Here is a 70584-nt window from a genome sequence, read left to right on the forward strand (position 1 = left end):
ATGAGAAATTAATATCAGTTTGGTTTTGATCAGAATTTACTCAGTTTGCACCTTCTGGATGAACATGGACTTGGATGCAATCTGTGGTTGAAGCCCATCCATTTCTAAGCTTGCAGTGTGATTTGTGGACCCTCAAAAATGTGTTTGATGGCATGCGTAAATTTGAAAAATGTGTACAAATATGCTGTAATCAATCGGAGAAGAATGCATCCATTTCAAAGATGTGCACAATTGATGTGTACCTTTGGAAAAAATACCCACAAAAATACACATGGATTTTCATGCAAAAAGAAAAAATCTGATAGTTAGCAATCTGATTCAGACTCAAGTCAGAATGAACTTTGAGATGGAATTTGGAGCACCGCAGTGAGCTCAGGGTTTGCTGATTTGCACATGCCTAGCCTTCTCCCCCACCCGGGTTTCCCATGTGCTGGGCTTCAGGGTGAACTGGGGCCGTGGCCTGAGCCTTGGTGGGCCAGATGGGGAGGTCTGGCAAGCCCCATCCAGCCTGCGGGCCAGCGGTTCCCACCACTGCTCCGGGGTCTTTGCCAGCCCTGCTAATGGACTAACTGGTTCCTTCTGCCTACAATGCAGGCGCCCTCTGCCTCTGAAGCTACGGTCCCACTCCTTTTCAGTCCTGAGGTCCTTCTCGCTCAGCACTCTGCCTCAGACTATAACAAACCAGAGAGACCAAGGAAGCACACAGGTAGGGAAGGAGGCAGCCAGACATTGTTACCATGTTTACCCAGCACAAGTGTCTCTACATAGACATCTGCAAACTACTTAGCTGTGCCCGTGGAACAACCCCTTCCAGAGACAGGGAGAGTTATACCCCCATTGCTTTCAGTGGGACTTAGTCATGACTTGGCCATCCCTAGTTGGGGGTAACAATGGACGTAGGCGCATGCACTGCAACGGAGAGAACAGCTCTGATAGCGCCCAATAATAGTCTTCAGACACATGTAGGAAGAAAGCCAGACTATGAAGCACATGGTCTTCGATGTCTATACACTAATGCCCAGAGTATGGGAAACAAACAGAACGAACTTGAACTCTTAATACAAGAGGGAAATTATGACCTGATAGGTATAACTGAGACTTGGTGGGATGACTCTCATGACTGGAATACAGCAAGTGAAGGATATAACTTGTGCAAAAATAACAGGAGGAACAGAAAGGGAGGTGGGGTTGCACTGTATGTGAAAAATACATATCTCTGCACAGAAATACAGGAGGATGAGCTTGGCAGCCCCATAGAGCATCTGGATCAAAATAAATGGAGCAAAGAATAAAAGGAACCTATTGGTTGGAGTCTACTACCGGCCCCCCAATCAAGGAGAAGACAAGGATGAAACTTTTGAGAAGCAAATAGCCAACGTTTTAAGGAAGCATGATGTAGTAGTAATGGGGGACTTCAATTTCCCCGATATTTGTTGGGAGACAAATTCTGCAAAACATGGCCCCGCCAGGAAATTCCTGACTTGTGTGGCAGATAACTTCCTCCTACAGAAAGTAGAGGAAGGAACTACAGGATCGGCTATCCTGGACTTGATCCTAACCAACAGAGATGACTTAGTGGATAAAGTAGCAGTTACAGGAACTCTGGGGAAAAGCGACCATGTTGCACTTGAGTTCTTGGTTCTAAGGGAAGCAAAAGCCAAACGCGTACCCTGGATTTTAGGAAAGCTGATTTGAATAAACTGAGAACAATGATCAGTATGGTCCCATGGCAAGCGATGCTAATGAGAAAAGGAGCCCAAGATGGGTGGGAGCTTTTAAAAAAGGAAATTCTCACGGCACAATTACAAACCATTCCAACAAGAAGAAAAGGTGGAAGACAACAGAAGAAGCCAATGTGGCTTCACAAAAAGCTTAGGGATGACCTGAAAACAAAAAAGGACACATATAGGAGGTGGAGAGAAGGCCAAGCAAAAAAGGAAGAGTACAGGCAGGTAGCGCAGAATAGCAGGGATGGCGTCAGGAAGGCTAAAGCTGAGAACGAGCTGAGGTTAGCGAAGGATGCTAAAAACAACAAAAAGGCTTTTTTCAGCTACGTGCAGAGTAAAAGACAGAGGAAAGAAATCTTGGGACTTCCGGCTACTGCCGGGCTGCAGCCACAAATGGCGGCCGCTATGCCGGCCGCCATTTGCGTCCCTGCCTTTTGCCATGATAGGCAATGTAGATACTTATGTAGCCTATCATGGCTTGGCAGGGATGCAAATGGAGGCCGGCGTAGCAGAACCTGGGAACTACACACCAGTCAGTCTGACATCAATCCCTGGGGAAATTCTGGAGCAGATGATAAAGCAATCCATCTGTAAGCACCTTGCAAACAAGGCAGTGATGACTCGAGGCCAACATGGATTTGTCAAGAACAAGTCCTGCTAGATGAATCTGATCTCATTCTTTGATCAGGTCACCTCCCTTGTGGACTGTGGGAATGCTGTGGACATCATATTCCTCGACTTCAGCAAAGCTGTCGACAAAGTGCCAAGTAACAAAGGAAGAGTACAGGCAGGTAGCACAGAACTGCAGGGATGGCATCAGGAAGGCTAAAGCTGAGAACGAGCTGAGGTTAGCGAGGGATGCTAAAAGCAACAAAAAGGCTTTCTTCAGCTACGTGCATAGTAAAAGGCAGAGGAAAGAAATGGTGGTTCAGCTATTAAATAAGGATGGCAAAACGATGACAGATGACCAAGAAAAGGCAGAGGTGCTCAATTCCTACTTTGGCTCAGTCTTCTCCCAAAAGAGGGTCTATGACCCCCCTGGCAAAGGCGAAGTACAGGCTGAAGGGGCAAGATTGCAGCTTGAGTTCGATAGGCATATGGTCAAGGAACACCTAATTCCTTTGAATGAGTTCAAATCTCCAGGGCCAGAGGAATTGCATCCTAGAGTAATAAAGGAACTGGCAGAAGAACTCTCAGAACCGCTGTCTATTCTCTTTGAGCTATCATGGAGGACGGGGGAAGTGCCAGATGACTGGAGGAAGGCGAATGTTGTCCCCATATTCAAAAAGGGCAAAAAGGAGGAACTACAGACCAGTCAGTCTGACATCAATCCCTGGGAAAATTCTGGAGCAGATGATAAAGCAATCCATCTGGAAGCACCTTGACAACAATGCCGTGATTACTCGAAGCCAACATGGATTTGTCAAGAACAAGTCCTGCCAGACGAATCTGATTTCATTTTTTGATCAAGTAACCTCCCTTGTGGACCGTAGGGATGTCGGAGAATTTCTCCACGAATCTCCGGGAGGCCGAATGCCAACGCATTCAGCCCCCCGAAATTGGTGGGGAAATTCTCCGCCCCCCTCCCCCCCCCCGGGATGGGACTTACCTCATGCGAATGTCCCTCTCGGTGGCGGGTCCCGGTGGCGTTTCGGCGGGGGCGGCGGCCGGTCTTCCGAGCGGCTGCCACCACCGCCATTTCCCAGTAAAGTTAAAAAAAAAGTGATAGGCTACGTAACGATTTACGTAGCCTATCACGGCTAGATTTTCAAAGTCAGCCGTGATAGGCTACGTAAATCTTTACGTAGCCTATCACGGCTGACTTTGAAAAAAAAAAAGTGCGTACGCAAATTGCGGTGCCCATGGGCGCTGCCATTTGCGTTCCTTATTTGGACACGGGTAGTCTACGTAAAGATTTACATAGACTGCGGCGAAAATAAGGGCAACGCTATTTGCATTGCCCTTATTTTCGCTGTAGTCTACGTAAATGTGGGGGGCTCCCCCACACTGGAGGCGTTCAAGACGAGGCTGGACAGCCATCTGTCAGGGATGCTCTGACTTGGATTCCTGCATTGAGCAGGGGGCTGAACTCGATGGCCTTGCAGGCCCCTTCCAACCCTACTATTCTATGATTCTATGATTCTAGTGGCACAGCCTAGTCATAGCTAACGTTTGCTGGATTTAATCTTCCTGTCTATCTGCTAACTATCTGTCCGTCCATCCATCCATCCATCCATCACCTGGAACAGATGACAATAGAAAGGGAGGGGGGTGCTTGCTGTGTGGATTTTGCTAAGCAGTCCTCAACAGCTCCAGAAGAACAATTAGTCAAACGCAAAGAGCAGCAGCCTCGAGCGCACAGCTTGATTACAGGCACCAGTAATAAACTCTTGATTGATTGGAGTTTCTTTATATTAGCCAGCCTTAAACAAAGGCTCCAGTAAAAGCGGCTTCCCGGTGCCCAACCAGGCCCCCCAGGCCCCCCACGCTTGCCCAGCTGTGGCAGTCGGGCCACCAGGGCTGCTGCTCCAGGAGAGGGAGGGAGGGAGGGAAGATTGCTGGCCAGGTGCCCAAGCCCAGGTGCTCGGAGCGCCCTGCGGGGAGGCGGGCTCGGTGGGGCACAGGTGCCGCGGGGGGGGGGCACCGGGGGGTGTATTATTTCTCCAAATTGTTGAATTCAGATTCTGCCCCTCTAAACGTATTCTGCTGCCCCCCCAGCCCCACCCACAGCCCAACAGCACCCACCTGTTCCACAGCTGAGCACGCAAACATCCTTGTGTGTGCCACTGTGGATATGCAGTCTGCTGTTGTGTGCAAATACACACACGCACACACACGCACACGGATTGTGGCATTGCTCCAGCACTGGCATTAGAAAGAGGAAGAAAACAAAATATCCTTGACCCTTTCTCAAATTCCGTATCACGAAACACAATTCAGACAAAGGAGCAGCTCCTGTAAATCAAGCTGAGATGTATTTATGTATTTATTTATTAAATGTATCTTAATGCCCCCCTTCATCGTATGATACCAGGGCAGTCTACAAAATGTAATTTTAAAAGCCTAATAGGATATATAATAAACACTGAAGCAACAGCAACTACAGCAATAAAAGGCAAGAAATGCATACAGCTCACATCAACCAGTTTAATAAACCAGCTTGAAATATCTGTGGGGGAAAACACATTTGACCTGGTGCTGAAAAAAACGGAGTGTTGATGCCAGTCGTACCTCCATGGGGAGGTGCAGCCAGAGACAGGCTCTCTCTTTCCCGCGTCGCCACGTGACGGACCGTCGCTTGGAGAAGAGCCCTCCCGGGGGCCTGAAAGCCGCCCAGCTGGGAGGGGGGCGGCCCTAGGAGGCGATTGTGGCGCTGGAGCACCAGTGATCAGCGGGCTGGAGCAATTCCCCCGCAGGGAGGGTGTCCATGTTTCAGGCTTTTTATTTTGTTAAGAAAAGGCAGCTCAGGGGCAGGCATGGTTAAGGCTGGTAAAATTATTTATGGGATGGAGAAAGTGGATAGAGTGAATTTTTGCTCACTCGCTCCCATAATACTGCAACTGAGGGTCATCCAGTTTAATTTCCGGGCAAGAGACTCAGGAGAGACAAAAGGGAGTTCCCCTTCATGCAGTGCATAATCCATGTCAGGAGGATTCAGCTCTGATCTGGGGCAGTGTGCATTGCTCCGGTGGATGATCTAGGCATGGGGAGCGTGTCCCTCTTCCCCAGGCCTTCCAGCATGGGAGGCGATTGGCTGACTAGGTTTAGTCTACTCTGCTTTATTTTCAGGTTATTTTTTTTTCTATGTTGCTATTTTGCATGGTATTTATTGTGATTTCATATTGATGTTTTCATTATTTCTTGTACTTGATAGAACCTGACGGCTGTCTGAAGGGCGACCAAAAAATGTTTTTACTACATAAATATCAGTGGCTGTGAGCCACAGTAGCTCTGTGGAATATTCATGTTCAAAGGCAGCAAGCAGTGTGCCGCAGAATACCGGTTGCTGAGGCAACCGTTGAGGGGGAGAAGGGGAGCGTCTGCCGCCATCCTCAGCTTGGGAACCTCCCGGGGCATCTGCCGGGCCCCTCTTGTAGCCTAGGTGGATCCAGCAGGCTACTCTTATTAGGGATGTACGAAAATTCCACCACGGATCTCGGGGAGGACGAATGCCAGCGCATTCGGCCCCCCAAAATCAGTGGCGGAATGGCTGCCCCCCCCCCAGGACGAGACTTACCTTGGGCGGATCATCCTGGCGGTGGCGGCTCCAGCGGCAGCTGCGGTGGTGGTGCGGTGGCGGCGGCTGCGGCGGCCAGTCTTCCGACCGGCCGCCACCCCCGCCATTTCCAGTTTAAAAAAAACAAAAACGTGATAGGCTACGTAAAGATATCACAGCGTAGCATCTACACTATTTGCGTTCCCCTTATTTTCGCCATCTTAGTCTACGTAAATGTTTACGTAAAGACGTGCCAAAATAAGGAACGCAAATGGCGGCGCCCATGGGCGCCGCCATTTGCATACGGGCGTTGTTGTTGTTTTTTAAGTCAGCCATGATAGGCTACGTGAACATTTACGTAGCCTATCATGGTTGACTGCAGGGACGCAAATGGCGGCGGCTATGGCCGCCGCCATTTGTGTCCCTGCTAGCCAGCGGCTGGATGTCCGGCTGCTGGCGGAGCCGGCCGGTGGCTCCGCAGAATCGCTGCGGAGCACAGCTGGCCGGCCAGGATTCCAGGGGGGGAGGAACAGAGCACCTCCCCCCCGGCGAGGATTCCGGGGGAGGGACAGAACGCCTCCCCCCCAACCATAAACATAATCCGCGAAAGGTAAGTACCTTTCGTACATCCCTAACTCTTATGCTGTTATGATGGGGAAGTCAGGGAGAAGTCACTTCCCCGTCGCACGCACATGCACGCACTGTGAGGATTAGTATTGCCAGAGGACGTTACCTCACCCCTTGTTTTACCTGGGGAGGAGGGCTCCACCTCAGGATCTTGTCCCTTTCTGGAATTCTGTGCTCACTCTTGAGTGTTCTGCACACACACATGCGTGCGCATGCATGTACCAAGGCAGGCCCAGCCTACTCTCTAAGAACCACTATGTTCAGGTATTGTAACTGATACCTCACACTTTCCTCAGGAATTATTGTATCAAGTTGGTTTGTTTTTAAAGGAGAGCAAAAGGGAGAAAAGCAAAGGGCGTGGACCACTCTGTTGTAGGACAGCGGTGGGCAACATGCAGCCCCATCCCTGTGGTGCGGGGGGGGGGGGGGGCTCCTGCTATGTTTTCTGCTGCCGCAAGTCTGATTCTGTTAGGAAACGAGGCATGAGCTCTCCACACACCTTGTCTCTCTGCAAAATCATTGCAGTTTTCACTACCGCCTGGAAATTCGGTGGGGGTGGGCTCCAGAGGATTTTTGGGAAGGGGCAATGCAGGTCCCCAAACTCCAGACTTTGCCCACCCTTTCATATTTTATATTGTTTTATGCTGCACTCTGTGGTTTTAATTTTGGTGAACTGCCCGGAGAGCTTCAGCTATTGGGCGGTATAGAAAATACATACATACATACATGCACAAATAGTTAAATCACTCAATCCATCACTGGAAAATGTCATTCATGAAGGCTAGAGGCAGGTGCCTGGTCAAACAGCCTCCAAGGCCAGGGGTCTGGCACTTTGGCAGTGTCCACAGACCTTGGACAAGTTGAGGCTGGGGCTTTATTCGCCCTCGGAGGTCAGCTGATTAAGCGTCCTGACAGGCCAGGACTGCAACCCAGATGGTGCCTTCCAAGCATGGCGCACAGGCCTTCCGCTGAAGCAGAGCAATGGCAGTGCTGGATGTGAGAACCTGGGCCCTGCACGCTGGGAGTCCCAGTTCAAGGTGCACATCCAGCACTTTACAGGGAGGACAGGGTGACGAAATGGCAAAAAAAGAAGGAATTTCTTCAGTTGCCTAGTTTCCCCTGGTGGCAAAAGGTCTTCCTGATCCCAAATATGGCAATCACTCAGATTTTGAGCATGAACAAATTGCCTCTTCGGAGCATTTCCCTGGGTCAATAATCCACCCCGGCCAGCTGGAACTGGCTTCATATATGCCTTGCAGGTAACATTCCCTCCTCAGCATTTAATTGAAACCCTTTGCAGAACTTCTCATCGGTGTGGGGGGTGAGGATGAGGGATAAGCTAATAGATAAGGATTCTCTTGAAGATGTAATTATCTGAAGGAGGCAAACCCGGCAGAGAGTGGATTGCAGCTTCACCAGGGGTCACAGTGCAGTTCTCCTGCTGTAAATTTAGAGCAAGGACCTAAATAGCAGGTCGAATTAAGTTACATTCATCCTTGCTGGCCGCTCAGCATTGTGGGAATTATGAACATGTTATGAACAGTAAAATGAAGGGCTGCCGCTCTCCAGTGTGAGCGGATCAGGTGCGGTGCTAATCTTGCATTTGGCTTTGGAAACGCTCCCCACTTGGCCTGCCCCTGGACTCCTGGGACTTATTAACATGCCATCCTCTCGCTTCCAATCAGCCCCTCCATTTGCACGTCATTATCTTCTGAGGACCGCTGAGCACCGCTGACATTTCCCAGCTATTGCTTAGCACAGTTTCAGTTCAGGAGGAAGTGGCAGGTTTTTAGAGGGGCTCTCGTCTCTCTCACTCTCCCGACGTTCCCAAGTGTTCTTGATTCTGTAATACAGAAAGGAAGCCAAGCCTGACCTGACCACAGACACCTTCTTCAAGCCACCTCTGTTGGCCTAACTGATGCAAACATTTCTGCCATCTTCCCTGCATGGTCCAGTTCGGTTTTGCCCATGGCCAAGTGTGAAAGGACACCTGCTTTCATGCTGGCCGGCCGCCCTTCAGGAGCCGTCACTGCGCAGCCAGTCTGACGGGTCTCTTCTACCACCAGACTATATTAAGCCGGCCTCTGTTGTTTGTTTGTCTGGGAAGATTCCACGGAAATGCCCCAACCTTCAGGCTGGCTTGAGGGAATTCTTCTAATATGAGATGTTTTTCCCCAATAAGTTCACTTCCCTCTAAGCTCTTTGTTGCAAGAGTTTCTGTAAAGATGTAATTGTCAGGACTGCTAAGATTTATCTGGCATCTTCCAGAGGACTGTGAGACATTCCCACCTAGGCCTTATTTCTCCTGAATCCATGCCCTCCTCATCCAAAAGAGAGATTTTATAAATCACTACTAATTACGCCCAGAAGAACGAACACGTCCCTGGAGGATACTGTGAGTTTGTGCTTGGGGAATCTGTACTGAGTGAGAACTCAGGACCAGATTCACAATGTCTCCAAATAAGATCCTCCTTAAATTCTCAATCCTGAGATATCTCCATTGACAATTGGGACACAAGCCAGAGAACAAGATAGAGTCAGGGCAGGGAAAGGTCTGGAAGCACTGAAAACTTGCTGACCAAATAGCAGAGCTTGAGCACCTCAATGACGCCATGTCATGAGCTAAACCGTGAAGGGACACCCAAGACAGGAAGGTAATAGCAGAGAGGTCAGACTAAATACGATCCCTGGGGCAGGCAATGGCAACCCACCCCAGTATTCTTGCTGTGAAAACTTAATGGATCACTACAACCAGAGATATGTCGGTATACCATCTGCAGATGGGACTCCCAGGTCGGAAGATGGTCAAAATGCTACTGGGGAGGAACAAAGGATAAGTTCAACTAGCCCCAGATGTGATGACGCAGCTAGCTCAAAGCCGAAAGGATGGCTAGCAGCCGATGGTGCTGGTGGTGAACGACGAATCCGATGTTATAAAGATCAACACACCATAGGAACCTGGAATGTAAGATCTATGAGCCAGGGCAAATTGGATGTGATTACTGGGGGAGATTATAGACATTTTGGGTGTCAGTGAACTGAAATGGACTAGAATGGGCCACTTCACATCACCACCAGATCTACTACTGTGGACAAGAGGACCACAGAAGAAATGGAGTAGTCTTCATAATTAATAATAAAGTGGCTAAAGCAGTGCTTTACATGCTTTTGAACTGTGGTGTTGGAGGAAAATTCTGAGAGTGCCTTGGACTGCAAGAAGATCAAACTAGTCCATCCTCCAGGAAACAAAGCCAGACTGCTCACTTGAGGGAATGATATTAAAGGCAAAACTGAAGTACTTTGGCCACATAATGAGAAGACAGGAGAAGACCCTGGAGAAGATGCTGATGCTAGGGAAAGTGGAAGGCCAAAGAAAGAGGCGCCAACCAAGGGCAAGATGGACGGATGATAGTCTGGAGGTGACGGACTCGACCTTGGGGGAACTGGGGGTGGTGACGGCCGACAGGAAGCTCAGGCGTGGGCTGGTCCATGAAGTCACGAAGAGTCGGAAGCGACTGACCGAATAAACAACAATGTGCAACCAGTTATTTCCAAGATACCTCAAATATATGAGACCTGTACACACACTTCAGATTAACAAGTGCCCACAAAAGGAGCTTGCTCAGAGCGAAATGGCAGGATCTCTGTGAGGCAGTCTTTGGTACTGTTGGGGCCCAGGCATTGGGGAATTACAAAGCACTTGGTCTTTAAGAAGGTGAACTTGATTGGTATCCTTGTATGTGACTAGAAAGAGCCAAACAGAAATCTATTAATTTCACAGTCTATCTTCCCTCCCCAACCCCATTTTCTCTCCCCTTGCTCATCCCCTCTTTCTCACTCAGTCTTCTTTTTCTTTGCCTCCTCCCTTCAGGGTATACTTAGAGGTATATTTTGCTATGGTAAGTACTACATAAATTGACTCAACAAATAAGCCAGCCTCTCTTCCCCAACTGGCTGCAATCCTGGCTCCTGCTGGCTGCTGGCTGTTGGGTGAGTTTCATCTCTGCTGGTCACCCACACTCACAAGCATGCCCAACTGGCCTCTGCAGCCGCGACCTGAGGGGAATGCAATGGCGAGCCCCAGTGGCTCAGGACACCTCACTAACATCTGCCCAACTTCTGATTCCTCCACTTAATTTAACTGGCTGAACCCAGAGCGAGGGCACCCACCAAGACATCTGACACTCACTTGGTTTCAGTGGTTCGCCAGAAGGTGTTTGGAGTTTCCGCCTCGTGGGCCCTCACTCAATCTTGCGGCCTCGTGGGCGGATCTCCGGCATAAGGTTTGTTTATGGTGGCCTGCACAAGCCAAGGGACTAGGCCCCAATGGGGCTGCACAGCTACTGCATGAAGATAGCAGACTGACCCAACTCACTCCATCGCAGCTGCTTTGGTGCTGCTGGTTGTACGTTGTTACTTGTTCATCGGTTCTTTTCAGTTATCTAACTTTTTGCTGTTCTTTCTTTTATAATATCAGGGACCATCTACGTGAGCCTTTTACTCTGGGGCGGGTGTGAGTCAAGGTCCTTTTGATTAGACGATGCAGTCTCCACTTCGCAGCCATCCATGGTTTTCTCCTGGAAAATACGGATTGCAAAGGAGTTTCGCTGCAATGTTTTTGGTTTGCTGCAGGTTTCCCGTGGTTGCAAGCCATCTGTCCCCAAACTGACTTTGCATTTTGCGGTGGGCATGTTGTAGGCGTGTGTACTGCTTGCGCCGCTCTGTGATGCCCCTTTGCTCCCCCCACCCCTTCGCAGCTGCAGAGTTACAGTGGCACAGAGATGCGTTTTCATCCATTTAATCACACTTTCGCACATTTTTGCAGCTTCGTATCTTCGCAATGGTTGCTTTTGGACTCAGTGCCCAAGGGCCAGGGGGGTCTTGGGGGAGGACCAACATCTCTCTGGCCACCATTTCCGTGCGATGGGTAGGCATGTACCTCTCACACTTGTGAGTGCGATTGCGAACCATCATGAAAATCTCAGGCTGGGGAACTGACAAACTGATGGTGCGGAAATGAAGGAGCACAAAACACTCACTTTTTACCTAATGAGGGACAGAAAGACACAGCAGAGCCCCTCAGATACAAAACAGCCACTGAAGTGTTGCACCCCACACTCACGGGACTGCACAGCTGCACACTTAAGTGTGCAGCATTAAGTGCTGCACACTTAAGTGTGCAGCATTTTGCCATTAAGTGTGCAGCACACTTAATGGCAAAAAAGGCACGGCGGAGTCTGTTAGGGAAGCACACAGTAGATCGCGAGTGTATACCACCAGAAACTACTTCGAATCTGAAATGCTGTGGAGTTGCGACTGGGTGGGGGGTGAAAGCGGTGCCATGTAGATGGGGCCTGAGTCTCATTTTCCAACTCTGTTCCCAGAGTACCCAAAGCAATGTATGGAACTAGCTGTAAGTTTTCCTCCTCCAGTAATTATTCCACACCATTAAATGCTCAGAAGAAACAGAAGCTATCTTCAGACTATCAAGGGAAGACAAGCTGAGCCACAGATGACTTTGTAGAGCAGACAGATACATCTACACAATGTAAGGACAGCCGATGCAATAACCACTCAATTGACATCAACAGAGAACAGTGTCACACAGCAGTGAAAGCAGTGCCCCTGTCTTCTGGCAGATGGGGGAATCTGCACCCCTCACATGAGAAGGTATGATCGTAATAAAATCCCCAGACGCTCCCATTGTGAAGCTTGCAGGCCCTGGGGGTGGCTCACACATTCCGAGACTGGATGCTAAAGCACAAAACTCTCCTCCAGACATGGCCCAATGCAAATCCTGCCCAAGGATAGAAAGTTACACAAATTGTACATTCCAGCCCTATTCTCTCTTTATCTTGTGTTTCCCTACACACCATATCTTAAGATGACAAATGCTTAGAATTTACTAGATAGTCTACATTTGTTTCCATGTTTTGTTTGTGTATTTTTTAAAAGGAAGAACTAGGATTAGATGGCATTTGTTGAAAATGGGTTGGGGGGCATTATTACAGTTAAGATAAGATTATGGCTGAACTTCAGTGCTGAGAGAAAGAAATGAAGTAATATTTTCACTTCAGCTTCCCATTCTCCTTAACAGCCCCTGGTTTAATAAGGCGAATAAAACGATGGATCCACCTGACATCCACTCATTATTACGGGTATAAACGTGGTGCTGTGGCTGTGTTAGAACCACACGTCACAGAACTATAAAAGCTTGTTTTGTGTACATTAAAGACGTTATTCATCTCAAGAGTCATCGTCAAACTCATTGATAATAAGCATGTTGCGAGAAACAAGAGGGACACTTCCACTGCCAGCACTGTAAGTAAATTTGGCCACACAAGAGTCCCCGATACACCGGTGGTGCCTCTAGCGCAAGGTGCTGGCACCGTCTCTACGCTGGCTCAGGATGTGGTGGACACAGTTCCTGGAGCAGGCCTTCAGGCCCTGGAAGGGCCCTTCCTGCGTCACCAGCTCTCATGTGGCCTACCTGACACAGGAGGATGCAGGGGGCCTCCATTCAGGACAGAGGAAGGCCACAGCAGGGACTGAGGCTCCCTGCAGGCATGACGTCAGCACCTCAGCCCAGAGCTTGGAGGCTTTCAGGCCCCTTTTACACCAATCCTGGGTTCCCAAATGGTCTGGCATCCGATGCAACATGGTTTCACAAGAGGTGGATGCCACAAAGATGGCTGAAGAAAGGTGGGTTCAGTGCTGTTTAACTGCAGTCCCACAGTGGAGGCTTCTCTCTGGCTTTATTTAGGGGAGCGTCACCATGCAGTGGCCGGACACAGGCATTGTGTGATGAAGGTCCCCAGGTTGGATCCCTGGCAGCCCCAGTGAAAAAGTTCATGTGACCATAGCGTTGGAAATGGTGCTGGAGATCTTCACATCCCGCTCCCTGCTCCAGGCAAGATGCAGCTACAACATCCCTGAAAGGTGGCCATCCAGTGGCAGGTGATGAGTCTCTCTGACCTGGAGTGCTTCTGCTAGCCAGAGTGCACGATGCTGGGCGGTGGGCTCGGTATCAGGGAACTAACTGCCTAGGCTTCCATTGGCTTTGTGGTGCAAAATATAAAGCCTCCTTTGGCCCAAATGCCAGTTCACATTACAGGTGGCTACTTCTCCTTTCGATTAACAGTGACTGAGCATGCTCACACAAAACAAAATGCCTTTGAAGAAGGCTGGAAAGCTCAGAGCATAAGAGATTCTGGTTCAGGAGAACAGCTGCAGGGCTTTGGGGTTTTTCTTCTACCCAGCTTGCACGTAACAACAACATAAGAACATCAGAAGAGCCCTGATGCTGGATCAGGTCAAGATCCATCCAGAGAGCTTCAGCTATTGGGCAGTATAGCAATGAAATTAATTAAACAAACAAACAGTCCAGCATTCTGTTCACACAGTGGCCAACCAGCTGCCCACGGGAAGCCCACACACAGGTTGTTGGGGCCATGCACGAGTGAGGGCGCATGGGCACTGCCTCCCTCCCTCCCACCCACTCACTTCTACTTTGCAATGCATCCAGTTTAGTAAACAACCCAGGAATGCCCCATTTGTGGGTTGTCTGCTGTGATGCCTGAACCTGGCACTCTGGGTTGTTGAGGGAGAAACAACCCAGTTTTAACCCATGGGTTGTTGTTGGGTTACAACTCTGGGTTGTTTCTCCCCCCTCAACAATTCAGAGTGCAGGGTTCAGAGATCACACCAAACAACAACCCAGGAATGGGGCATTCCTGCGTTGTTTGCCAAACTGGATGCAAAGCGGCCACGACCAACCATGGCTTAATTAAACTATGGCCGCTCGTTATGTGCAAAATGGATCTTCTTCCTATTCTGTGATTGCAAACTTGGTCAACTTATCCTGCAGAGTGAGTTTCAATTAATGATGTATCTGCTAACAGCATTTACGGTATTGAGGGAGCAAAGCGACAAGAGACGGGCATCCCGGCAAGCAGTTGGCCTGCAAGCTCTGTTCCCTCTCCAGTTAGCCAGGCGGGTTCTCATATCACAAGGTGGCCATGATCAATGGTTGTTTTTTTTCCTGCACACACCTCTCTCTCTCTCCCCCCCCACCCCGTCCCCATCCCCACCCACACTTCCATCTGCATATCTTGCAATGTGAATGTTCCTTATATCTTCCTCCTTCCTGAGGTTGGGAATGGCGGTGCCAGTCTAGTTCACAGTAAGCCTGGAAGACGTGAGATCTCTGCAGGAGGGCTCAGGTGCTCCTTGAGATACGGAGCTATTCCGGTGCAGGTGCTTCCCATACATTGGCCTAAACTGGATGGCTCACCATCACCAGCAGCTTCGAAGGCTCTAAGCAAGGTTGCTGGGAGCCCACCAGGTCTGGACGTCTCTGGCCTCTGCAGGAGGTGCTGCCTTCCCAGCACCCCAAGCATTGCCTTTGCTTACCCCATTCTCCCCTTAAAAGATTGGCTTTAGATACACTTAGAATGTGGTTATATTCCACTATATTCCTTCTTTATGTAAAGCAGTGAGGGTCGCAATGAGGAGCGCCATAGACACCCATTTGTTGCTTACAACTCCTGGCTGCACAGTGCCCAGTATAGTCAGGGCACCAAAGGAGAGCCCATTTAGCAACCAGGGCAGGGGTGGGCAACTTGTAGCCCTCCAGATGTTTTGGCCAGAAAATCCCATGATCCCTCACCACTGGCTATACTGACTGGGGACGACGGGAGTGGTAGGCCAAAACATCTGGAGGGCCACAGTTTGCCCACCCCTGATCTAGAAAGACACCTCAAAGGCCACCTGACGAGAATGGCAAGGGATCAGCCCCTCCCGCCAGGGCTCCATAGCCCCCCCTCAAACCCTGGTCTGGGTCTCCCTACCACCAGTTCCTTGCTGCAGCTTCCTAATGGGGTGGGAGGGATGGAGCTTCTCTCCTGCTGCCCCTAAGTGCTTCCAAGTAGGGATGTACGAAAGTCACTTACCGTTTCGCGGATTATGTTGATGCTGGGGGGGAGGCTTTCCGTCCCTCCCCCCGGAATCTTGGCTGGGGGGGGAGGCGCTCCGTTCCTCCCCCCCGAAATCCTGGCCGGCCGGCTGTGCTCCGCGATTCTGCAGAGCCGCCAGCCGGCTCCGCCAACAGCCAAACATCCGGCCACTGGCTAGCAGTTTGCCGCCGTTTGCGTCCCTGCAGTCAGCCGTGATAGGCTACGTAAATGTTTACATAGCCTATCACTGCTGATTTAAAAAAAAACAAAAAAAGCGCGTATGCAAATGGCGGCGGCCATGGCCGCCGCCATTTGTGTTCCTTATTTTGGCACGTCTTAGTCTATGTAAACATTTACGTAGACTAAGACAGCAAAAATAAGGGGAACGCAAATAGCGTGGTGTCTACGCTATTTGCGTTCCCCTTATTTTCGCCGTCTTAGTCTACGTAAATGTTTACGTAGACTAAGACATGCCAAAATAAGGAACGCAAATGGCGGCGGCCATGGCCGCCGCCATTTGCATACGCGCGTGGTTTTTTTTTAAGTCAGCCATGATAGGCTACATAAACATTTACGTAGCCTATCACGTTTTTTTAAGATCTAGCCGTGATAGGCTACGTAAATCTTTATGTAGCCTATCACTTTTTTTTTTTTTAACTGGAAATGGCGGCTGCGGCAGCCAGTTGGAAGACCGGCCGCCGCAGCCGCCGCCGCCGCACTGCGGCCACCAGGAAGATTCGCCCAAGTTAAGTCCCATCCCGGGGGTGGGGGTGGGGGGCCGTTCCGCCACCGATTTCGGCGGGGATGAATGCACTGGCATTCAGCCTCCCCGAGATTCGTGGTGGAACTTTCGTACATCCCTACTTCCGAGTCCACATGATTTGACAGGGAGGCGGTGTTACAACGCCAACACCACCAGTGAACAATATGGAGGTGGGTGGGGCATAAAAAGGCCAGATAGACAGACACGGATTTTATATATATATATATATATACACACACACACACATGATTTTTTGCCAGAAAGGTGGGATATAGGAACAAAGGAGAAGGCATAACTGATCTTATCCTGAGTCAGACACGGAATAATGGGCTCAAGTGACAGGAAGCCAGATTCCAGCTGAACATCAGGAAAAACGTCCTGACTGTGAGAACAATACGACAATGGAACCAATTCCCTAAGGAGGCGGTGGGCTCTCTAACGCTGGAGACATTCAAGACGAGGCTGGACAGCCACCTGTCAGGGATGGTCTGACCTGGATCCCTGCACCGAGCAGGGGGTTGGACTCAATGGCCTTGTGGGCCCCTTCCAACCCTGCTCTTCTAGGATTCTATGACCCTTGGTCCATCAAGGCTGGCATTGTCGACGCTGACTGGCAGCCAGGGCTCTCCAGGCTTTCAGGCAGGGTCCCTTTCTAGCCCTCCCTGGAGATGCTGGGACCAAACCTGGGACCTTTCTGCATGCAAAATAGGGGCTCTGGCCCTGAGCCATGGCCCCTCCCCGCAAATCAAATCAAGCAAATACACAATGTCCATCTCACCTTTTCAGTTCCTTAGTCCTCAAGGTGGCAATTTGGAATCTAGTCTCCCCGCTTCGCTACAGATTTGCTGAACATCTACTGTGCTCAGGGAGTTTGGGCTGAAAGCAGCAGCCCAGATGCTGCTCTTCCTCTAGCAGGCATGGGGGGCAGTGTGGGGGGAACTCTTTTCATCAGGGTGTCATCCACAGCCTCACCTATCTGTGCCCACTGGATGGAGGGGCACCTGTTGTAGTCTAGGAGAGCCTGAAGGGCTTGTCTAGAGGAGGCCCGGGCCAGGCCAAGATCCAGTTGTGAAGTACTGAGCAAGCCAGATCTGCTCATGGGTTTGGTAAGTGTGCACCACATCTGGAGGTGCCTTAAATAAACCTGCATGACATGGACACTAAAGTCTATGCCCTAATAAATCTGTGTGTCTTTAAAGTACCACACACCTCTCTGCTGTTACGGGCACTACCTGCCCACTGATGGCATGCTGCAGTCCATCATTAACTTATGGAATCCAGTGGTTTGGACACTTATTTAAAGGGCGGTGAGACAATTTCATGGAGGAATGGGTCTATCAACAGCTATTTTGAAACTGTATTTTACTGAAACTAATTTTATTTAAAATTGTGCATGTTTAATATGTATTGTTGTATTGTTTTTATGTTGTACAGCGCATTGGGAAGACTACGGTCTTGAAAGGCAGCTAAGAAATGGGATGAATGGATGAATAAATAAATATTAGCCATGGCAGCTAAACGGGCACCTCCATTTGCGGAGGCACCTCCAAGACACAAGCTTTGGGGTGAGCAACAACGGATGGTTAGATCACTTTTAGGAACTTCCAGAGGCATCTGCCTGGCTGCTGTCAGGTTGTATGGACCTTACTGCAATCTAGGAAGACATTTCCTCCTCCTCCTCCTCCTCCTCCTCCTCCTTTCTATACTGCCCAATAGCCAAAGCTGTCTGGGTGGTTCACAACCATTTGTAAGATACAATAAAGCATAAACATTTAAATGTTTAGCCTTGAGAAGACTGAGGGGAGATAGGATCGCGCTCTTCAAGTACTTGAAAGGTTGTCACAGAGTCACAGAGAGGAAGGCCAGGATCTCTTCTCGATCATCCCGGAGTGCAGGACACGGAATCATGGGCTCAAGTGACAGGAAGCCAGATTCCGGCTGAACATCAGGAAAAACTTCCTGACTGTAAGAGCAATACGACAATGGAACCAATGACCTGGGGAGGCGGTGGGCTCTCCCACACTGGAGGCCTTCAAGACGAGGCTGGGCAGCCACCTGTCAGGGATGCTCTGACTTGGATTCCTGCATGGAGCAGGGGGTTGGACTCAATGGCCTTGTAGGCCCCTTCCAACCCTACTATTCTATGATTCTATGAAATATCCAAATTTTTAAAACAATTTCAATAAAATACTAGACCTGTTTAGACAGCTGGCATAAATGCCCCATCCTATGCCATTAAAGGCCTGGGTGTAGAGGATGGTCTTAAGCTGGTGCCAAAAAGATGACATTGTTGGCACCAGACAGGTCTTAGTAGGGAGATCATTCCATAATGATCTCCTTTGGTGCAACTTCGCTGGATGACATCAGCATGTATCATTACATGGTACAACCAGTGGAATACCAGCTTCGGTGAGGTCTCTGGGCCACTTTGTTGTTGTTGTTGCTGAAGCAGCAGCAGCAGCAGCCATCAGTATGCATAGCACCTTGCAAAGTACAAGAGGACCGGTCCCTACTTTGAGGTGCTTACAATCTATAACTCAACATAACAGCAGAAACAGAGGGAAGTAGAGGCAGGGATAAACAGAGAAGGACTGTGCAAGTATTTCAGGGACATGTATCTAGGGTTAATTACAGGCTGAGCATGGGAACTAGTGTTATTTTCATCCAGTTGACTTCAGCACAACTGAGCTAGTAGCATGAAACGGGCCAGGCAAACTCCGTGTGTTGCCCATTCATTTCTATGGTGTGCAGCTGAACTGGCGCGTTCTGAAGCGTTCCCTTTAATGTCCCTTTTCCTAGAAGTAATTGAGCTTCAGGGACTGGTTGTGCGCACTCTCGATTAGGTATAGGCGCAAGCGACAGCCACTGATGGATCTGATCTCTGTCCGCCACTCTCAGCATCGATTTTTGCATGACGATTCCTGGTGTTCTGGTAGGAGCAGCAGCAGTGGCAGAAGTGACGGAGCTGGCTTTGGGGCAGGAGCACCTCGGCCATCTCCCATTCCATGAACAAAGGCCCAGGTTGCTAGCTGTTGCAGGAATGACAAAGGGCAGGATCCCATCCCCTGCAAAAAACAAAAAAGCATCCCATTTCCAAAGCGACAGAGCCAGTAAAGAACATCCAGGTCAAGGATGAAGTTGATCACTAAAAGCAGCCACAGAGTTGCATGCTGAATGGCCACAGGGACCATTTAGAACAGCCTGTCTGGAATGACTGTGGCTTTCCCCGTGTGCCTTTATCCCTCTGCCTGACTTCTCAGAGGAGTCAAGTTGAGCAGCTTCAGCCATGCTCCGTTTTGAAGTGCAGACTCTCATCATGGCCATCTCAATAGCCATGCCCCCAAGGAGAGTCCAGGATCCTGGCAGCTGTATTGAAATGGGTGCGCATGTGTGTGTGTGTTGTGTATTACGTGTGAGTACAGCAGTACATGGCACAATGCCCAATTTGTTAGGATCAGTCAACGATCATAGAATAGTCAGCTGGCAAAGGACAGAGTAGCAATTAGCATGTTGGCTTTTGGCTGGAGGGACCTGAGATTGCATGAGAAAGGGAGAGAGACACAACATGTCCTGAGACAGCTTAATACCACAAGATTTACCAGGAGTTTCTTTTTCCAGAACCAGGGAGAAAAACTCTGTATCAAAGTCAGCAACCCAGTTCTAGCAGTTTTCATCTCCACGAGGAGCAGATTTTTTTTAATAAAGCAAATGCATCCTAAGTGCCCATTACCAGTACCTCATTCCTGGGAAAATCCACCTTGTCCCCAGCGATGGTGAGGATCGCAGCGAAGCTCAGAGGGGACAGGGAGTCACGGAGGCGGCAGGTGAGGTCACTGTCCCTGTTGACCAAAACATCGCAGTGCTTCACCCCTGCAAGCCTGGGCCCATGGCACCACTGGCAGGAGGGGAGGCATTTGCCTACAAACCTGAAAATTCCATGCCCGTCCCCCCACAATCCATCATTCAGTGGAGGAGCGGTCCCAATCCTCAATATTCCCAACCAGCTCCAAGCCCTGGGAAACGCCTCGGAGAACCTGCTCCCAGCTCCGATAGGTGTTCATGGTCTCTAAGGGCCATTGTATACGGCAGCAGACATGAAGCTCTGCCAGAATCATGTGGCCCGAACTCCTGGTGATGGAGGGTCCATCCCAGGGGCCCATTAAGTTGAGCATTCTGTTCATACATGGGCCAAGGAGCCTGAAGCAGGCCCTGACATGACTGCAACAACACCCACCACCCCTGCTCGTGTTGCCATATAACTGGTTTACAGAGGCAAACTGCCTCTGATACGAGAGGCAGCATAGACCCATTATTTATGTATGTATTTATTTGATTTGTACCCTGACTTTTCACCAAGAAAATGGCACTCAAGGCAGCTAGCAATCATAGGAAGTAATTATTTTTTTAAATAAAGATGTGTTAAAAGAGTAATCAAATAAATACATTTTATGCAAGACACATAACGTATTTATGTAAATACACTACACAGTCAAAAATAGGGCTGTGCACCTCTTCGGCCCAAACCCCAAAGTGGATTGGGGTGATTCAGGCTGAAGCGGTCCAGTTCTGGAGCAGGTTGGAAGGATCTGAAGACGCCTGAAGCAGGTTGGGCCGCTCCCAAAGCACTTCAGACTGCTTCGACCCGATCCAGGCAGCCGCCCACCCAGCTGCACGAGCCTCCTGCTCTTTACCTAGACCCGGCCGTGGGGAGCTCCCTCTGCCATCACAATCGATAAGGGAATGGTGTACAGCTCACAGCCGTAAATGCGTACACGGCCCCTGTATGGCTGCAATCTACGCACCACTTACTTACCGGAAGAAGAAGACTCGCACGTAAAAGAAAATGGGGACTCCCTGCAAGACCGCAGTGGCTGCTCCCCCTGGGCCCAGGTAAGGAGGGGCAGGGGGATCGCGCAGCTGGGTTGGGGGCGAGTGCAGGACAGGTTGGGGGGGCACTTCAGCTGTCCGGATCGTGCTTCAGATGCAGAGGCCGAAGTGGGTTGGCCCAGCTCCGTATCTGCCCAAGGCGGGTTGGGGCCAATTCAGAAGCTCCAAATAATTTGCCTCTTGAGTGGGCTGGGGGGTCCCTGCACAGCCCTAGCTAAAACACAACAACAAGAGAATAAAACAGACCAGCTTACATGCCAAAGGCCTGCTTGAATAAAAATGTCATTTTCTCATAACCAGCAGCCATTGATGGCCTTATCCTCCTCTGTGAATTGGTCTAACCCCCTTTTAAAGCCATCCAAATTGGTGGCCATCACTACATCTTGTGGTAGCGAATTCCACAGTTTGACTCTGTGCTGTGTGAAGGAGGACTTCCTTGTATCTGTCCTGAATCTCCCACCCATCAGCCTCATGGGAGGACCCCACTGGGTTCTAGTATTATGAGAGAGGGAGAAAAACCGCTCCCTATCCACTTCCTCCACACCACGCATCATTTTGTTCACCACAGTCATCTCTCCCCTCACTCGCCTTTTCGCTAAGCTGAACAGTCCAGCCATGTTCTTTGTTCTTTAGTGGTGGGTCACAACCCACAATTGGTCTTGACTTTATCCCAGCAGCACCACACCCAGCAGTTGGTGAGGGAAGGGAAAGGATGAGGGAAGGGAAAGGAGATGTTGGAGAGGTGGAAAAGAGTAGAGCAAAGGAAAGAGAGAAAGAGCAAAATCTGAGAGAAAATACAAGTAAAAATAATGTCCAAGCTAACATTTTTAAAATGGCCCCATGTTGCAATTTCAGGTTAACAGTCACAAGTTGGACAGGGCTGTCCAAGCCCTGCAAGGATCGTGCACTGGAAATTCAAGGAAAAGGCAACTAGACAGATGTGTGGTCTGCATAATCTTCCCTTGACTAAGTTTCTGTAAGTTATTGTTTCTTTCTTTTTCTTAATCACACCCTGCCAGGATGGGCGGATGATGTTCCGTTTGTCAAGCACTCGCACACTTACAAAAACATAGCAGAAATCATTACAGGGAAATTTTAAAAAAGCAGGATGAATTATGGACCTGCATTTCAGTGTTCACAACGTGATGATATTAGCTAAACAGATGTGGCCTTTATTCATTGCAATCTCTTCATTTCTGACATATAATCGCTTTCAGTTCCTGAGGGAGCTCCATTTTAATTTTACAGTAATTTAATGACAATATTACATTGGAAATTAGAGTTCACTTTTTAGCAGTGTGCATTCCTTCATCTCACCTGCTGAAAGTGAAACTTCTTGTACCTATCCAGTTTAATAGACTTGTCTCTGTAAATGTTAAAGTATTCATAACAGTTTATTGACACTATTCTTGCAGAAAAATCATTTGGAGATACGGTGTCTTCTACATTAGTTTCTACAGGCCAGAAAACCTCTTGTCCTGTTCACTCAACCAAATGTCATGGATAATGTACATGTGAGGAGAGGCTGGTAGCCATAATGTACATGTGAGGAGAGGTTAAGAAGGCCTTCTTAAATGAACAATGCAAAGAAATCGAGGAAACAATAGAATGGGAAAGACTAGAGATCTTTTCAAGAAAATCGGAGATCTCAAGGGAATGTTTTGTGCAAAGACGGGCATGATAAAGGACAAAGAAGGCAGGGACCTAACAGAAGCAGATGAGATTAAGAAGAGGTGGAAAGAATACACAGAAGAACTATACAGGAAAGATCTGAATGTCCCTGATAGCCATGATAGTGCGGTCACTGAACTTGAGCCAGACAGCCTAGAGAGTGAAGTCAAGTGGGCCTTAAGAAGCATTACTAACAACAAAGCTAGCGGAGATGACAGTATTCCAGCTGAGGTACTTAAAATCCTAAAAGATGATGCTGTTAAAGTGCTGCATTCAATATGCCAACAAATCTGGAACACTCAACAGTGGCCAGAAGACTGGAAAAGGTCAGTTTACATTCCAATTCCAACGAAGGGCAACGCCAAAGAGTGTTCAAACTACCGCACAATTGCGCTCATTTCACATGCCAGCAAGGTGATGCTCAAAATCCTACAAGCTAGGCTTCAGCAGTATGCGAACCGAGAACTACCGGAAGTACAAGCTGGGTTTCGAAGAGGCAGAGGAATTAGAGATCAAATCGCCAACATTCACTGGATCATGGAGAAAGCAAGAGAATTCCAGAAAAACGTCTATTTCTGCTTCATTGACTACGCTAAAGCCTTTGACTGTGTGGATCACAACAAACTGTGGCAAATTCTGAAAGAGATGGCAGTACCAGACCACCTTACCTGTCTCCTGAGAAACCTGTACGAGGGTCAAGAAGCAACAGTAAGAACAGGACATGGAACAACCGATTGGTTCAAAATTGGGAAAGGAATACGTTGTTGTTCAGTCGTGTCCGACTCTTTGTGACCCCATGGACCATAGCATGCCAGGCCTTCCTGTCCTGCGCACTCTCCCGGAGTGTGCTCAAGTTCATATTCATTGCATCGGTGATGCTATCTAGCCATCTCATCCTCTGCTGTCCCCTTCTCCTTTTGCCTTCAGTCTTTCCCAGCATCAGGGTCTTTTCCAGAGAGTTTTCTCTTCGCATTAGGTGGCCAAAATATTTCAGCTTCAGCTTCAGTATCTGTCCTTCCAATGAGCAGTCAGGGTTGATTTCCTTTAGGATTGACTGATTGGACCTCCTTGCAGTCCAGGGGACTTGTAAGAGTCTTCTCCAGCACCACAGTTCAAAAGCATCAATTCTTCGGCGCTCAGCCTTCCTTATAGTCCAGCTCTCACAGCCATACATTACTGTATATTGTCACCCTGCTTATTTAACTTATATGCAGAGTATATCATGAGAAATGCCAGGTTGGATGAATCACAGGTCAGAATTAAGATTGCCGGGAGAATTATCAACAACCTCAGATACGCAGACGATACCACCCTATGGCAGAAAGCAAAGAGGATCTAAAGAGCCTCTTGTTGAGGGTGAAAGTGGAGAGTGCAAAAGCTGGTTTGAAACTCAACATTAAAAAAACGAAGATCATGGCATCTGGCCCACTCACTTCCTGGCATATAGAAGGGGAAGAAATGGAAGCAGTGACAGATTTTATGTTCTTGGGCTCCAAGATCACTGCAGACGGTGACTGTAGCCATGAAATTAAAAGACGCTTGCTCCTTGGGAGGAAAGCTATGGCCAACCTAGACAGCATAGTAAGAAGCAGAGACATCACCTTGCCGACAAAGGTCCGTCTAATCAAAGCTATGGTTTTCCCAGTAGCAATGTATGGCTGTGAGGGCTGGACTATAAGGAAGGCTGAGCGCCGAAGAATGGATGCTTTCGAACTGTGGTGCTGGAGAAGACTCTTACGAGTCCCCCGGACTGCAAGGAGGTCAAATCAGTCCATCCTAACGGAAATCAACCCGGAGTGCTCATTGGAAGGACAGATACTGAAGCTGAAGCTCCAATATTTTGGCCACCTAAAGCGAAAACTCTCTGGAAAAGACCCTGATGCTGGGAAAGATTGAAGGCAACAGGAGAAGGGGATGGCAGAGGATGGGATGGCTAGATAGCATCACCGATGCAATGAATGTGAACCTGAGCACACTCCAGGAGAGAGCGGAGGACAGGAAGGCCTGGTGTGCTCTGGTCCATGGGGTCACGAAGAGCTGGACTCGACTGAACAATGACTAGGAGAGGTTGAGATTGCTCTTGCTGGGCCACCCTGGACGTCTCTATGTCCCTCTTGACTTCCATTCTGAGACATCATGTCTGTCTCACCAGATTCTGGGAGAGTCTGGTCAAGCCTCCTGGTGTCTAGGTCTGCTGGTCTGAGGAGGCTGGGAAACATCCTTCCTTTCTAGCCTTCTTTGGTGGACATACCTGCTCCAGATCAGTTCAGTCTTCTCTGGCACTGTATCAAGGCTTCCCCAAAGTTTATTTGTTCAATACTTATTTGCTTCATTTCTGAACCATGCCAACCCTAGGAGGCTAAGTACAGTAAGGGTGCATTGGTCCCCTGACATGCAGCGCATGAAAGCGTGGAGGGATGACAGGGCCATGCGTTGCTGGCCCCGTGCTGGTGCCACACTGCCACGGCGAATGTCCATTCGTTGTTCAGTGGAAAGAGTTCTCTGCCTGTTCAGACATATACATGGAGAGCTTCTACACATGGGGGGCTGTCCATACATGCATCTCTGCATGTGGAGGGAGGGACGCGCCTTTCTGATGAACACCTAATGGGCATTCATTGGGGAAGGGTCACAGCGTGCATGGTGTAACCATCCAATATAACAACATACTATGTAATGTGACATTGTTAATGAAACTTTAAAATTAAGAACTACCCCCCCACACACACAGACACAGACACACGAACACCCTGCAGTAAAACCCCGTTGCTTGGGGGGTTGTGCTGGTCCGTTACACGTGTCTCCCTCGAGGAGCCTCCCGCGCTCCTTCGCACTGTGAGCCGCGGAGGGCACGCGCAGTTCGGGCACCCGAGCCAGCCTCCGCGAAGCCCATCTGCCTCCGCCGCAGGCCGGCGAGCCCCCCCGCGGCTGCCGCACGCTGCCTCGTCTCCGCCGTTTCGGCCATCGAGGTCTCCAGCGGGCTGCCACTCACCCGGGCTGGCCGGGGGCGCAGAGCGGCGCGTCGTTCGCCGAGCGGCCTCTGCGGCGCGCCGCGACTGCGACAGCCCTGCCGCGGGGCGCCGGAGGCTCGCGCGGGGCCGGGGGGGGCGCGGGCGGCCCGCTCTCCCTGCGGGCGGCCGCCATCTGCCGGGCGGAGCAGGAGGCGCGCCGGCTAGCCGCGGGCGCGGAGCGGAGCGGAGCGGAGCGGCCTCCCGCCACGGGCGGCCTGCGGGGCAGGTGCGCCGCATCGGGGCGGTGAAACGCGGGCCCGGCGGGCCGCTCGCCTCCGCCCTCGCGCGGCGCGGGCTCGGCGTTCCTCGCGCGCCTTCCGCCCGCGCCCGCCGCCGCGCCGCTCGCGGGCGCTGCGGGGCAGAGCTGGCGGCCGCCGGCGGGCCTCCCCGCTGGGGACCGCCGAGCGCTGCTCGCGACGGAGCTCGCCGGCCGCGGAGCGCGGCACCGCCCCTGCCGGCTCGCGGCGCCTTGAGCCGAGCCAGGCCAGGCCGCCGCGCAGCCGAGGCGCGCGAGCGGGCGGGCGGGCGCTGCTCCCCGGGGCGGCCGCCGGCCCGAGCCGCTGTGCGCGAGGCGGGGGAGGCTGGCTGGCGGGGGCCGGGCGCCGCGGCCGCCCCCGGGCCGGGGCAGCGCCGCCGCGGCCTTGGCAGGCCCGGCAGCGGAGGCCAGCGGAGGCCTCGCCCGCGCAAGCGCCTGCCGCGGCCGCCGCCGACGTGGATCGCGCCGGCGACGCCAGGCGCGGGGCGCCCGCCCAGGGCCGGGCCCTCCCGCGGACAGGCTCGGGCGACGCACCGGTCAGGGCAGCGGGCAGCGGGCGCGGCGGAAGTGCCGGGACGGCCCCGGCGAGGCGTCGAGCGGGCGGCGCCGCGCCGCGCCAGGCCTTCGCTCGCCCAGGGAGGCGCCGGCAGGCTGCTGGGGCCGGGCGGCGCGCCGCGCTCCTGCCGATCTCCCGAGAGCGCAGCGGGGCCCGCAGCCGGCGCCGGACTTTCGGCGCGGGCGCACTTGGCCTATTGGGCCGGGCTTCCCGCGCGCCCCGGCCCGGCCCGGCCGCAGAGTGGACCGCAGTTCCCTCTGCTCAATAATCACGGATGTTTGAGAATTTCGTGTCTGTTCGCACATCGCAGGCGCGTCCCACTCGCGGGCCCAAGTGCGAACGGGCGCTGTTGTTTTGTTTCCTCGAGAAATACTGCCAAATCCCCACATTTGTGACCGCATTTGAAAAACGTGTATTGTTTTTAACTGCACACTTTGAAATGTGCATTTTTAAAAAATGGGCATTTTCACACTGTAGTCAGCGGGGGGAAACACAGAAAAGTGCACTGGCCCCGCTCAACGTGCGCACTTCCCCCATTCAAGCAAGCTGAAGAGCAGGTAGAAAACAAGCAGGACTGAGCTGAAATGAGCTTTGAAGTACTTTCCAAGGGGAGCTCAGAAATCTCTGATTGATTCCCCCATTCCTGCCAATAACAGGCTCGGAAAACTGGAAACAGGGCAGCCTACTAGTCAAGCTGGCCATTGTCCAGAGTGATGGCTCGAAGCAGCTCAGGACCACAGCATATTTCCCCCCTCCCTGCTTTGTGTTTTTTTTTCCTTTGGTTGCTTGCGTTGCTCCTGGAGCTGCTCCATTGAGCCTTTTCCCAGGTTTTGACCACTTGATGGTCAAGGCTCCCTCAGGTCCACAGTGATCACAGAATGGGGAAGGGAAAGTGAGAAGTCTTCACTCTTCCTGGGCACCTTCCTGGCTTCAGCATTTCTCAGTGTTTGTGAAATTAAATATTGATTGAACCCTTCCGCTCTTTTAAGTTGTTTCCCTGCTTCCGAAAGTGAGGATAAAAGGAAGATACCAAGGAGCGCACATCATTCAGCCATCACCGCATCGCCTTTGTCACACTTTTATCATCTTTGAGTTGTGGGGAAGGAACGCTGAGGGCCGCGCTTCATAAAAGCACTATCTCCTTGCCTCTGAGCAAGCCAGCCCTTCAAACTGCCCAGGCAGCCTGGAGAAAATTGCCAGTTACAAGCGGGAGAGTTTTTAAAAAATCTCTCTCAAACCCACAGAGATAGAACAGGTGCAGCAGCTCAGTAATCTACGGAGGTCTGATGCGCAGTGCGGAGTGACATGCAGAGGGTCTCTTTCCTCTTGGAGACTGCTCAGCCTTTAAGGCCTTTGGATATAATCCTGGTGAGAATTATAGAACATTTTGTATGTTCTTTGGGTAAGTGCAGCAAGGCCTGCTTTCTTCTAGAACCCTCCAGAGCCTGATGGATTCTAGGAAATTTGCCTCTGGAATCAAGGCTTCCAGAATCTGTCACCAATTCCCAGATGGGTAAGAAGACTTTGGGAGGTATTCAGAAGGGGGAAATGGCCCACCAAACATTTTCCATGCTGGAACCAACTGGTAGCATCCATCTCTGGGCCTGAAATGTCTTCTGAGCTGCCTATTGGCTCAATAGTGCTAAGGAACAGGTTGCAGGAGAGACACCTGGTGACAGCAGCCACCCTTGGATTGTGCCCCCTCAATCCAAGCAACCTCGTAGGATGTGGTGCACCCCAGCCAGTGGTGTCGTGGAGCCAGGCCTCGCAGGGACACAGGGACAGCTCTGTTTCTTGGCAGAGACAGGGATGTCATCTGCCGCCGCCACCCCCCCGCCGAAATCCCAGTTTCCTCTGAGTTTAACTGCAATCCTCATAGTAGCTGGAGGGAAATTTTCCCAGTAACAATGCACTGTTCCCTGTTGTTATGCAAAGTATTGCGGGGCGGGGTGCTCTGGAATGAGCAATTTGGCTTGACAAAAGACCTGTTCCAGGTGGAGATGAAACTACTAGACCTTTTGGATTCTCCCTGTCGCTGTGGCTTTGAGGAGGGTCATAAGGACGACAACAACTCCTGCTTAATCTTGACATAGTGCCTTTGAGTGTTCAAAGAACTCTACACCCCCTACTGTAGCCCTCGCCACAGCCCTGTGGATCCGGGGAGTGCTCAGCCTCAGGGGTTAAGCGGCTGTTGCTTTGCCTTGTGCCATCCAGCCCAGTGCGCTTGTGTCTGAGGCAAGAGGGGGATCCCCTCACGGCGGGGTGGGGAACGGTGGCCCTCCAGATGTGGGTGGGCTGCAGCTTCTGTCATCCCTCACCATTGGCCATGCTGGCTGTGGCTGATGGGCGTTGGAGACTGACCATGTCTAGAGGGCCACAAGCTCCCCCCCCCCCCCGCCTTACAACTTACGGATTCAGACCTTGCCCGGATCAGCGAGCACCTTCAGCATTTCAGCATTATGGAAACAGAAATGAATTGTCAAGACAGCAGAGAGCTTTATTGGGAACAGAGGTTACAAGGGGAGCCTGCAACAAAATGCAGCAGAGTATTCGTGTTCAGGGTTGGAGCCAGCCGTCCCCATTCCTTCCCCTTCCCTTTTTTCAATTTTCCACAGGCACATTCTGTGGCTAAAGGGCAGACTCAGTCCCGGGGGGGGGGGGGATCCTCCTTTTTTCGGTGGGGCAGGGGACATGGACGTTGCCCTCTTGGATGTTTCATGTGTCTTGGGACAAAGTGGGCAAACAAGGCACAGAATAGATCCGGCTGACCCATCAGGGCGTGTGGGCTTTTCTGGAGCAGCCATTTTTCATCCTGCTTCTTGCTTCAGGCACCAGCAAGTAGGGATGTACTCACCTTTCTGCGGATTATGTTGATGGGGGGGGGGAGGCGATCTGCCCCTCCCCCCGGAATCCTCGACGGGGGAGGCGATCCGTTCCTCCCCCCCGGAATCCTTGATGGCCGGCTGTGCTCTGCGGCAGCTCCACGGAGCAGCTGGCCAGGCCCAGCCCAGAGCCGTCCGCAGCCGGATTTCCGGCCGCGGAGGGCTGGGGGGGGGACTGCGAAAATAAAGGGGAACGCAAATAGCGTAGTGAGCGCTATTTGCGTCCCTTTTTGATTTCCCGTTTTAGCTTACGTAAATCTTTACGTAGGCTAAAACGGCGAATCAAAAAGGGACGCAAATAGCACCCGCTACGCTATTTGCATTCCCCTTTATTTTCACTGTCATAGTCTACGTAAATATTTACGTAGACTAAGACGGCCGAAAATAAGGAACGCAAATGGCGGTGGCCGTAGCTGCCATCATTTGCGTACGCAGTTTGTTTTTTTAACCCAGCCATGATAGGCTACGTAAACCTTTACGTCGCCTATCACGTTGTTTTTTGTTTTTGTTCTTTTTACAAGACAAATGGCGGCAGCCGGTCGGAAGACCAGCCGCCGCAGCTGCCGCCGCCCGGGAGATCTGCCCCAGGTAAGTCTCGTCCCGGGGGGGATCCGCAGGGGGCAGGGGGTGGCAGGCCGTTCTGCCGCAGATTTCGGGGGGCTGAATGCACTGGCATTTGGCCTCACCGAGATCTGTGGCGGAATTCTCTGACATCACATCCCTACCTGTGAGACAGAAAAGCCACTTGGATGCGTCTCCCTTGACAGCTTCATGAGCCTCGGCGGCTGACTCGGCATCGTATCTTGACGGTGGGTCTGCACGAGGACCGCCTCCTTTGTGATCCCGCTCAGTCTGCTTCCAGCCTTTTCATTTATCGCATTGCCCCAGACGAAGGAGCCCGTGTCATGCTGCCACCCGCTCGTCCCCCCCCCGCGCCCAGCCACAGCGACAGTGGCAGTGCATGCCAGCCCGCTCCTCTCCTCCTCCCACCCTGCCCCTGCCCTCTCTTCTCTGCCCCCCCAGCTGTGACAAGGACAGCAGCCGCCCACCCTGCCTCCTCCCTTCCCCCCCAGTGAGTATGGTGGAGGCAGCGGCAGCTCCCCACCCTCCCCCTGGCCACGATGTCACAGCGGTGGCAGCACCTGCCCAGCTCCTCCCCCCCCATGCCCACGACACCACAGTAGCAGCCTGGCACCACTCCTGTCCCATTTACCTTTCCCCAAAGAGCAGCAGTCGCTGGCCATCGCTGGCATCATCGCCACCCTCCTCCGCCTCCTCCCTCAACTGACAGCAACCACCCCACCCCCTCCCTCCTCTCCACCCCCCCCCACGGTGAGACACTGGTGGGAGGAGGCCCTGGAGACCGCTGGTGCCGTGACAGCACAGGCGATCCCCGGGGCACTTCCCTGCCAATGCCTCGCTCTCAGGAAGGACCCCTCGCAGCGAGGCGTTTGGGCCGGGCTCCCTGGAGAGCTGCGCTGACGGCTCTCTCTCTGAGTGGCCAGCGGGGCTTCCCAGAGAGTCCCCCCACGTGGCGCTGCACTTCGAGGGGTCCTCAACGCGAGGCACCGGGCTGGTGGCGGCCCAGAGAGCGGCCAGAGCAGGAGAGTGGCCAACGTGGCTTTCTGGAGCACTGGGGGCGCCCGCAGGATGCACCGCCTGAGGCAAGGGCTTCACCCCACTTCTCGGAAGAGCCGGCCCCGTGGACACCAAGCAGCTTCAAGTAAAGAGGCGTCTCCTTGGCACCTTTGGGAACATGGCCAGTATTTGCATTCCCTCAGGCCGCCGGCCGCCTGAGTGTGTAGTACTTTCTTTCTGAACGTGTAGTACGTTCTTTCTGGCCCATTCATTGTAGAATTCTCCTCTTCCTTTGTCAATGTGACATTTGTTCCTCGCATTTCTAAAGCAATCGCTCGATGCGTCTTGCGGGAGTCTCTCCGTTTACCTCCTCGTGGCTCCTCCCCCGCGGAGTTTACTTTAATTAGATTTTCTGCAGACCTCTGATATGATGGGTTTAATATTCTCCATCTAGACCAGAAATGCAGAACTTCACAGTTTTGTCTCTCCTCCCCTTTATGTTCAATTAAAGATGGCAAAAGGAAATCTGAAGAGAAAACCCTTTTGTTTCATTCCCAAATGCTCAGAAGGGTCCGTTCCTCCTTTTCAGCTCGCTCGGAGGGTTGTGCAGGGAGGCCTCGTCCAGGAGGAAGCCTTTGTTCTCGACTCTAAATGGACCCGGTTCCATTCATTCTGATTTCCCTCTCTAACGAGTCTTCAGAAAGCCGCTGCAACCAGAACGGGGGCTTCCGTTAATGAACCGGCACAAGCCATGCGACTCGGCGGCAGGGCTGCCTTCCTCTCCCGAGAAGCTGAAAGGGAAGGCGGGCCCGGGCCTCTTTGGCTTGGCAATAGCGGCTTCAAAGAAGGCCCTCTGCCAAGCTTTGTCTTGCTGCATTTTGAAATTTCAGGGGCACTTCCTGACGCTTCTCAAAAGTTAGAACAGCTAAACGGGTGGGTGAGGGGGGACGTCTCAGGAATTACACAGCCACTGCGGCGTGGAGCACGGAACCCTTTTCTTGGCAAGACACGTGCAGGTTCCTGCTTCTTTCGGCTGTTAGTCTTCATGCGATCCACGCCTTATGGAGAGAGGAGGCCAGCCCCCTGCCCCCCCGCCAGACTCACAGTCCTTCTGCCTCATGGGTGCTGTAGTCCGCCAGACCTACGAGGCAGCATGGCTTGGAACAGGGCAAAACTACCTGAAGGCACCCCAGAACTCCCCAGCTATCTGGAACCAAAATCCCCAGTGTAGGGGCTGATCTGCAGGACTTCCCCAGCAGGTTGTGTCCCTCTCGACCCTCTGAGTTCAGACCTGGCCCAGGCCCCCACATCACCAGCCTGCTGGGCAGCAGCAGGGCCCACTGATAAGCAAAGGAGGAACTCTGCATCCAGGTCCAGGTGCCCCCAGCCAAGCCATGAAGAAGCACGAAGAGGCACAGAGGGGCACAATTAGAGGGGGCAGGCAGGTGGGCACTCGCAAGCATGCTCCCCTGGTGGCCAGTAACCCCTGAGGCATGCAAAGGCGGCAGCCTCCTCATGTCCTCATGCAGAGCCCAGGAGAGCACCAAATTCTGGTCCCAATTCCAGCCCTCTGTTTGCAGCCAGAGCTGGCCGGCACTGGCCCACCAGCGGTCACCGACCGATTCGAGTCTCCCATACTGCACTTGAAGCGGGACCCATCCTGCACCCCCACTCTGCCCAGGGCTGCCAAGCGTCCTCCCTCCGCACCCAAGAGACACAACAGGTGCCCGGTGGCTGCCAGCTCAGGGCCCCGGGGCCTCTTCTTGTTCCCCATCCCCATCCTGGCCATTCCGGAGATGAGGCAGGCCAGCCATCTGCGAAGGTCCCCGTGGGCGAGTCTCGGGCCTCTTCTGTAGTCCACTCTGGTCTGGGCATAAAACCGGCTCTTCCCATGTTTGCAAAACGGAAGCCCTCGTTTTCAGCTCAGCGGCTGAGAAACCGGCCACGTGGGCTAGAGCGGCAGGTGTGGCGCCAACTTATAATGAGTTATGGAAATCCTGTCACCAGCTCATTTTGTGGAAATTAATTTAACTTATTACCCACCCAGCATCCACACCCTGTCTCAGGCAGAGCAGCCGTGTTTTGACAGAGCGCCCCATCGCGTTCCCGTATCCCTGAATAACAACTCACTCTCTTCCAGGGGACAAAGCCATTTCCGCTCATTTAAAACCGCAGAGAAACACAGAGGAGGGTTCACTTCCAAACAGCAAGGGTGGTTCTGGGGAAGGGATGTGTGTGTGTGTGTGGGGGGGTGTTTGTGTGTGTGTGGAATCATGACAAGAGAGTTCCAAGCCCATGATGCAGCAACAATCCTGGGGTGGGGGGTATTTTCTTTTCTGCTCTTGAACTTTGCTTTCAGAGCTGCCTGGAGGGGTCCTCCTTTCTGAGGGAAGAGAAGCAAGGAGACCATCTCTTCCTCCCTTTTTGGGGTACTCTTCCAGGCACCAGGCTCATCCACTCGGTCAAGAGGATTTGACATGGCCACGAATCAGCCCTCTCCTGCTGGACACCTTCAGCAAAGGCAGCAAAAAAGAAAGTGAAGAGCCAATTAGTGCCCGTCTCTCTCACCTTTAGCATCCGCCCTGTGGGAATGCTGTGGCACCTCCATGTTTTATTATTTATTGTTCAAATGCTTATGCCCTTCCTTGGTCTCCTAAAAGAAGACCCTCAAGGCAGCCAGAAGCCAACAATCAATAAAACAACACAAACCAGTAAACAAAAAACCCAAAGAGCAGCAGCACTAATAAACATCGCAGACACGAAATGATCCCAAAGGGCCCTACTGAAAAGGGAGTCTAAACCATGTTGTTTTTCGCACAAGCAAAAGCACAAAGAGAAGGAGCCAGCTGGGTCTCCCTTGGCAGGGATTTCCACAGTCTGGCTGCCACCACCAAGAAGGCCCTGCCCCAGATGCCCAGCCAGCACACCTTAGGTGACAGTGGAAGGCAAAGCACAGCTTCCACTGAAGACTGAAAGCTGTGGGCATGAATTTGTCTGATCCCCCTATAAAGCCCTCCAAGCTGGTGGCCATCACTGCAGCCTGTGGAAGTGGATTCCATAATCTAACTATCCGCTGTGTGAAGAAACACTTCCTTCAGGACCTGAAGAAACAGGTCCTGAATCTCCCACCAATCCACATCATGGGATGACCCCTGTGGATTCTAGTATTTTGAGAGAGGGAGAAAAATGTCTCCACACCATGCATCATCTTGCACACCTCTATCAGGCCTCCCCACATTTGCCTTCCCTGTAAGCGAAACAGTCCCAGCCAGGGACCTCGCAAGCTGCCCCACCAAAAGCACAGAGCCTGTCCTGCCCCTAGTGCCCCTGTGAGGGTCCCCTGCCCAGCTGCCCCAATCTCCCAATTTGGGGGAATGAATGTTTTTTGTAACTTTTTTTGCCAAAATGTGCATTATATTTCAATACCACTAAGTATGGATTTGCTAGAATATTTGGGATTTTTCAAAACTTGGAGATACTTCTGACTGAAAAATGGCAATGAGGTGGGGGGTTTCATTCCTATGAAACAGGGAAGAAAGATATATGATCTCTGAGATGTGGAACCTGTCAGAATCCCCCCCCCCCGCTGCCCAGGGTCTCCCAGCTCCCTTTCCACTCCATTACTCCAATTTCCGCAGAGGGCATCAGAGTCGATGTGGAGGTTGCAGCCTCCGATGTTCTCCCTGTCAGCAAGAGCCGCCTCCCTCCCTGCCGGACGCAGATTTGAAAAAGGCAAACAGCAGGGAGTGGGCAGGCGGAGCAGAAGTCGTTCAGCTTGAGGAGGCTCTGGGAGGCCCACAAAGAGCTGCCCATCAGTGGTGCTAATGAAAAGGCTGCAGCTGATCCTAAATCTCAATAAAAATGGACAGAGTTGCCAGGTCTTTACGAGCCAGTCCAAAGGGTCGATTTGGCAACCCAGAGCAGCGAACTCGCCTCATTACTGCACACGTCCGAGGAAGGAAGATAAATGGGGAGATTTGCACAACGGAGCCGCCCGTGCTCCTCTAAGTGAATAGGAAGATGAATTATTGCTACACAACGACGTGCCTAAGTGGTTTGTAGCCACAAATCCCATATCCAGGCACCTCCTTGACTCTTCGTAAACATGCCGTGATTCAGCTGGGCCCTTTGGGTTTCTTAATCGCAAAAGCCACAGTGGCCGCGTCAGCATTTTGCGTGGGCTTAGTGGCGCAGCAAGCTCTGCCCGTATTCCTAGCATATGTGGACCGACTGACTGATGGATTCTGCCTTCTCTTGTGTTTCCTTTTTGTTCCCTTGTTCTCCCAACAGGAAAGGAAAGGAAAGGAAGGTTCCTCCTGTGCAAGCACCGGGTCATTGCTGACCCCTAGAGGGATGCCGCTTGCACCGGCGTTTTCCTGGCAGACTGTAGCGGGGTGGTTTGCCAGTGCCTTCCCCAGTCATAGAATCATAGAATAGTAGGGCTGGAAGGGGCCTACAAGGCCATCGAGTCCAACCCCCTGCTCAATGCAGGAATCCAAGTCAGAGCATCCCTGACAAATGGCTGTCCAGCCTCGTCTTGAACGCCTCCAGTGTGGGAGAGCCCACCACCTCCCCAGGTAATTGGTTCCATTGCCGTATTGCTCTGACACTCAGGAAGTTTTTCCTGATGTTCAGCCGGAATCTGGCTTCCTGTAACTTGAGCCCATTATTCCGTGTCCTGCACTCTGGGATGATCAAGAAGAGATCCTGGCCTTCTTCTCTGTGACAACCTTTCAAGTACTTGAAGAGTGCTATCATATCTCCCCTCAGTCTTCTCTTCTCAAGGCTAAACATGCCCAGTTCTTTCAGTCTCTCTTCATAGGGCTTTGTTTCCAGTCCCCTGATCATCTTTGTTGCCCTCCTTTGAACCCTCTCCAGCTTGTCTGCATCCTTCTTAAAGTGTGGTGCCCAGAACTGGACACAGTACTCCAGATGAGGCCTAACCAGTGCTGAGTAGAGGGGAACTAGTACTTCCCGGGATTTGGAAGCGATGCTTCTATTAATGCAGCCCAAAATAGCATTTGCCTTTTTTGCAGCCACATCACATTGTTGGCTCATATTCAGCTTGTGATCGACGACAATTCCAAGATCCTTCTCGCTCGTAGTGTGGTTGAGCCACGTATCCCCCATCTTGTAACTGTGCATTTGGTTTCTTTTTCCTAGGTGCAGAACTTGGCATTTGTCCCTATTAAATGCCATTCTGTTGTTTTCTGCCCAGCACTCCAGTCTATCAAGATCACTTTGAATTTTGTTTCTGTCTTCCAAAGTATTAGCTATCCCTCCCAATTTTGTGTCATCTGCAAATTTGATCAGCATTCCCTGCACCTCCTCCTCCAAGTCATTAATAAAAATGTTGAAGAGCACTGGGCCCAGGACTGAGCCCTGCGGTACCCCGCTCGTTACCTCTCCCCAGCTTGAGAAGGTCCCATTGATAAGCACTCTTTGAGTCCGATTCTGTAGCCAACTGTGGATCCACATGATCGTTGTTTCATCTAGCCCACTTCGAGCAAGTTTGCTCATCAGGATATCATGGGGCACTTTGTCGAAAGCTTTGCTGAAGTCGAGGTATATGATGTCTACAGCATTCCCACGGTCTACAAGGGAGGTGACTTGATCAAAAAATGAGATCAGATTTGTCTGGCAGGACTTGTTTTTGACAAATCCATGTTGGCTTCGAGTAATCACGGCATTGTTGTCAAGGTGCTTCCAGATGGATTGCTTTATGATCTGCTCCAGAATTTTCCCAGGGATTGATGTCAGACTGACTGGTCTGTAGTTCCCAGGTTCCTCCTTTTTACCCTTTTTGAAGATAGGGACAACGTTAGCCCTCCTCCAGTCATCTGGCACTTCCCCGGTCCTCCATGATTTCTCAAAGAGAATAGACAGCGGTTCTGAGAGTTCTTCTGCCAGTTCCTTTATTACTCTAGGATGCAGTTCATCTGGCCCTGGAGATTTGAACTCATTCAAAGTAATGAGGTGTTCCTTGACCATATGCCTGTCGATCTCAAGCTGCAATCCTGCCCCTTCAGCCTGTACTTCGCCTTTGCCAGGGGGGTCATAGACCCTCTTTTGGGAGAAGACTGAGCCAAAGTAGGAATTGAGCACCTCTGCCTTTTCTTTGTCATCTGTTATCATTTTGCCATCCTTATTTAATAGCTGAACAACCATTTCTTTCCTCTGCCTTTTACTATGCACGTAGCTGAAGAAAGCCTTTTTGTTGTTTTTAGCATCCCTCGCTAACCTCACCTCGTTCTCCGCTTTAGCCTTCCTGACGCCATCCCTGCAATTCTGTGCTACCTGCCTGTACTCTTCCTTTGTTACTTGGCCTTCTTTCCACTTCTTATATGTGTCCTTTTTTGTTTTCAGGTCATCCCTAAGCTTTTTGTGAAGCCACATTGGCTTCTTCTGTTGTCTTCCACCTTTTCTTCTTGTTGGAATTGTTTGTGATTGTGCCTTGAGAATTTCCTTTTTTAAAAGTTCCCACCCATCTTGGACTCCTTTTCTCGCTAGCATTGTTTGCCATGGGACCTTACTGATCATTGTTCTGAGTTTATTAAAATCAGCTTTCCTAAAATCCAGGGTACGCGTTTGAGTACACTCGGCTTTTGCTTCCCTTAGAACCAAGAACTCAAGTACAACATGGTCGCTTTCCCCCAGAGTTCCTGTAACTGCTACTTTATCCACTAAGTCATCTCTGTTGGTTAGGATCAAGTCAAGGATAGCCGATCCTCTAGTTCCTTCCTCTACTTTCTGTAGGAGGAAGTTATCCGCCACACAAGTCAGGAATTTCCTGGAGGGGCCATGTTTTGCAGAATTTGTCTCCCAACAAATATCGGGGAAATTGAAGTCCCCCATTACTACTACATCATGCTTCCTTAAAACATTGGCTATTTGCTTTTCAAAAGTTTCATCCTTGGCTTCTCCTTGATTGGGTGGCCGGTAGTAGAAAGTCGTGACCACCTTTCCCCCAGCAAGCTGGGTCCTCATTTTACTGACCTCGGAAGGGTGGAGGGCTGAGTCGACCTGAGCCAGCTACCCGAGACCCGGCTTCCGCTGGGATCGCACTCAGGTCATGGGGAGAGTTTCGGTTGCAATACTGCCGCCTACTACTCTGCGCCACACAAGGCTCACTCTCCCAATACCATCTTTCTTATTAAATATCCTCCTCCTTTCTGCTGCATGTCATTTCTCTTTTACTGGAGCTACAGAATTTTGCCTTTCTAGTCTATTCATACGTCAGTTGTGTAATCTTGGCTATTTTCATTTTCTGTTGCCTGACCAGCACTGACTGCAATGCCCCTTTCTTTAACCCTTTCCCTCTTTCTCATCCCTCCACTGGTTTAGACTGCAAGCCGACAGGGAGATCGTTGTGAATGCTATCTAATGCCAAGCGCCTAGTAGGTATGACTCACTCTAGAAATAACACACCAGGATGATGCCTTATGCAATATGTAACGCAGGTCTTCATCCAAACTGTGTGGCCTGCTGCACCTCAGGGGCACGTTGCATTAACAACAGGTTAAAACAGAAAAACCCTCTGGCCAATAATTTAGCACCAGTGGACATTCTGACAATTTGATGGAATGAACTGAGATGGTATGGCAGTTGCAGGACTTAATTTTTTCTGAATTTATTTTAAATCAGTGGTCTTGTATGATCTGCTGTGATACAAACACTTTTCTTTAAAAGTAAACAGCCTTACAGGTAGGACGGTCAGGCTGAAGAGGGCCTGTGGCTCGGTGGTGGAGCAGGTGCTTTGCATGTCCCAGGTCCAAGTCCAGGCATTTTCTGTGAGGCCGGAGGTGCCCGGGAGAGACCGTTCCCTGCCTGGGGGCACCCAGGAGAGTGGCTGCCAGTCAGACTGGGCCAGATGCCCCCACGGGGCCTGACTTGGTGCAAGGCAGCTTCCTGGGTGAGGGCCTCGTATCACCTGGTCTCGTGTCACCCAGAGCCAAATGAGTGTCAAGGGCACATGGGCCCGATCCACATCAGGCGTGGCTGCCCTGACCCCACCTGGAGACCCCAGGGGCTATTTCACCTGGGATCTTCTGCACACAGCCACTGAGCCCCGGGGCCTCTCCAGCATGCTCATTGCCAGGGGGCCACATGGACTCCCCCTGCCCTGGGGAGGAGACTGGCATAGGCGTTGACCTGTGACTCTGGGAGACACCGCGGTAGCAGCGTACGCAGAAGAGGGCAGACTGTCCACCTCTCCGCATCAGGATGTATTTTCCGTTTGGAGCCTCATCACACTGACGCAACCACAGCTCCGCGTTTGCCACATGGAAGTTGCGCTCGTGTTCCCTGCAAGCGCCCCTGCCCAGCTGGGCCCATCGGCCTGTATGGACAGTTTCTCATGGGCCTATCCCTAGCAGTGGGGGGCAGTCAAGGGGGCAAACGGGCGTTTGGTGATCACACAGACAGGCCCAGCTTCTCTTTCATGTCCTCCATTGGAACGATGCCATAAAGGCCGATGGGCCACCCATGCCCATGTGACGGGGCACCCCGGTGCCTATGGCTTCCCTGCATTGCTGCACATGTTCACCCTTCACACAGTCTGTGTCTCTGAAGGGCACCCTGGTGTTACACTGGAGTAGCCACAGCAAACACAACTGCTCGATACAGTATGAAGTGGCTGTCAGAGTCACGGCTGCTGCCTCTTTGCTGCAGAGTTTTCTTTTCAGACGCTGAGCCTGGCTTGACACCTTGGTGTATAATTACCACAGTCCTGCCTGATGACATGAAAGGAGGAAATAATTGTTTCACCATTTAAAATTCAGATTTAGCCAGACAGGGCTGAGTGGCATCGGAAGGTCCCTCAATAATTAGATTCTGAGCTCAATATGTGGCAAATTGGACGAGGAAATCTCCCCCTCCCCAGAACGCTTGCACTGGAACAAAATCGCCACCAAGGAGGGAATTGCAAACTTTCATCAAAATGAAAAGGCAGATACCATACCTGGTGATATGGCTGGGATACGGTCTCCACCAAGGTGCTAATGCCATGATCCGTGAGTGCTGAGAGACCACTGGAGACGCTGAAATGCACTGGCACCTCCTCTCAGGCCATCCAATAACCCACTGCTGGGTGTTCCCACAGCAATGATTTGTCAAAAGTTTAATACCCAATATGTTATGGCCAGTATTTAATATGTCAGATCTAATATCTGATGTTATTATTTTCAGCAAATGATATTTTTCATTCAATATATGCAATCAGTAACAGTCATCTGGTGTTCCTGTGTTTGCTTTTAGCATTTGATAGTTGACTGATGCCTAGCTGTGTTTCTTGTGATCACTCACCTCTGCATACCAACACCACAGCAGACGGGCCCCTCTCTGCCACTGCCACCCTCATGATACATCTCAGAAGCAGAGGAGCAGGGGTTCATGCAGGAAAGGGTGCAAGGTTCAGAGGAGCATCTTTGGGCACCCAGTAACGCCTAGAACTGTAGAAAGCCCCTCTACTCTGAAACAGACCACCACCATGACCATCTAGAGCAGGGATGGGCAACTTCAGGGAGTCCAGGGGCCACTCCCCACCCCCCAATGGGGGCCACGGTCCCCTGGGCGCCAGGGGAAAAGACACCGTTTTGCCACTGATTTTTGGCAGCAAACTGCTCAGGAAGCCTAAAGAGACCAAATCTCCCTTGAAAATAGACCGTGGATAAAACAGAGAGGAGGACGAAATAAGCCACCTTCGGATGCTTGCAAGAGGGGAAAAGGTGGGATATTAATGTAATAATAAATAAAATAAGCTTTATTGTGAGATTTAAACCAAACAAAAAATAATTTTCTCCAAATCAGACCAGTTTTCCCGTATGAGTACAGGATCTAAAAACTTTGTTCAAACTGTACAAAAATAGGACAGTAAAACAAAAACAATTGAGTTTTGGCTGCTTTAGGCTTACTTAATAGTTTGCCACCAAAGTCAGTGGGAAACAGATAGGGATGTCAGAACATATTTTTTACACGTGCCCAAATAAGGAACGCAAATGGCGGAGCCCATGGGCGCCGCCATTTGCATACGCGCGGTTTTGTTTTCTTTTTTTGTTTTTCTTTTTTTTACTCAGCCGTGATAGGCTACGTAAACATTTACGTAGCCTATCACGGATGACTACAGGGATGCAAACGGCGACGGCCGCCGCCATTTGCGCACCTGGCCAGCCAGGATTTGGGGGGGATGGAGCGCCTCCCCCCCCCAGCCAGAATTTGGGGGGGGAGGGACGGAGCGCCTCCCCCCAGCCAGAATTTCGGGGGGGAGGGACGGAGCCTCCCCCCCACCTCGAATCACATTTCGTCAAAATGTGAGTGACTTTCAGACATCCCTAGCGCCGGGGCATCTGCGGTGGGGGGGGGTGGCACTCCGTCCCTCCCCCTGGAATCCTCCCCGGCCAGCTTCGCTCCACAGCAGCTCCATGGAGCTGCCGGTCGGGGCCAGCCTCAGCCGGAGTTCCGGCCATGGCCGGGCTGCTGCGGCCGCAAATGGTGGCTGTTGTAGCGGCCTCCATTTGCATCCTTGCAGGCAGCCGTGATAGACTACGTAAATATTTATTTAGCCTATCACGGCAAAGAGCAGGGACACAAATGGCGTAGCAGCCTCCATTTGTGTCCCTGCTCTTTGCCGTGATAGGCTACGTAAATACTTACGTAGCCTACCATGGCTGCCTGCAAGGATGCAAATGGCAGACGCTACGATGGCCATTTGTGGCCACAGTAGCCCGGCAGTGGCCAGGAGACCAGCTGGAGCCACCGCTGCCATAGCTGCCGCCGCCGCCGCATCCGCCCGAGGTAAGCTCCGTCCCAGGGAGATTCCGCAGGGGGGCGGGGGGTGGGAGGCCATTCCGCCACGAATTCCGGGAGGGGGGGTGGATTCGAAAGAATCCAGCCTCACTGGAGTCCGTGGCGGAATTCTCTGACATCCCTACTTTTTCATGAGTTTCATAACGGAAGTGTGGTGTAGTGGATAGAGGCCAGCCCAAAGTCACCCAGTGAGATAACTAACAGGAGGTTTGATCATGAGCTGGATGTGGAATAGGGATGGAAGAGAATTCCGCCCCCGGAATCTGTGGTGGAACAGCCTCCTGCTCCCCTCCCCCCCGTGGAATCCTCCCGGGACGGAACTTACCTGAGGCGGATGTGGCGGTTCTGGCGCTGGCGGCTCCAGCGGCTGGTCTCCTGTCCAAAGCTAAGCTGGGGACAAGTGGGGTGCTGACATGTGTAGGAGTAAGTCGCATTGAACTCAATAAGACTTACTTCTGAGTAGACATGCACAGAGTTGGTTCTCCTCTCCATTTTAGCCTCACAACATCAACAACAATGCTGGATGTGGAAATATAAAGCTTAGCAGAGAGAATAATACCTCGTGCAGGGCTCCAGGCCGGCATGGTCATTTTAAAAGGTTTTTTCTCTCTTTCAAACAGCGTTGCTTTAAACCAAGAGTGCATCGCTCAGGCACACCTGGGACAGCCTTGTTTTGGGAAGCCCCAAGGAGGCGGAAGTGTTTTGGCTGAAAGTAATTACTGCACGTCTCAGGGCAGGGGGAAAAATTTGTAAATATCTATGAAAAATAGCCATTCTTATGGAAGTTATGCAGACTCCCGGAGATGGCTGTGCACCAGAATTACGGTTGTCGGTACGGATTTATCTTCGTAATTTTCAGAGCAGAAAAAAAAGGAGAATTCCGGGGGCTTGTTAAGGACGGAACAGAGCACTGGCTGCGAACTGCGGAAGTCAAGCGGCACTGAAGGTACACAATTCGTACATCCCTATCCTCTACTCACTAGAGGTTAAAAGCAGAATCCCACTGGTGTGGCAGTGTGTGTTACAAGAAAAATAGTTTTTTAAAAAATGTTAGGGGCCTCCCCCTTGACCTCCCCTGCCAAACTCCCCTGGCCAACTCCTGCTTGCTCCCCCTGTTTGCTCACTCTGGTCGCTCACTCTCTGGAAGCTTGCTTGCTTCTGTAGTCCCTGGAGCAGCTGGAGCAGCTTCCTCTGCTCTGCTCTGCTCTGCTCTGCTCTGCTCAGCTGGGAGGTGGAAAACAGACTGAAGCTTCCTGCCCACAGCTGCTGGGAGTACTCAGGCCACACACCCCCAATGCAGTTGGAGCTCTCAGGAGCACCTGGATTCTTTAGAATCCGGCCTCACTGGAGTCCGTGGCAGAATTCTCTGACATCCCTAGCCAGATTCCGGCTGAACATCAGGAGAAACTTCGTGACTGTCAGAGCAATAGGCCAATGGAACCAATCCCCCAGGGAGGCGGTGGGCTCTCTCACACTGGAGGCCTTCAAGACGAGGCTGGACAGCCATCTGTCAGGGATGCTCTAACCTGGATTCCTGCACTGAGCAGGGGGTTGGACTCAATGGCCTTGTAGGCCCCTTCCAACCCTGCTATTCTATGATTCTATGACCAATGGGGTGGCTCTGTATACGGCTCCCTATGAGCCTATAACCTACTTTGCAAGGCTGTTGTGGGGGAACAGGATAACCATGTACTTTCCCTTGAGCTCCTGGAGGAAGGGCAGGGCTTTAAAATGTAATAGATAACATACTCCAGCCATCTGTCTGCCTAAAGGCAGGCAAGCCACCCCACCCAGGGGTCACCCCTCACCATCTTGCACTGCAAAGCTCGGTTCAGAGCAATGTTTCCAGGTGCCCTGCATAGGCAGGAGGAGGAGGAGGAGGGCCACAACTTGCTGAGCTGCCACCACCTAGCTCCCACTGTTGGCCCTTCCCTCCCCAATGGCCCCCAGAAGAGCATCTGAGGAAACATCTTGCCCTGAGAGGATGGGAGAAAAAACAGATTAAGCTTGAACTGAAAAGGAGAAAAGAAACTGGAGCAGCGAAGAAAGAGAAGAGGAACGGGCAGCAAAGCACATGCTGGGCCAGAAGGCCAATAAAGGCAGCGCAAACCTGGGTACAATTTGTTCCAGATTCGGCATATTCCCCAACTAGGCAACTGAACCAAGCCGCACCACCATGTGCTCTTTCCTTTTTTTTCTTTCCTTGTGTCTTCTGTCTTTTCAGTTGCAAGTGAGCAGGGACGGCCTAGTTATTAATTCCCATGAGCCTTTTGACTGAAGAGCAGGATAAAAATGATTTGAGCATCATCTTCATATGCCAAGCTACACACTTCAGGAGAGGTTGAAAGAAGAGAGAAGTAAGACGCCTCTTCTAAAATGCTTTTCTTTGGAGCTCCTCCTCCAGTGAAAAGTGTTCCATCCACTCACCAGCAATCAGTTATTTCACTGGCATTATTTCCATTCTGTGCCCTTAGAGGAAATATTTCCACGATCTCTCCAGACGGTATCCTAGGCATTTCTCCAATGGGCTGTTGCAGCATCCCAGCTTCTAGCAACTCAGTGTCCAAATCTGAAATGGATCATTTGGATACAACGATGAAAACAAAGTTGGCTCCTCTTTAGCCATTTATAAAGGCACTAAATTAACTTGAGCAGAGGAGATCGTTAAAATTTATGCAGCTTAAAATGCAAACTCATATAACTAGTAATTTTTACTCCATAAACTTTTACTACAGCTTAGGTTCACTTATAAAAGAGGCTGCTTTTGTGGAGGAACTGAAGCTCTCTGTGTTGTCTTGTCAGTTGCAAAGCTGCATTTAAAATGGGTAACGATGAGAGCAGTGACTGATCATTTGATCACGGAAGTCTTATGCCATATCATTTACAGGGTGTGACATTCAGTGTCACAACAACTTTGTGAAGCAGAACAATATTATTCCCATTGTACAGCGGCTGAGGCTGGAGCTAGATACAAACAGAGACAGGGAGCTCCCTCTGAGAACAACATCATGGCACCTTCTCCCCCCCGCCATACTTGGCAATGTCTAGTCCTGCAACACCACTGCACTGCACGTCTCTTCCAGCCCTGAAAGCTGCAGCCAAGGAAGTGGAGCCTCACTGGGGAAACAGTGAGGTCACATCACACATTTTACTAAATGCTACCTGGGGGGGAGGGAGGGAGGTGTCAGGGTGGACACTGAGCCCATAGCTAAAGGGGAAGGGCACGAATGTTCCCTGAACGCTACGTAAAAGCAGCTCATTGTGCACTGTAGAACAAAGGAGGATTTGGAGCATACTTGGAACATAAGGCAATCATTTCCAAGTGCAAATTCACAAAGCAGTTTGCAGGTAAAGGAGTCACAGCCAGTGCCGCTGTGCAACTAACACCCCCTTTCCAGATTTCTGTTCACCACACCTCAGGGCCTTCCCCACTTGACAAGGGGGAGGGGGAGGGGGACACCTCCAGCAGCCATCTCGGGAGCCTGGACTTCTGTTTCCAAGTTCTTTTGTTCTAGGCCCTTTAATGACCCATGGAAAGCGTAACCCAGAGATGGGTATCAATGATATGATCTTTTTATCACTTATAAAACAACATATCAATTATATGATCTTCTATCCAACAGTGAAAGGGAGGTGGGTCAAGAGCCTCAGACCACCTACCAGGGACCCCTCTGACATTTTTGCAGCTCACCTTCACCTGTGTGTTACAAAGGAATTGGCAATGGTGTACCAGTTGTGTAAACCTACCTTCTGCGCTTCTCCTGAGCCATACTGGGAAGTAATTCCCAGTAATGATGTGTTCCATCATTGGTTCTGGCCTAGTCATCCACTGTCCTTTTGAGCCACTTTTTCCTGGAATAGATGATGATGTCAGGCAATTCTGTAGGTCTTGCAGCTCCAGCGGGTCATCGTTGCAGAGAATACTCAGCATCAAAGCCGTGCTCCACCGCCCCGACTGGGGGCCTGTCGGGCACACATCCCTTTCTGCGTTCATTAGCCAAGGGCTGGAGCCTTGCAAAGGGACAAGGTGAGCACAAAAGTGAGGAAGGAGCCCCATAGCACACCATTTAATGTACTTTTTGTCAGGCCCCTTTCGGGAGAGCTTAGCAATAAATTGCCAAAAGGCACAAGAAGATTTAAAAAAGAAAGGAAGAAAATCAAGAAAACAGAGTGGAATTAAATAATGTTCCCCATTTGAAAAGGAAGCAGGTTAACCCTTTTGGCTCTCAAAGGAAGGGCTGGCTGGCCAGACTGTGTGTGCCTGTGTGTGTGTGCCTGTGTGTGTGTGTGTGTTGTTTTCTACCTTATTATTACTGTGCATGCTTGAATTGTAGATGGGATTCTAATTTCCTCCAGGATGGATTAATGCAAGGCACAAATGCAGGTATTGTCTCTTTGCACACAAGGAGAAGAAGGCTGCAGCTGCTCTCGCTGAATGCAAAGCCGCTTCCTTCACAATGAACTTGGATTAAAGCCATCAATAATCTCATCACACCTAAGAGCATCAGCAGCTGTGGGGGAAAATACGCCTCTGAGGGAGAAAGCTAACTGGAAATACACCTCCCTCTCTCCCCCTCTCTCTCCCCTGTTCAAATGGTAAAAGAGAATTACTGAGCACACCGAAGGGGGAGCAGGATTGCACCAGCAGGCCCCACCCCTTCAACTCCACACAGCCCTTGTCTCTTCTGCAGAGCATGCATGTGTCACACAGGGCCCTCCCCGCCACGCAGAAAAGTGAGCAAAGGAGGGGCGGGGGAGATGAAGGCAGGGTGTTTTAAACCGTTAGCCCTCTCAGAAGGGCACCGTTTGGGCACCAAAATGTCTTGGGCTGCTGCTGGCGTCATGCAAGGAGAAGCGGCTTCAAGAGGGGATGATTTTGAATGGAGAAGAGCAAGGGTGACATACCTAACCCTTCCCTAGCCTGCTGTGTTCCCTTTGAAACTCACCACCACCACCGGTTCCCCTCTGCAGTTCCCGGCGCATGCTCGTGAGAGTTTCCAAAACCCGGGGGGGGGGGAAGCAGCTGGGGGACCACCGCAGCAACAGACAAGTGGCTGTGGGAAGGTCTAGGGCCTCTTTCCCCCCACCCCCTCCTGCTTTTCCTTAGCAGCAGCTGCCATCAAGGTTTTACATCCATCTTTGCAGGTAATGTGTAGCTTGGTCCTTATGCCTTCCACCTTTTGCCCAATGGGATGGGTTCAGAGGAGGGCACATCAGACCAAGCTCCTGGGAGCATCTGCCTATTTTCGAGACTCTGGTTTCATTTGGATCACTGGCCCAGCGTGTCCTGCTTTGCAATCACATCCACTCCAATGCGTGACAAAACATTCAAACTCGTCCCCCCTTTGAAGTGCCTATCACCATCTCCCAGTTGCTCCTCTCATTCCTTGGAGAATATTGACTAATCCAGCCAATTGGACATAGCTCTCTTCCAAGTGATGAGAACTGGCAGATTTCCGTCAAGCCCAAGTGTGACTCTGCAGATATTATGTTTCCTAGTTCCTCCTTCCACTTGAAGGGCTTGGTGCAACCAGGGCTTGGTTGGTTGCCATGTGCTCTTTAGCATTTCACTTTCCTGTCTTCTTCCCCTCCATACAGCTGCTGAATTTCGAGCTTCACCAATCACCCTCCTCTTTCCACCCATTATCATGCGGTTGCCCTCCTACAACCCCTGTCAGGCCCTGCAGAGCTAGGGAAGACTCAGATAGGGAGGTCGGGTGGTATCTTCATGGCCTTCTCTGCCATCCCCAGCTGAAAGCCCACCTGGGATTTCTTTGTCCAACCTGTGCTGGTTCCAGAGCCTGGGAAGAAATAGTAAATGCTCCCAATGGATGGAAGTAAATAGTGGGGTCCCACAGGGATTTGTATTAGGACCAATGCTTCTCAACCTGTTCATAAATGATCTGGAATTAGGAGTGAGCAGTGAAGTGGCCAAGTTTGCAGAAGACACCAACACATTTAGGGTGGTTAAAACAAAAAGGGATTGTGAAGAGCTCCAAAAGGATCTCTCCAAACTCAGAAAATGGTAGGGATGGACGGAACACTTACCTTCCGTTCCGTTCTGTTTCTGCTGGGGGGGAGGCGCTCCGTCTCTCCCCCTGGAATCCTCAACGGGGGGTGGCGATCCGGTCCTCCCCCCCGGAATCCTGCCTGGCCGGCTCCACTCTGTGGGTAAGCTGCAGAGCCGCCAGCCAGCTCTGGCCGCCCACAGCCGGACATCCAGCCGCTAGGCAGCCCTGCATGAATGCAAATGGCAGCTGTCGTAGCCACCGCCATTTGCGTCCCTGTATTTAGCTGTGATAGGCTACGTAAATATTTATGTAGCCTATCACGGCAGGGGGGAAAAAACCCAGTGTACGCAAATGGTGGTAGCCGCTGCCATTTGCGTACGCTGGGTTTTTTTCCCCCTGCCGTGATAAGCTATGTAAATACTTACGTAGCCTATCAGGGCCTCCGCAGGGACGCAAATGGCGTCCCTGCATTAGCCGTGATAGGCTACGTAAGTATTTACGTAGCCTATCACGGCTATGAAGAGGAAGCAAAGCAGCGCGGATGGGAGCAGGTAAGTGCTCTGTTTCGCGTGCCTTTTGTGGGTTGGGGGTGGCGGGTACATCGTCCCGCACGCCTTTCGTGAGTTGGGGGGGTGGGGGCTTCATTCCGTGATGGATTTTGCGGGGCCAAATGCACTGGCATTCGGCCTCACTGAGATCCGTTGCGGAAATCTCTGACATCCCTAGAAAATGGGCATCTAAATTAGGGATGTCAGAGAATTCCGCCACGGATCTCAGTGAGTCCGAGTGCCAGTGCATTTGGCCCCGTGAACTCCGTGGCGGAACGGCCTGCCACACACACCCGCCCCCCCGCGGATCCCGCCCAGGACGAGACTCACCTGGGGCGGATGTTCCAGACGGTGGCGGCTCCAGCAGCGGCTGCGGCGGCGGCTGGTCTTCCAACTGGCTGCCGCTGCCGCCGCCGCCGCCGCCACCATTTGCGGTCTGTGTTCCCCCCCGCCCTTTCGTGATAGGCTACGTAAAGACTTACGTAGCCTATCACGTCTGGGTTAAAAAAAAAAAAGTATACGCAAATGGCAGCGGCTACGGCCGCCACCATTTGCGTTCCTTATTTTTGGCCGTCTTAGTCTACGTAAATATTTACGTAGACTAAGACAGTGAAAATAAAGGGGAACGCAAATAGCATCCACTACGCTATTTGCGTTCCCCTTTCTTGTCTTTGTAAATATTTACGTAGACTAAGACGGCCAAAAATAAGGAACGCAAATGGTGGCGGCCGTAGCCGCTGCCATTTGCGTATACTTTTTTTTTTTTTTAACCCAGACGTGATAGGCTACATAAGTCTTTACGTAGCCTATCACGGCTGAATTCAGGGACGCAAACGGCAGTGGCTACGGCCACTGCCATTTGAGTCCCTGCTAGCCAGAGGCCGGATGTCCGGCTGCTGGCGGAGCCGGCCAGCGGCTCTGCAGAATCCCCACGGAGCGGAGCTGGACAGCCAGGGTTCCGGGGGGAGGCGCAGAGTGCCTCCCCCCCCGCAAGAATTCCAGGGGGAGGGACGGAGCACCTCCCCCCCCCCAGCAGAACCCGGTGGAGCCAGGTAAGTGGGGTTTTGTACATCCCTAATCTAAATGGCAAATGCAGTTCAATGTAAGCAAGTGTAAAACGATGCACATTGGGGCAAAAAATCCCGACTTCAAGTATAGCCTGATGGGATCTGAGCTAGTGATGACCGACTAGGAAAGAGATCTTGGGGTACAGTGGACAGCTCAATGAAGATGTCGACCCAGTGTGAGGCTGCTGTAAAAAAGGGCCGCTCCATGTTAGCCATAATTAGTAAAGGAATTGAGAATAAAACTGCCAGTCTCATGCTGCCCTTATAAAAATCTATGGTACGACCTAGGGATGGCGGAGAAATCCTCCACAGACACCAATGAGGCTGGATTCTATTGAATCCAGCCCCCCAAAGTCCGTGGAGGATCAGCTCTCTTACCTCCGCCTCCCCGCGAAGTCCTCGCCGGCTGGATCCTGCCTGCTGCCAGCTCCAAAGCCCCAGCAATGCGGCCACCATTGCCGTACCGCTGGCTGGACTGACAGACTGCGGACGCAAATGGCATCTGCTACTCCATTTGCGTCCCTGCCCTTTGACGTGATAGGCTATGTAAATCTTTACATAGCCTATTGCATGAAAAAACAGGGCCGCAAATGGTCTATTTGTGTCCCTGTTCCTTCGTGTGATAGGTTATGTAAATATTTATGTAGCCTATCACATCAAAGAGAAGGGACTCAATGGTATCTGCTCTGCCAGATGCCATTTGTGTCTGCAGTACGTTAGTCCAGCCAGTGATACGGCAATGGCGGCTGTATCACTGGGGCTTTGGAGCCGGCCAGCAGCTCCGCGGAATTGCTGCGGAGCCGAGCCAGCTGGCGAGGATTCCGAGGGGAGGGACGTATCGCCTCCCCCCCTGCAGACCCCCCCCCGCCGGAATGGCAGGTAAGTAATTCATACATCCCTAGTGTGACCACACTTGGAATACTGTGTACAGTTCTGATCACCACACCTAACAAAGGACATTGTAGAGCTAGGGATGGCATGGGAGTCTGAAACAGGGGTGGCGTCCAATGGACTCCCCCCCCCAGTCCAGCCTCTCAGACTGTGCTCGCTGAGCCCTAGGGCGCTGACAGACCTGCCTGCTAAGCACCCCAGAGCTCGGCGAGCACCTGGGAGCACTGTGGCACGCCAGCGCTCTCACCCTGGCCTCCTCGAGAGCCTGGGCATGAATGCTGGGGGCTGGCCACACCAAGGACTCAGCAGTGAAGTCCTTGTGCACATAAAGCACAAGGGCTGGACTGCCAGCATCCTTGGTGTGGAGAGGAGGGGCGGCTTGCACAGCTCAGCAGGTGGGCAGGGCAAGCAGGGAGACTTGTTGAGTGGGTCCAGGCGACGTGAGCTGGGGGGCAGCTTGTCGAACTCCCCTCGCCTTGGACAGAGATGGGTCCATCCATCCCTATGCAGAGCTGGAGAAAGTGCAGAAAAGGGCAACTAAAATGATCAAGGGGCTGGAGCATCTCCTATGAGGGAAGGTCACAACAGCTGGGACTGTTTAGCTTGGGAACAAGGCGAGTGAGGGGAGACATGATGGAGGTCTCCCCTCACTCCCCAACAATGTGATGTGGCTGCAGAAAAGGCAAATGCTATTTGAGGCTGCATTAGTAGAAGCATAGCTTCCTAATCCCATGAAGTACTAGTTCCCCTCTACTCAGCACTGGTTAGGCCTCATCTGGAGTACTGGGTCCAGTTCTGGGCACCGCACTTGAAGAAGGATGCAGACAAGCAGGAAAGCGTTCAGAGGAGGGTTCAGAGGAGGGCAACAAGGATGATCAGGGGACTGGAAACAAAGCCCTATGAAGAGAGACTGAAAGAACTGGGCATGTTTAGCCTTGAGAAGAGAAGACTGAGGGGAGATACGATCGTGCTCTTTAGGTACTTGACAGGCTGTCACAGAGAGGAAGGCCAGGATCTCTTCCCGATCACCCCAGAGCGCAGGACACGGAATCATGGGCTCAAGTTACAGGAAGCCAGATTCCGGCTGAACATCAGGAGAAACTTCCTGACTGTTAGAGCAATTAGGGATGTATGAATCCCTTACCTTGTTCCGGGTGGGGGCATCCGTGGTGGGAGGGAGGTGATCCGTCCCTCCCCCCTGGAATCCTCCCCAGCTGGCCAGGGCCGGCCGCTGCCTGACTTCTGACCATGGCCGGTCTTCACAACGAAGCTTCACAACTTCGAATCTTCAAAGATCATGCCTGAATTAGGAAAAAAAACATTGCGGAGAAGCCCCGATTCTGTGAGGATAACGCCTTAATTAAAAAAACAAACATCCAGAGCAGGGGATAGGAGCGGGTAAAACTTAATCTAATTTGAAGGGATAGAACAACCACCTGCTCAATGCAGGAAGCCTGATTCCCAGGCGGCTGCCCATCCAACTACTGATCGGGGCTGACCCCGCTTAGCGTCCAAGATCAGACAAGCGCGCGCACATCCAGCCCTTTGCTTGTTGCTGAGGAAACGGGGGCTGCTGAGGAAGCTATGCGATCAGTAGCCGGAAGAAGACATGGGGCCGTCGAGAGCTGAGATTGAACAGGAGGGAAATACAAACACCGCCGTATGCGGACAGGTGGGGGAGGGGACTACGACCGGATACGGTAGCGAAGGCGGAAAATCAGAGCACATTAAGGGGAAATACCGGGATATTAGGGTATTGAAAGCGGGAGCACGGAAGTGGGAAATTCCGGTTCCAATTCGAGGTGGCTAATGCGTAGCATGAAAGGTGGGCGGTGAAACCTCATTGGAAATTTAAAAAGGCAGTAAGTGTAGATCCAGCCCTGGTTGGCCACTGTGTGAACAGAATGCTGGACTAGATGGACCCTCGGTCTGATCCAGCAGGGCTCTTCTTATGTTCTTATGTCTTCCTGGAAGTTCTATGCCGTCAGGTGCTGCTTTTGGCTGCTATAGGGTCAGCAGCCTTTTCCTGCCGCCATGGGGTTCTCCTGGGGAGTGAAGTTTAGAGGAGGGAGGAGCCAGCTCAGAGCCACTTCTCTGGGTCTCCCTGTACACTAGAGGAGTCTGAGGTCCACTCTTCAGAGGCAAAGGGTGGTGGCACCTCCTGGGGTTCACGTGGATAGTATGTGACATCCGAGACAGTCAACCCCAGTTCAGAAGGACCAGGGGCTGCTTCTGGTGCCTCTTCAGAGTTGCTCTCACCGGAGGCTTCAGTCTATGAGCGCTCCTGGTCCCGGGACATGGCACTAGGATAGGAATAGCAGGCCAATCAAACAACATGCCAAGATCTTCCCTTATTTGTGAAGTCTTTGGCCTGAACCCTCTGGGAGAAAAATGATTGAGAAATGAACGTATTTGGTGTTTCCAAGTCTCGCTCTGCTTGAGAAAGGGAGTGGCCAATATAGGTTTTCCAGGGGCATTTGCTATGATGGCTCCCAGCCCTTTAGTAACAAGCATTTTCTAAGCCAGTGTGTAGTCTGGAAGCTGAAGTAGAAACATGAGCTCCAGGACTTCGCTGGGAAACTTCTGGGGGTCTCTAACGGCTTCAGAGAGCATCAGCCTCTTATCCAAGTGCTTGGCTCCTGGCAAGAATCCCATCATCAGCCCCAAATAATTGGTCAGGGTCAGGAATCCAAGCTCTCTCTTCAGCAAGCAAGCTGTGAGTGGCAGCCAGAACCTGTTCACACCTGCCTGTGAAAGGTGTGTGGCTCACTGGAGCATCTGGGACACTGGGACACTGAGGCAGGAACCTGGGGCCACGGGAAGCTGAGTGCCAGAGGCTCCAGCACAAAACCTCTTCGGCTGAATTTCCAGTGCAGATCAACGTCCCACAGGAATTTTTTTAAAGCTAAGCAAAGGAATGGGTTTTAACAATTTTACAGAACAATATGTGAAAACTAAATCAAAATGAGAATGCCAAAGCTACAAAGAGAGGAGGTATCAATAAAGTAATATGGATCCAAATACAGCAATAATAGATGATGCAGAAATATGCATGCCATATTTATAAACAGTTATAAATAAAAAAGATGAAAAAGAGAGTTCGTGCTAAACCTAAATAAAGCTAACCATTAACTCTTCTGGCTAACCTCTGGAATTTTGCATTTAATTGGGCATATCTCTCCCTATCACTGTTGCCTTTTGCTTTCCTTCTTTCTTGGGCTGCTTCCAGTGTCTCAGCAGACAGCCATCTTGCCTTCTTGGTTTTCTGTTTCTTTGGGACTTTTTTGTTGCTGCCTCCTGAACAATGTTGCGAACTTCTGTCCATAGTTCTTCCGGGACCCTATCTACTAAATCTAGTCCCTTAAATCTCTTCTTCACCTCCACTGCATATTCATGAGGAATATTAGTGAGCTCCTATCTAACTGATCTGTGGGTCTTCCCTATTCTCTTTAGTCCGATTCTAAATTGTGCAATAAGGAGTTCGTGATCTGAACTACAATCAGCTCCAGGTCTTGTTTTTACCGACTGCATAGATGTCCGCCACCTTTGGCTACAAAGGATGTAGTCAATCTGATTTCAGTGTTGATCATCTGGTGAAGTCCATGTGTAAAGTCGTCTCTTAGGTTGTTGGAAGAGAGTGTTTGTAATGCACAGTGAGTTGTCTTGGCAAAATTCTATCAGCCTATGTCCCGCTTCATTTTGTTCTCCCAGACCATGCTTGCTTGTAATTCCAGGTGCCGTTTGACTACCCACCTTAGCATTCTAGTCTCCTGTAATGAAAATAACACCTTTGTTTGGTGTACTATCCAGTAGGTGCTGCAGATCCTCATAAAACCGATCTACTTCTGCTTCTTCAGCATCTGTGGTTGGGGCGTATATTTGGATCACTGTGATGTTAAATGGCTTACCCTGAATTCGAATGGAGATCATTCTGTCATTTTTTGGATTGTATCCAAGCACTGCTTTAGCCACTTTATTATTAATTATGAAGGCTACTCCATTTCTTCTGTGGTCCTCTTGTCCACAGTAGTAGATCTGGTGGTCATCTGATGTGAAGTGGCCCATTCCAGTCCATTTCAGTTCACTGACACCCAAAATGTCTATATTTAATCTTGACATCTCCCCAATAACCACATAGATTATAGCTCATAGATCTTACATTCCAGGTTCCGATGGTGTGTTTATCTTTAGGACATCGGATTCGTCGTTCACCACCAGCACCATCGGCTGCTAGCCATCCTTTTGGCTTTGAGCTAGCTGCGTCATCACATCTGGGGCTAGTTGAACTTATGCTGTCTTCCTCCCCAGTAGCATTTTGACCATCTTCCGACCTGGGAGTCCCATCTTCCGATGGTATACCGACATATCTCTGGTTGTACTGATCCATTTAGTTTTCATGGCAAGAATACTGGGGTGGGTTGCCGTTTCCTTCCCCAGGGACCGTATTTAGTCTGACCTCTCTGCCATGACCTTCCCGTCTTGGGTGTCCCTTCACGGTTTAGCTCACGACGTCATTGAGGTGCTCAAGCTCCAGCACCACGACAAGGTAACGATCTCCTCAATTCCCAGGACCTTCTACTACTCTGTGTAGGCTTCTAAATATCATAGAATCTGATCCTAAGCAACAAAGAGCACACACAAGAAAAATGCACAGGTGTGTGTAGCAGTGCATGCTATACGCACAAATTGCAACCACAAACTGCTGTGTAGTTCCCCCCCACCCCCGAAAGATTCCAGCGGATGCCCGTTACCACAGATAAAACGTCCATATCAAACACAACCCTTTTCCATTTAGTCCATTCAGACATTCAGTTGCCCATTGGATTAGAAAGTGCCCGACACAGATGTAACATTACGAGCTGATCAACCACTGTCACTTTGGGTTTAAGAAGCAAGACTTTTACATTTTCCTGCAATGAACTTGCCCTCTCAAGCTGAAGAAGAAGAAGAAAATCCCTGGTAATTCAGCTTAGCCAGACCCAAAACAGTCACCAGGAAGGATCTGCCATGCATTTTTTCTTACTGCTACCGTGATTATGATCACTATTTGTTCACGGAGAGTGACTGCATTTTCATTTTAAGCCTGCACAAATTTCCCAGGCAAGAGCGGCTTGCGACGCTTTTCTTTCCACACAGTGTTCTCATATTTTGTGCCTGAGTTAATGAGCAGCCTTTTGTGCCACAGGTTCTCCAAATGGAAAATCACAGGGATCGTTTGGATGGGTAATTTATATCACTGAACAAAACCCAAGATAACTCCAACAGGGATTTGAACTCCCCAGCAAGGGAGGCTATTAATAAATAAACGCATCATTCATTCCAAGAGAAGCAGCGGGATCTACAGAGCCCATGGCAGGGGGGAGAGAGAGGCAGAAATGCTGTGCCATCACTGTTCCTGACAGCGAGACAGAGCAAAGGTCTCACAAAATGCCTGTGAGCGTTTTGGAAAGTGCTCCTCCCTCTGCCCCAGTGCTGTGCTGAAGGGCTGGGCCGGGCCTGGCCCAGACTCCTGGTTTCCCCACTTCTTTTCCCATGCAGAAGCTGGTAGCGGCCACGACCTGCCTGGGAGAGGGAGGTGGATGATGGCTGCTCCTGTGGAATGTGGCTGCCGCAGAGAGGCAAGAACGTTGCTTCTGTTTCTCTTTATTCGGAATTTACCCAAATTCACAAAGTTCTTTGTATTTGGGAGAGAAAGAACTTGAGACTTAAAAAGTCTGAATGTGGAGAAAGTGAAACTGGCAGATTCACAAGGGGATTCCTCTCTCTTTCCAGGCCCCATCCCGGAGCCACTCCAGACGGCCGAGTTAATGTGGAGGGGAGCATATCAGGATCCTTCATGACAGACGATGCTGTCGCCAGTCCGCAGCCATCCCACAGGTTCCCTCTGGAAAAGGAGCATCTTCATGCTAGTGTGCTGTTTCTCTTAAGTACGGCGCCAGAGCAGTTCCGCTGCAATGTGCCCTGTCCCTGCATTGAATCCTGGGTGTGCCTGCTTCTGTGACCTGGCAGGGACCTGCTCAAGGGAGGGAGCTGCCCCCCATTTCCTCTTTGGGGACACAGGCTTCTTCCCATGTAGCACCACTTCCCCTTCACAAGCATTTACCCACTAAGGATCTGTAGCGTCTTTTCCCCATTGAGGAAATCTGCGCTGCACTGCTTCAGGCCTCCACAGCGGTGCACTCGCTCTCCAGCCTCTTTTCCTATTCACAATAGGGCAGTTTCCTTCACAGAGGGGACGGAGAAGGGGCAGCCAGTAGCGGGAGCCTGCAGCAGCGGTATTTCATAGAAGCATAGAACTGCGATACACTGAAAACGCAAGAATAGACCGAGGGGAAGGAGGGGGCAGCCAGTAAGAGGAGCATGGACAGTGCAGGGAACTCTCTCGTTCGCTGAGCAGCATCTCTGCGGTTCTTGGCATTCACTCCAACTGGCAGGACTCTGCCCAACCCCGTAGCAAGGCAGTTTAAAGTGCTCTTGTGTGGCTTGTGAAAGCGGGTTTTGAGGTGGTGTATACCCCGGTTTTCTTGCTTTGTGGGCTGCTGACAGACCAAAGCCGATGCACGATAATCTGGACAAAAGCTGAAAGCACTTCTGTGTGCATTTCCATGTAGATCTGGCCCTGGTAGCAGAAAAGCAATATGGTGCTGTGCGTGTGTAGGGGGGGGGAAGTAGCTAAGTCGTCCTGTGTACGCTCCTTTTTGCATCTGTCCGTTAGCTAAGGATGTCAGAGAATTCCACCACAGACTCCAGTGAGGCTGGATTCTTTAGAATCTGGCTCCCCGGAATACATGGTGGAACGGCCTCCCCCTGCCGCCACCCCGCGGAATCCCCCTGGGACGGAGCTTACCTGGCAGCGGATGCAGCAGTGGCTCCAGCTGATCTCCTGGCTGCTGCCGGGCTGCTGCGGCCACAATTGGTGGCCATCGTAGCAGCTGCCATTTGCGTGGCTGCCTTTCTTCGTGATAGGCTACATAAATACTTATGCCATTTGCGTGGCTGCCAAGCCGTGATAGGCTACGTAAGTATTTACGTAGCCTATCACGACAAAAGGCAGCCACGCAAATGGCGGCCGCTACGCCACTTGTGCCCCTGCTCTTTGCCGTAATAGGCTACGTAAGTATTTACGTAGCCTATCACGGCTTGGCAGCCATGCGTAGCGGCCGCATCAGCCCAGCAGCAGCCGGAATTCCGGCTGCAGCCGGCCCTGGCCGGCAGCTCCACGGAGTTGCAGTGGAGCAGAGCTGGCTGGGGAGGATTCCGGGGGGAGGGACGGAGCACCTCCCCCCCACCTCGGATGCTCCGGAACGGATGGGTGAGTGGGATTCGTACATCCCTCCCGTTTGCTGCTGTCCCTGCTGGAAGGTCTCTCTTGGCAGCCAGACATCTGTTTCAGGTTTTTGTCTTTCAAGAGAGCCAGCAGGTGCCTTTCCAGGTTTTCTACCTTCTGGTCTTAGTTCCTTTAGGTTTGCGCCACCGCTGGGACTCCTTCCTCCTGCTTTGGCTTCCCTGTCTTCCCCCCACCTTTCCAGCTTTCAGACTGTTGCCCTTTGCTGCTCCCCCGCCCCCTTCCACCTCTCTGGGAGTCCTGGAGCCATTTTAAAGAGTCCTGATTCCCTGATGTTCTGTTCAACTGGCCCTAACTGTCGGAGGCTCTTATTCCTGGGTAACTGGGAAAACCTGGGCCCTGCATGGTGACCCCTGATGGCTCTCATGAGGAATAATCCAGTAGGAAGCCTTATTTATTACATTTCATTTATGTCCTGCCTTTCCTCCGCAGAGCTCAAGGCAACATACATGTCCCCCTCCCCCCGTTTTGTCTCCATAACAACCCTGTGTGGTAGGTTAGGCTAAGAGATTTATTCATTCACATCTGTATACCATCTCTCCAGTTTGCAACAGAGTCATGCCTTCTAATAGCAAACTCGGGTGGTGTGTGCCAACCGGGTAGTAGCCAAAATGGAGAAAATGAGAAATAAGAGGCAGGTACCAATGTGATCAGGAGGAACCTTAGGTTTGCAGAAGTACAAAGAATCTTGTAAAAGTAAAACTTGGGGTGGGCAGAATCCAAAAGATTGTCCGAAGGGAACTGAACATGTCCAGGAGCTATGGAATGCAGAGCGCCAACTGGAAAGGAAAACTGGGAGTCGGGGTGGAGGTGAGAATTCTAGGGGAGGGCATGGGTGGTGCTCTGAAGGACAGGAGTACTCAGATTAGAAGGAGAGAGAGCACATTGCAGCATTTTCTTGCAGGGCCACTGTACTCCACCCCACCACCATATTTACCAACCCTGACATTGTGACCACTGTCTGAGGCCCTCCTCTGGGTGCTCCTACCAAATAAGGTGAGGTGGGTAGCTACAAGAGAGAGGGCCTTTTCAGTGGTGGCACCTGTTTGTGGAATGCATTCCAGCACTGTTTTTTTTTATTCTTGCAGGCATTTTAAGATCTGCTTTTAGTGCCTTTCTTCTCCTGCTGGTTTTAATTTGATGTTATGATGTTGCAATAGTTTTATTCTTTCCTGCTGGTTTTATCTTTATTTTATTTTATTTATTTTATTATTAAATTTATTAATCGCCCATCTGGCTGGTCACCCAGCCACTCTGGGCGATGTACAACATACAATAAAACAGTTTAAAACAATAAAATTCTACAATAAAAACATTTTCTAAAATACCCTAACCCACCCCAAATGCCTGCCTGAACAACCACGTTTTTAATGCACGACGGAAGCTCATTAAAGAGAGGGCATGACGGAGTTCCCTAGGGAGAGAGTTCCACAGAGTGGGGGCCACCACAGAAAAGGCCCTCTCCCTCGTCCCCACCAGTCTAGCTGTCCTGGCTGATGGGACAGAGAGAAGGGCATCCGAGGCTGATCTTGTTAAGCGGCCTGTCTGGTGCTGCTGGAGGCGCTCCTTAAGATAGGCTGGGCCGGAACCATATAGGGTTTTAAAGGTCAAAACCAACACCTTGAATTTGGCCCGGAAAACAACTGGTAACCAGTGCACATCCTTCAGCACTGGAGTGATGTGATCTCGCCGGCGGCTGCCTTTAATCAGGCGAGCCGCCGCGTTCTGTACCAGCTGCAGCTTCCGAACCGTCTTCAAGGGTAACCCCACGTAGAGCACATTACAGTAGTCTAAACGAGAGGAGACCAGGGCATGTACTACTACCGATGGGAGCAGATGGTCGGGAAGGAAGGGGTGCAGCTGCCGTATCAGATGGAGTTGATACAGCGCTGTCCGGCTCACAGCTGACACCTGAGCCTCCATGGACAGCTGGGAGTCCAAAATGACCCCCAGGCTGCGGACCTGGTCTTTCAAGGGTAGCCGTACCCCATTCAACACCAGATCGACATCCCCCAGCCTCCTCTTGTCTCCCACCAAAAGTACCTCGGTCTTGTCAGGGTTCAGCTTCAGCCTATTCCTCCCCATCCAGCCACTCACCGTCTCCAGACATTTGGACAGGGATTCTACGGCCAACCTTGGTGAAGATTTGAATGAGAGGTAGAGCTGCGTGTCATCCGCGTATTGATGACACCGCACCCCAAACCTCCTGATGATAGCCCCCAGCGGCTTCACATAGATGTTAAATAGCATCGGGGAGAGGATGGAACCCTGTGGCACCCCACAAGTGAGCGGCCACAGGTCCGAACCCTCCTCTCCCAGTGCTACCCTCTGGTACCTGCTGGAGAGGAAGGACCGGAACCACCGCAATACGGTGTCTTTGTTTTATTTTGCATTTTGTTTTCATGTACAGTATACAGTGCAGAGAAATTTGGTTATTGTGTCGTTTAAAAGTACAGTAAGTAAGTACTTAAACAAATAAAAATAAGCTGATAATATAAGTAGCAGCAAAAACACATTCTGAGCAATAACAGTGGTGTGGGTACACGAGCAGCCTCGCAGAATTGCAGTGGGGGCGGGGCTTCTGGGCGGGAGGCATTGATGTGATGTCTCCATCTCCCTGCAAGGGGAGGGGCCACAGCAGTAGAGGCCTGGCTTTGAAAGCAAAAGGCGCCACGTTCCGTCCCCGGCACCTCCGCTGGCAGATGACGTGGAAGGGGGCTCTTGAGACCCTGCCAGCCGGCAACCTTTTTTCTGTCAAGGGAGGCGTTCCCTTGCAGGGACTCTGCCAGGGCTGTACATCAGCGGTTGGCAGGCCCAGGGCACAGGACGGCAAGTCACCCCTTTCCCCTTTATGCCACCCTCTGTTCTCTCTTTCTCCTTCTTCCTTCCCAACCAGCAGGCAGCCAGGAAAGGGCCACTCGCTCTTGCCGGAGGTCTGAAGTGACTGCATGCAGGGGGCATCTGAGACGGGGTTGAGGGCTGCAGGTGGGCCCAGGGCCGCAGGGCCAGGCCTCCTCCTAAAAGAAGCCTGAAGATGCCCATGATGCCAGCCAGCAACTGGGAGGGAAGACACAACAGGGCATCCTGGCTCAGGCAGCTTTCCCTCCATGAAGCCTCTTGAGACCTTCAGGAGGGCCCCGCTCCAAATGCTGATCAACCAAGCGGGTAATTCTCTCGGTGGGTGGGTGGACAGATGGGCACTCTGCATGGGGGGAGGGACTCCTTGTGGGGCTGCCTTTGAAACTGTTTGGAAACTTCCACTGTGGCCAGACTGTTGATGGAGCCCGTTACATGGAGCCCATGACTCCGTTGTTACAAGAGGTTTGCCATTCTGTTTCTGGGCACAATTCAGAGTGCTGGTTATGACCTGTAAAGCTCGATATGGCTTGGGACCAGGCTGCTTGAAAGACCGCCTTCTCCATATGATGCTGCCTGGGTTTAAACTTTAAAGATCTTCAGGAGAGGCCTTTCTTTTGGTACCGTTGCCTTAAGAGGAAGGTTTGGTGGCGATGCAAGAGAGGGCCTTCTCGGTGGCCGCTCCCAGCCTCTGGAACTCCCCGCCAAGGGAGGCCAGGTTGGTTCCCTCTCTGCCGTCTTTCTACCAACAGGCAATTATGTTTTTCTTCAAGCCGGCCTTTGGCATGTGAGCAGGTCTCTTGGGTTGGGTGCTCTTTTTATTCTGCTGTTGTTAATGTTTTAACTCTGTTTTTAATTTATTTATTTATTTATTTTTCATTTCTATACCACCCAATAGCTGAAGCTCTCTGGGTGGTTCACAAAAATTAAAACCAAAAAGGTACACAGTAAAACAATAAGGGAAGGCTGTGAATTCTGAACAATTTTGAGATGTGGCTGCATTTACGGCTGCATTTACCTTAAACTAAGGCCTTTACGGCCACAAATGGCGTCCCAGACGCCATTTACGTCCGCAGTCAGAAGTCCCCTTCAGCCAGCGATATGGCATGGCGGCCATATCGCTGGCACTTTGGAGCCGGCCAGCAGCTCTGCGGAATCGCTGCATAGTGGAGCCGGCCGAAGAGGATTCTGGGGGGAGGAATGGATCACCTCCCCCTCGGACCCCCCCCCCCCCGAACTGGCAGGTAAGGATTCGTACATCCCTATTTTCCCACTGTTTCTTTCATCTTTTTTCTTTCCCTGTTAGATCTGTTAAGGAGGGAGAGATGGAATAATGTACAATGTCCTTTGACTCCACCTGGGAGCAGCTGGGGGTTTAGAAGGGAGATGTTGGCTGTTTTCATAGCTCTAAAATGATATCCAAACGAAAGGGATAATCATGCTTCATAGTAGCTATTATGGCCTGAGGAAATGGCACCTGGGAGGCAGATTGGGGAGAAAAAAATATGAACTCTAAGAGCAGTTTGTCAACAGGGCAAGCATCTCAAAGAGAGTGTGGAGTTTACTTCCTGAGAAGCTCCAAAGGGAAGTCTCAGCTGCCATCCCATCACCTGTCTGGGAAACGTCCCCACTACTGAAGGATGTTTGGGGTATCTGGACTTGTGCCTCACAGTGAGGGTGGGGAATGCTGGCTGAGGTTACTTGGGAGGGCCTGCCTTTTTCTCATGCTGTGATTCAAGGAAGAGCACCACTGAATGATGTGTGCTCTGAGGATGCCGGGAAAATCGATACAGATTTATTGCCAGTGCCACGTAAATGCAAGCAGGGCTTGTCTGCTCAACTTGAATGTTGGCTGAATGGGCAAGTTCCTGGGCCCTCGGGAGAGAGGGCTTTGGATCGTCCTCCTTGACAGGTGGAAAGCTCAGATTCGGAGGCAGCAGGAGACACTGGTCCACCACCTAGCCCCCAAGAGCACCAGCGCCTTCAGGCCCATGGTCGGAAGGGGACCAGGCAAAGGAGTGCCTGCTTCCTGAAGAGGGCTCCTCGTGAGCTGGGCTCTCTCCGTGAGGAGGACTTCTGTCACAAGCCTTGAATGTGGCGCAACAGAGCCCGGGGTGGGGCTTTGGCTGGATCAGCTCTCAGGTGCACCTTGAGAGCTGCTGGAAACTGGGGCTGTGCGGGGACCCCGGATTTGCCTGAGTGGCTGCTTCGGGGTTTCCGAGGTGGACCCAATGCACTTCGGACTGCGGGGGAGGGGTGTCCTGCTTCAGGCCTGCCAGTGCGCTTGCCCCCAGCTCCTCACCTGGGCCCTCCGGATGCTTGCCAGCAAATGGCACAGGATCTATTCCCAGAAATTCAGGGAGTCGCCATTTTAGAAAGGGCAACTCCCTGGAATTGGAAGAAGGCTGCCGGCGCGCATCCTGAGGGCCCAGGTAAGGAGCTGGGGCCGGGTCGTGGCAGCAGTGCGGCTGGGCTTCCAGATCTCTCCAAAGCACCACTGAAGGGCTTTGGAGCGGCCTGACCCGCTTCATGCTGCTTCGTGTCCCCTTCACCTTGCCTCAGGAGTGGCTTGAAGTGGCCTGAACCACCTGCTTTGGCTCGGAACTTGGGCTTTGGGCCGAACTGGTGCACAGCCCTACAGGAAACAATGTCTCATTTTTAGCACCAGTCTTCCATTACTCTGACCTTGGTTTATGTTTCGTCCTCCATGCTGCTGACCCCTGGACTCACTAAATTAACTTCTGGAATGGATTCGTCCCCGTATTTGCCTAGCAAAGAACTGGACCCAGTTAGAGCAGGGACCATTGGGACATCTGTTTAGCCACCATGGGAAACAGAATGCTGAACTAGGTGGACCTTCATCTGTTCCAGCATGGCTCTTATGTTTTTAAATCCAAGGTTTCATGCATCTCATTGATTATTATGGGAAAACAAAAAGCAGCTATAACTTTTTTTTCTGTTTGTCAGAAGCGGATGAAGTTTGCAGCTGGGTTTTTGGTTTATGTATTTATTACATTTATATCTTGCCTTTTTTTCTCCTTAGGGAACCCAAGGCGGCATATATAATCCTCCTCCTCTCCATTTTATCCTCACAACAACAGCCCTGTGAGGCAGGTTGGGCTGAGAGTCTGTGACTGGCCCAAGGTCACCCAGTGAGCTTCCATGGCCGAGTGGGGACTCGAACCCGGATCTCCCGGCTCCCAGTCCAGCGCTCTCGCCACTACACTGTACTGGCTCTCAGTTTTTTTGCTGTTGCTGTGTGTGTTTGTTTGCTTAAAAAAAAAAAAATCCTTAGCTTTCAATCACATCTCTGGTGATTAATCCACAAGGCCTCTGATAGCCTTTCCCAGAGATAAGAAAACAGCTCTCATCCTGAAGCCCTTGTCTATGAGAAGCCCACCTAGCCAGACCTGGAGTTGCACTGCAGTGAATCAGCTACAGGCCCGAGGCAGAAGTGCAAATCCTTTGCAGGCAGGGGTCTGTCTGCAGAACGGCCGATGCAGCCGGAGCGGCCCCTGAGGGACCAGCGGGTGTCTCCACAGCTGCCACAGGGAATTCCTGGAGTTCCTGCATTTTGTGAAGAAAGACTTCCTTTGGCCAGGCCTCAGCCCCTGCCGGTCAGCCAGTCCAGAACCAAATGTTGCGAAGGATCGAAGGTGTTACTACTACCACTGCTGCCGCTGCTACATTTATATCTCCCCTTTTTTCCTCTTGCAAGGAACCCAAATCAGCTGTCAGGGCCCCCCTCTTCCTCCTTTTATCCTCACAATAACTTAGTAAGGCTGGTTGGGCTGAGAGCCAGTGGCTGTCCCAAAGTCACCCCGTGAGTTTCAAGGCCAAATGGGGAGTAGAACCCAGATCTCCCAAGCTCCAGCCCAACCCGGTCACTGCTACACCACACTGGCTGTTTGATGGCAGATAGCCTTTATTATTGGAATTCCTCTAGATGAGTAATGGGATGGACTGGCCATCTTCTGGGCCAGTATGGATCACAGGTATCCTGTGGAAGACTTGGTTGACCTTGGTGTCTTTCAGGGCTCAGCCTGAATCTGTGCCTCACCATTTCCAGAGGGATTTAATCAGAAAGAAAGATTATCTGTGTGATGCGTGTCTCCTGAATGGCTAGCAGAAAGCAGAGGTCTCTAAGCAAATTGCACAAGAACCAAAACAACAGTATGTTAACCCGTGTCAGACTTGATAGTCCCATAGAATCGCCTCCCTCTGATTGCATATGGGAAATGCATTATTCACAGCCAGCACGCAGAAAAGCTCCGTATCTCCTCAATGTCACACAAGGAGGCTTCAGCAGGCATAAAGGTATTCTCACTGCAAGAGACTTGCAGCCCAGGAACTGACTGATTAGTTCGAATCGGTATGTGAAATTCTGCTCTTTGGGCCCTTCGGGAGGGGGTGAGATTAGCAAGCAAGTTGGCTCCCAGTCACCTGTGTCCTCAGCTGCCGGCAGCCTGCTTCCTTCCCCAGGAGAGCTGCAGAAATGATGCAGGGCGGCAGCTTCCCTGCATCCTGGTTTAACCGTGCTTACAGTGCCTCTGTGCCTTCCGGAGGGTCAGAGGCTGTTCCACGCTGGCTATGCTCATGGAGGATATGGCCACCCATGGCTCCTGGTCAGGACGGGTCAGAGGCAGAGCACCAGTTGCTGGGCAATGGCAGTGGGAGAGGTCTGCTCCGCTCCCGTCCAGTTTGCGTGCTTCCCAGCGGGGCACCTAGTTGGCCTCTGTGGAAAACAGGATGCTGGACTGGATGGAGCTTTGGACTGATCCAGCAATGCTCTCAGGCTCTGAGGTGTGGCTGCTGCATGTCCAAACTCAGGGAGCCGGAAGAGAGCATAGCCAACTGGTTTGCACTCCTCCCAAGTTGCCCTCGCCTCCCTCCGCCAGCTTTGCTTCTTCCTTCCCTTTGTTACACTAACTGCGCTGTGTGAGAACATCTGTCAGTCTCTTACCTTAGCACGCCTCCTGTCCCCTCGCCCGCAATCTCTCTATCACCCTTGCTTCTCTCTCTCTCCCTCCCCCCGCCCGTCAGCCATATGAAGGCCCCAGTATGGAGGCGGGGGGACAGATGAGGGACCCTTCAAGGTGCCTGAGCAATGTGTCATTTATTAGGCCAAACATATTTCATGTGAATTGCTTTGCAACAGACAACACACAAGACGGACAATACAGAGGCTACTTTGTTTTGCCGCTGCTGCCCCAGATGGATGAAGGGTCTTCCTTCAACATGTCTCAAGCCTAATAAACTACACATTTCTAGAGCACCTTGAAGATTTCCTCTCCTGCTCTTCCCACAACTTCTGTTTTGCATGTGCATTTTGTGCACCCTTCGCAACCAGCACTGTGCAAGGGTGCTTGTGGGCAAAGCTGCCACTATGCTGTGAGTGGCTGAACACTCTGGGCGAAGCCGAGCTATTCTTTGGTTGCCAGGGGGGGACGGACGACCACTCTATTTTAAAGCAAACACATGCAGCAGGGAAAGGGCTTCTCCACGTGGAGCTTTTATGTTGTGATCGAGATTCATTACTCACAGAAGTTTGTGGCTCCTTCACATGACATCGTCATCCTCCAGGACCTCTCCTGTTCTTTGTAACCATTATTGCGTGTTTTTTTTCATGCCAAGGAAAGTCTAGTATTTTCTCTCTATCCTGCTATAATTGCCATAGAAGCCAGGTGAAAATGCACAATTCTGCTATATCACAGCTCCATCTAATGGCTGTATAATGAAACAGCAGCAGGCACATGGCTCCACCATATAGATATTCACTGATATCCTCGGAAGTCAGTTTACCTGAGGAACCCAAGTGTTTTCCTAAAACAGGGATGGGCAGCTTTTCGCCCCTAAGGGCCACGTATGGCAGTGGTTCCAGGACCACATGCTGGTGGTGGGCATAGCCAAAGGTGGCCATGGGAAGATCCTGGGCTGGAACTGGCCATGGCCAGCTCTGGTATCACTTTCACATACACACCCCTCTCACACACAAATATGCACACAGAGCCCAACACAGCTTTTCCCCCTCCCTCTCACACATGCATGGCGTATCCTTGCCCCTGCTCCCTTGAACACAAACGCACACAAAGACCTTTCCCTCCTCCTCATGCTCTCTCACACAAATACACACACACACCCTCCCCCTGACACACACACACACTCACCCCTGACTGAGCATGCCGGGATGGGGATATTCAGCTCCCCTCCTTGTGCACTGAGATCCCTTTGCGCCTCCACCACTGCTGTGTGCCAACTGCCCAGCTGGCTGACTATAGGAACAGCTCAGTGGGGGAGAAAGTGTGCGATTTAAATGGGGGGGTGGCACGTTGGAAGAGTTATTCTGAGCACCATCCTTCCCATTTAAACTTTGCTCCCCTGGGCTGCTGATCAGCTGTTTGGTGGAATGGGGGTGCAATTGTAGGAGGGCAGCATGTAGGGAGAGTCATGCATCACACCATCCTCCCCGTGTAATTCACGCCCCCACAAGTGTGCCAAACAGCTGACTGGTGACCGGGGCGCAGCATGATTTTGGAACCAGCCAGTGCATTTTGGCCGTGCCAGGAGGGCCCCTGCCAGCTGCAGTGGACACATCCATGGGCCACATGTGGCCTGAAGATGCCACTTGCCCACACATGTCCTGAAACCACCTCTCACTCGGCGCATCCTACAGTCCGTCTTTCCCGCAGTCTTCCACCCGGGGACTTGCAGAAGGATTGCAAGCCCAGCTTGTGCTCGACGCTCCCTCTTTCCTTTTGATGGTCAGGCCCTGCGGTTCAAACAGCCGTGTCAGAGCACTTTACATTCCGCAGTCGCTGCACACAGGATGCTTCTTTTGGGCTCTGCTCTCCACTTGGAGCTGCCACCGCTGCTCTTGCCTGAAAATCCTTTTCCAGAAGTGATTGCAATTAAAAAATGTGATTAACACTGATGTTCCCAGGCACTCCAATGGACTCGGGGACTCGACAAGCACCTCTTGGCTCAGAGCTGCTCTTTCAACCTGTTGCTCCCAGTGAGCAAGGAATTCACCTGATCCCCGCCCCATGCCCCCAGTCCTAGATTTGAAGAGCCAGACAGAAGGGCGGCGTCCTTGCCGGAACAGTGGGGAAACGTCTGCTGTGCCTGGACTCCTTCTCCCATCCCTTCTATTTATCGCTGGCTTTGTTTGCTCCCGTTCACTTCTCCTCCCTGTGGGGCCTCCAGTGAACATGCTGGGGCTCAGCCTCCAATGCTTTGGGATGGTCTGTCTCCTGGCCGGGGTGCTCTGAAATGTGATCCCTGGTGCAAGTGTCTTGCTCTCCACACTCCGGAATGAAGGCACCAGACAGATAGACGGACTGAAGTGAGGACTGCCACCATTAATTAACTGTTGTGCAGCGAAGGGGAAATTCTTGCTTGGCGCCCCCAGGAGACTGGCTGACATGGCTCTGCTCTGTGTTGGCAGCTGCCTGGTGCCCAAGGGAGGTGTGAGCGCATCCAAGAAGCTTTCCTCTGGCCAGCATAAGGCCCCAGGGGCCACCTCCTCACCAGGGCCAAGCTCCTTCCTAGAACAGGGCAGAGGCAACGTTGCCACCCTGTCCCCACGACAGAATGTGCCTCATTGTGACAGCCCTACAACTCTCAGCATCCCTGAACACTGGCCATGCCAGCTGGGGCTGACGCGAGCTGACATCCAGAGCATCTGGAGGGCATCACGCTGGGCGAGGGGGTGCCAGCCTGGGGCCATGGAGCCCAGGTTCCCTGGCTGAACGTGGGTCGTTCACTCTCCCCCAGCCTAACCGACCTGCAGGGATGTTGTGAAGATGAAATGGGCGCTAGGGGACTATGTGCGCTACCATGAGCTCCTTAGAGGCAGGGCAGGAAGGAGTGCGCTAAATATGCAAATGCCCCAGGCAGGGGCTCATGCAGGTGTGGTTGGTGTGACCATTTATTCACAAATACCATCGATCAGCTGCTATTCCAGTATTCCAGGGGGCTTTTGCAATAACAAATGAAAGCCCATAAAAACAATGCTGACGATGTAATTCCACCACAAGCAGAACACAGCAGAACAGCACCAGGAGGAAGGCCAAACCGAGACAGAAGGCCAAGCGGGAGAGATGCATTCCACGGCCCCTCCAGAGGGAAAGTTGGGGGATGGGGGATTGCGCCTCTCCAGGGCAAGCTCATTCCTCAGCCCCAGGGCAATTGCTGGGAGGGGTGCTGCTCAGTCTGGCTTCAGCGAGGTTGGAAGGAGCACGAAGCAAGGCCTCTGGAGCCCGGCACGGAGAATGCAGGGGAGGCGCGCTCTGAGCTGCGCAGGGTCCTGGCCAGAAGGAGCTGTAAAGGTCCACACCAGGACTTGAGGTGAGCTTGGAAATGTGTCAGCAGCCATCGCTGTTGGAACCTGGTCCGCTGGATATGCTCACAGCGATGTGCTTCCGTGAGGGGGCACACAGCTGTGTTTTTGCAGTAGCTGGAGCTTCTGACTGAGTTGTCCCCAGGGCAGCCCCATGCAGAGTGCAGTCCAGCAGTCCAGCCTGGTGGTCATGCAAGCATGGTTCAGCATGGCAGGATTTCCTCTGCCCAAGAAGGGGCGCGGCCCATGCAGCCTGAAGCTGATAGAGGTGCTCACAGGCCGGAGCAGCAGCTGCTGTTCACAAAGTGGCCGGGCCAAAAACCTTGGCTCCAAACCTCTTCGGGTGGGGAGACTGTGCGCCTCACCCTCCGAGGCCAGATGAGATGTTGCAGGCCTCACTTCTGGCTCCCTGGCTTCCGCCAGCGGGTGCAAGGAGGGGCTGCAGCGCCCCTGCTCTGCGCGCATGAAGGCCAGGCTCAGGCCCCGGCATCTCCCGGGAGGGCTGGAAAGGGCCGCTGAGGAGCTACGACTGGTCAGGGTAAGCAGCGCTGAGCCAGCTGGGCCAGGGGCCACATGCAGCAGCAGCAAAGCAGCGTCTCATCCGGTCTGCCCTCATTTCATCCTGTTAGTCCTCATCCGGCTGGCCGCAGCACCCAGATGCTGGCTCAGGCCAGAAGCCCCTTTCGCAAAGTCTCCTCCACACGCAGGCAAAATGCAAGAGCGGCGTGCTCCGCATGCTGAGCACACAGCAGGCGCATGTACCCGGGCCTCTGTGCCACCAGAATCCCTGCGTGCGCAGCGGTGAGCAGGTCAGTTCCCCTTTTCAAACGTGCTGAATGCAGGGGCGTGGGGGGCAGCAGGCACGGTCCTGCCCCACCCCCGCTCACGTGATGGGCCAGCGCGCTGAGGTGACGATGCGGAGGAGACAGTAGCACATTCGTCTCTTCCGAAGGTGGCTGTCGCACCCAACAGTCCACTCTGCCACCTGAACCCGCAGTTTGCAAGCCAGGCTCCTCGAGTACCGGGCTTCTCGTGAGCTTCTCAGCAGTTCCTTCAGTCATGGCGGGCGGGCAGGTTTTCCTGACATGATCCACCTTCTCCTGCGATGTATGATCACAGGGTGGTCCAGGGAGCACTGCCAGGCACAGGGCGAGGGGCAGCAGGCCTGCTTGGGCGGGTGACACCCTGCAGGAACGGACGGGGTGTTCCAGAGTCCTCTGCACCGGACACGGGCTCTGCGGCAGCCGCACAGGAGTCTCCTTGCCAGACCAGTGGAAGCAGACCCAGCCCCCGAGGCAGAGGGCCTGAAAGCCCCTCTTCTGAGTAAATTGCAGAAGCCCACATTTCCGCCAAAGTAAATTATTATACAGCAGCAATTTGCATAATGAATTCTGAGCTCCAATTTGGTGCTCTAACCACGACTATTAACTATGAAAGGTAAATAGAAGCTCGTTGCTCAGAGCTCACTGAATGATGCTGAATGCTGGGAATGTCACGTTGATGAGCTGCTTGCCTGTGAGTGTTGCAGGGGACGGGGCATGGGGGCTGTTCAGCCCCTGGTGGAAACGGGATGCTGGGTGAGCAGGACTTTTGGTCT

At 51.7% G+C, this 70584-nt stretch overlaps 2 protein-coding genes across 2 annotated transcripts; both read right to left on the minus strand.

Annotated features, from left to right (window-relative positions):
- Positions 1 to 18888: 18888 nt before the first annotated feature.
- LOC146356805 (uncharacterized) lies at positions 18889 to 27731 on the minus strand. The gene is made up of 4 exons (XM_084840794.1): positions 27727 to 27731; positions 26647 to 26838; positions 20024 to 20126; positions 18889 to 19352 (listed from the first exon to the last, which is right to left on the minus strand). The coding sequence occupies exons 1-4, from the start codon at positions 27729 to 27731 to the stop codon at positions 19182 to 19184; spliced, it is 471 nt and encodes a 156-aa protein (XP_084696920.1). The 3' UTR covers positions 18889 to 19181.
- A 5533-nt stretch (positions 27732 to 33264) lies between these two features.
- LOC146356806 (uncharacterized) lies at positions 33265 to 50079 on the minus strand. The gene is made up of 4 exons (XM_084826135.1): positions 49936 to 50079; positions 45679 to 45942; positions 44359 to 44500; positions 33265 to 33638 (listed from the first exon to the last, which is right to left on the minus strand). The coding sequence occupies exons 1-4, from the start codon at positions 50057 to 50059 to the stop codon at positions 33617 to 33619; spliced, it is 552 nt and encodes a 183-aa protein (XP_084682261.1). The 5' UTR covers positions 50060 to 50079; the 3' UTR covers positions 33265 to 33616.
- Between the last annotated feature and the right edge of the window lie 20505 nt (positions 50080 to 70584).

This window comes from Heloderma suspectum, chromosome 1 (genome assembly GCF_057233095.1).
Source record: "Heloderma suspectum isolate Gila_16-S chromosome 1, 16-S_ref, whole genome shotgun sequence".
Classification (NCBI taxonomy): Eukaryota; Metazoa; Chordata; class Lepidosauria; order Squamata; family Helodermatidae; genus Heloderma; species Heloderma suspectum.

Coding starts and splice junctions, on each gene's coding strand:
- LOC146356805 (XM_084840794.1), bottom strand. Junction 20,127..26,646: donor GCTGCCCGCTGCCCTGACCG/GTGCGTCGCCCG, acceptor TTTGGTCAACAG/GGACAGTGACCTCACCTGCC. Junction 19,353..20,023: donor TGGATTTTCCCAGGAATGAG/GTACTGGTAATG, acceptor TGTTTTTTGCAG/GGGATGGGATCCTGCCCTTT.
- LOC146356806 (XM_084826135.1), bottom strand. CDS start 50,059: ATGCCATTTGCGTCCGCAGTCTGTCAGTCCAGCCAGCGGTACGGCAAT. Junction 45,943..49,935: donor GACTTCGCGGGGAGGCGGAG/GTAAGAGAGCTG, acceptor TCCCTTTGCAAG/GCTCCAGCCCTTGGCTAATG. Junction 33,639..44,358: donor AGTGAAATAACTGATTGCTG/GTGAGTGGATGG, acceptor CCTTTGCTGAAG/GTGTCCAGCAGGAGAGGGCT.